At 37.1% G+C, this 72089-nt stretch overlaps 2 non-coding genes across 2 annotated transcripts; one reads left to right on the top strand and one right to left on the bottom strand.

Annotated features, from left to right (window-relative positions):
- The first annotated feature begins 44915 nt into the window (after positions 1-44915).
- Positions 44916-45023, top strand: LOC141635208 (small nucleolar RNA R71). Its single transcript, XR_012539910.1, has one exon. It is a non-coding gene; the product is annotated as a small nucleolar RNA R71 (small nucleolar RNA).
- Positions 45024-65385: 20362 nt separating this feature from the next.
- LOC141635306 (small nucleolar RNA R71) lies at positions 65386-65492 on the bottom strand. The gene has a single exon (XR_012540004.1). It is a non-coding gene; the product is annotated as a small nucleolar RNA R71 (small nucleolar RNA).
- Positions 65493-72089: the final 6597 nt, after the last annotated feature.

Genomic DNA, 72089 nt, shown 5'->3' with positions numbered 1-72089 from the left:
CAATTGTCACATGTTACAAGTGATGTGTCATTGTAATGTATTTTTATCATATTAAAAATCAACGCATTAATAAAATACGTCATGTACAAAATCGACTTAGTAATTCATAATTAGTTGTACCAAAACGGTTTATCAATTATAAATCACAACGTCTTGTATTTTTAATAAATTATTCATTCAGTTTCAATTGTTTCATAAACAATAATTTTATCTAAGTAATAAAACAATTTGATTACTTAGACCGTATCTTATTTAATCGAATTACAATAAGATATGTCAATTATACTCACAAAATCGTTCATCAATTTTAAGCAATTTAATTAACCCGTATCGACATACGATTAATTAAATATTCAATTAAGAGTGTCACCCTTTAGGTATGACCTAAGGGGATCAACTGATCACCACCGTCGCACGACAGTAATGTCAAACTCTAGTCAGCCAATCATTACCGATATGTGTGGACCAGTTGACTTGTAAAATATTAAATCCCACATGTATTCTTAAAAATGATATTTAAACATGTGATCATCATGATCAACAGTTGTGATCGCATTATTGTCGGAGGACACATATTCCAACAAAAAAAATTCTGTTTAACCCCTTTAATGGCCATGTAGTCTTTGAAGGCTCGAATATGATTGAGAGGGTCCTCCACTCCCTTGAATTTGAGCTTTTCGGTCAACGTAAAGTTGTCAGGTAGTTGATCCCCAATAGGTTCAAACCTTCGGTTGTTCTCAAGATGGATATTGTTACCCCTGGCTAGGAGTTTTTCTTCCAAGAGCTTGAGCCTTTTCTCAGTTTCAGTCAAGGGTGGAGTGTTATGCTCTCCAGTTTCCTTGTTTTACAGGGTGTCGATATGGGTCTCGACACGATCCAGAGTGACCTTAAGAGCAGTGAGTAGGCTGGCTAGCTGAGCAGTTGTGACATCTCTGTTGTCGTTGTTGTTGTTGGACGAAGCTGAAGACGGGGCCATGGTTCTGAGGCAGAGAAAACGGCTCACATTACAACTCAATCTGACATGGTTCAAAGACTGAACGCAGACAACGCAAAGGACGGAACAAGGATCAGACTCAACAAAATGAGGATGACCGTGTGTGATACCTCGGTGCCGACTTGATTTATGATGTGACGGTGTTGACCGAACTTTTGACACGTGTCCAACGTAGTGGCATGACGCCGTTAGACGAGTCTCGTGGTGAGATGACTCATAAGTAAAGACCCATAAGTATGTTTGCTTCGACTCGATAGACACGAGGCAGAATCGGAATGGTGGACTGTAGTTTTCGAAAATAGAAATTTTCAAAAAAGGTTCGTTTGTCGCTTTATGGACGGCTTCCGAAGATAGGGATCTCCGCAAGTCCGTTTGTTGAAAGGGTTATCTTAAGTTTGTTTACGAAAGACGGTTCTGAGTTTGAGTCGCTTCGGAAAAAATGTATTGTTTCCCAAGACGATTTTTGAAATTCAAAATTGTATGTTTTGAAAATCGGGGTTCGAAATGTTTGAAGAGGTCCCGGGGACGGTGTATGGTCCTCTGGATCTCGAAAGTGTCTCGAAAAGAGGGTTTGTGCTTTTCCCGGGTTTTGAAAGGGCAATTGTTGGCGCGAAACGGGTTAAAGTCCATGCCTAGACGTGGCGATTATAACGGCGTAAAAAGGTGTTTTTGAAATGGTTGTAAAAACCGAGTTTGAAAATCGTCATTACGACGGCCTAGAAAGGTGTGTTAAAAAAAACTGGGTTTGAAAATCGTCATTACGATGGCATAGAAAGGCGTGTTGAAATGGTTATAAAAACCGGGTTTGAAAATCGTCATTACGACTGATACGTGCATATTCTATACACTTTGTTAGCGGTTTTGGCACGTATTTCTATGCGTAATTGTTAGCTTTAAGCTATTATTTCTCCCGAAACGGTTTACTTTGGATTTCCTATGTCATTATTGCAGGAATGATCGGAACTAAGCTGAATCAAGCCTTTATTTGTTCCTGGGGGCATTTTATGAAAATTGTGAAGTAGGAGCTCGGAACTCGATCATCTCGGAATTGCGTGCATGAAGTTGAAGGCTGGAATCTGCTGCAGCGTGTCTTGTCTATCGACCAGAGACCCCAGTCTATCGACCGTGGAGTTCAGAAGAGGAGACAGTGTAGCCCACACTGTACTGGGTGGTCGATCGACCGTGCCACTTGGTCGATCGACCAGGTTTCGAAGCTGCGGGTTCTTTTAACGTATTCGTCTTTTAAAAGCCCAGTTGTAATTTATCTTGGGCAGAACGTTTATCAGTAGGACGAAACAAATAATTTATGGATGCTTTTTATCATTCACCGACTGAAGTTTAGACCTAGTTTTGGAAACACGAAATGGAGGCTACGATTTTGAATCAATTGTTTTGTTCATCGAATTCATTAGTAAGCTTTAATTCAATTTCAATCTTCTCTTATTCTTATTTATTTATTTCTAGTTACTACTAATTTATGTTTAAGCAATTTAAGTTTAATCCTTTAGTTTTAATTCCAATTCAATCATGTCAATTTTATTCTATGTCTTTAATTTTGCAATTGTGATATTCTTAAGCATGCGTAGCTAAATTCCTATGCTAGGAATTAGGGAATCCATGGCGTCATGAGATGATTTTATAAGGTCTGGGTTAAACCCGTACCGGTCTTATTTACTGCTGTGAGACTTTACCCCTTTGCTAGATTGAGAGATTAGCGGAGTTAAATTTCTTACAAGTAATTGGAAAGACTAGTGGAGCAAAAGCATTTTAGTTTCTTTCTAGGGTGGAAAAAGACCGAGAGGTTTAATTCGAATAGGGACTTAGAGGACCTATTTGACATCCTGAGACGGTATTGGACAGACCTTGACTTTGCTTGACTGACCCTTAGGCCATGGTGAACCGAAGTTCCTAGCGGCTTTTTAATTTCGAATTTAAACTTCATTTAAGTTCCGGTTATTAGTTTAGAATCAACCAACCAACCCCCCCCCCCCCCCATAATTGTTACTTCAATAGATTAAAAATAGCAAATATAATTGATCTTGTCTCTCTGTGGTTCGACCCTTAGTATCACTAGCTATAATTTTAGTTTGGTTTATAAATTTAATTTTGATACAAAACGACGGTAACAAATTTTGGCGCTGTTGTCAGGGAGATGGTGTAATTCTGTTTGCTTTATTTTTAATTTATTTTTGTTGTCTCAAGGAACTTTGGTTCCTTGAGGCCGTTGCTTATCTTTTCCTTCTAGTTTTGCTTGTGCACAGTTAGAAGAAGATTTCGAGAGGAAGACTTGAGTACTCCCGATTTTGCTACAATAATGTCAACATTTTATGATCATTCTCAGCCAAAGGTATAAGATATTCCTCAGGGATTTAGCCTCCATGTTCCTACACAGGGGACTTTTGACATCCACCCCTCTCACATCTCCTTAGTGGAGCGGAACCTGTTTGGGGGATTACCAGATGAAGATCCTGGGAAGCATATGGAGATCTTCACGGATTATTGCTGTTCCATATCTGTACCGGCTGGAGTGACCCAAGATGAAGTAAAGGAGACATTATTTCTATACTCCTTGGAAGATTCTGCGCGTGAGTGGTACCGGTACCTTGATAAGGTAGCAGCTGGAGGTATAAACTGGACATCTCTAGCTTTGGCTTTCTACATAAGATATTATCCGCCTGTGAAAACCAATGCTTTGAGAAGTCAAATCACCAATTTCCAGCAAGGACCCGAAGAGGAATTACATGAAGCATGGGTCCGTTTCAAGAAACTAGTTCGATCTGTTCCTCACCACGGCCAAGAAGTGGTACCTTTGCAACCAATTTTATAATGCCTTGTACGATGACTACAGAGTCATCCTTGATGCGGCTGCAAATGGTAGGTTCCAAAATAATGTGGAGTCTAATAAAGGTTGAACACTATTGAGGAGATGGCAGTTCATAGAGCTGAATATGGGAGTTCGCGTGGAAATTCGCGAAAGCCAAGTGATGAAATGAGTGCCGTTGCGACACTCATAGCTTCTATTACTGCCCGGCTCGAAAATCTCGAGACTTCTAAAGCTTCCGAGAAGAAAATTGAAATTCCTGTTCATAACTCAGATGAGACCGCGGAATTGAGAGAAATAATCCGGGCTCTTTTGGTTCAAGTCGAGAAAATAGAAGAAGCTGGAATTGAATCTGCAAGGAATTTCGAGAAGCAGTTGGAGATTTTAGCGGCTAACCAAATCGCAAATTCTTCAAGAAATCATGAGGTTCCTATCGAGACACTTAATGCAATTCACCTCCGCAGTGGTCTCTCATATGACGCTCCTGATAAGCCAAGAAAAGACTCGGAAAATGATGAAAAGTCAGATTTAAATTCTGGTGCGAAAACAAACTCTACTGCCAGTACCAGTGGTCGATCGACCAACAACATCAGTCGATCGACCAGAATCTCTGATGAAAAAGTTTCTGACCAGGAACTATTTGAACCCAGCGCCAGTGGTCGATCGACCAATAACATCAGTCGATCGACCAAAGTTCCTAACGAAAAAGTTTCTGACCAAAAACTGTTCGAACCCAGTGCATTTGGTCGATCGACCGAGCCCAATAGTCGATCGACTGGGTCTCCAGTGCCGAACGAAAATCCGTCAATTGAAGTGCAACATACATCAGCAAGTGACGATTTGACGGAGATCTTAAACATTCGGAAGACGAAAATTGTCGACCCTATGACAAGTGTTGCAGTCCCGTATCCGGAGCGTTTAAAGAATACAAAGTTGGAGCATAAGTTCAGTAAGTTTTTAGAGATCGTCAAGAATCTTGAGGTAACAATTCCTTTCACTGATTTAATTACCCAGGTACCTTCTTACACTAAGTTTATGAAGGATATTTTGACTCGTAAGAAAATTTTTAATGATGTTGGTACTATTGCTTTCACGGAGGAGTGTAATGTTCTTTCACGAAGCAACATACCACCTAAATTAAAAGACCCGGGTAGTTTTTCAATTCCATGTACTATAGGTATCCATGCATTTGGGAAAGCTCTTTGTGATATAGGGGCCACTGTCAGTGTTATGCCATATTCTGTGTGCGAAAAGTTAAATATAGTTAACCTTAAGGTGACCAATATGACCCTTCAGATGGCAGATAGATCGATTTAGAGACCCTTAGGAATTTTAGAAGATGTACCCGTTCGAGTGGGTAAGTTCTTTATTCTGTCGATTTCGTCGTTTTAGACATTGCTGAGGATATTCAGATACCTATTATCTTAGGTAGACCAATTTTACATACGGCTGGGGCCGTGATAGATGTCAAACGCGGAGTCTTGACCTTGGAGGTAGGGGATGACACAATTGAGTTCAGTCTTGCTCGCACTGCGACTGAACCTGCTGATGATGATACGTGTTATTCCGTTGATATTGTTGACAAGGCTGTTAATTGTAACTGGAGGGAATCCTTAGCCAAGGATCCCTTAGCTAATTTAACCTGAATAGGTGAGTGTGCAGTTAATCCAGCGGAGAATGTTGATGAGCTGGATGTTTTGGAAGGAGTAATGGAAGACCACGAGCTCACAGAGGAAGAAGATGAGAAGATCATAAGCGTGGCAAATGAGAATTTGGTAAACACTTGCTATACCATTGAAGCTGATTGTGCCTATTCTGTTGAGGTAAAGGTGACAGAGCGTAAGCCACTTCCTCCTAATCTTAAGTATGTCATTTTAGATGATACGGAGCAATACCCAGCTATTGTTAGTGCTAAGCTTGACGATAACCAGCTTTCTGCTTTGATGTGTGTACTTAAGAAAAACAGGAAAGCTTTAGGTTACTCTTTGGATGATATTAAGGGCATCAGCCCTGACATTTGTATGCACAGAATTGAGCTGGAGGAGGGTGACAAGCCTTACAGACAGGGTCAGCGAAAGCTGAACCCGAAGATGCAGGAGGTTGTCATGGCTGAGGTGATGAAATTACTCGATGCAGGTATTATTTATACAGTTGGATGCTCCAAGTGGGTTAGCCTAGTTCAGGTAGTCCCGAAGAAAGGAGGGACCACTGTGGTACAAAATGAGAAAAATGAATTAATACCAACTCGAGTTGTAACAGGTTGGCGGATGTGCATTGACTACAGACAGTTAAATGCCGCCACAAAGAAAGACCATTTCCCCCTCCCTTTTGTTGACCAGATGACTGGAAGACTAGCCTCTAATAAATTTTTCTGTTTCTTAGACGGATATTCAGGGTTCTTTCAGATCCCTATTCATCCGGATGATCAGAGTAAGACCACTTTTACCTGTCCACATGGTGTTTTTGCATACCGTAGAATGCCTTTCGGATTGTGGAAAGCCCCAGCTACCTTTTAAAGGTGCATGATGGGAATTTTTTCTGATTATATAGAAAATATTATGGAGGTATTTATGGATGATTTCTTAGTTTATGGTAATGACTTTGATCGTTGATTAGCTAACCTTGATAAAGTCATGCAACGTTGTATTGATGTTAATCTTGTCTTAAACTGGGAAAAATGTCAGTTCATGGTCAATGAGGGAGTTGTGTTGGGACATTTGATTTCTGATAAGGGCATACATGTTGATAAAGCAAAAGTGCAGGTGATTGAGCAACTGCCTCCTCCTATGAATGTTAAAGGAGTGAGGAGTTTCCTTGGCCATGCTGGGTTTTATATCCGGTTCATTAAGGATTTTTCGAAAATTGCTAAACCGCTTACACAATTGCTTCTCAAAGATGCTGTTTTTGAGTTTACTGATGAGTGCCTTTTAGCTTTTAACAGGTTAAAGGAGGCTCTAGTTTCTGCGCCAATCATTTAGCCGCCTGATTGGGACCTCCCATTCGAGATTATGTGTGATGCCAGCGATTATGCGATTGGTGCAGTTTTAGGACAGCGGAAAAATAAAGTTTTGAATGCCAAATATTATGCGAGCCGAACTCTGGATGAGGCTCAAGTTAATTATTACACAACTGAGAAGGAGTTTCTAGCTGTAGTTTTTGCCTTAGATAAATTTCGGTCTTAGTTGTTGGTAACTAAGGTTATTGTTTATACTGACCATGCAGCGCTGAAGACTCTCTTTCTTTAGAAAGATGCGAAGCTGAGGCTTTTGAGGTGGATACTCCTTTTGCAGGAGTTTGATTTGGAGATCAAAGATAAGAAAGGTGCAGAGAATGTGGTGGCTGACCATTTATCTCATCTGCAGCTGACAGAAAGGGAGGATTCGTTACCCATTAATGATTGTTTTCCTAATGAGAGTCTGTTAGCTATTACTAATTCGGGGTCTTATCCACCTTCGTGGTTTGCTGATTATGCTAATTTTGCAGTGACAGGTAAAATACCACCCAAGCTTTCATGGCAACAGAAGAAGCAGTTCGCTTATGATGCTAGACAATACTTTTGGGATGATCCATTTGTTTTCAAGGAATGTGCAGACGGTCTTATCCGGAGATGTGTCCCTAAATGGGAGGTCAAGGATATCCTAGAAGCTTGCCACTCCTCGGCCTATGGTGGTCATCATGATCCATCCCGAACTGTGGCTAAGGTACTCCAATCTGGTTTCTATTGGCCAACTTTGCATGCAGATAGTCGGAATTTTGTTGCTGAGTGCGATGCTTGTCAAAGATCGGGGAATATTTCAAAGAGACATGAGATGCCACAGGTAGGCATTCTAGAGGTTGATATTTTTGATGTCTGGGCCATTGATTATCAAGGACCCTTTCCGAGCAGTCAAGGTAATAAATATATCCTCGTAGTCGTAGATTATGTGTCCAAATGGGTAGAAGTTGTTGTTACCCCTCATTGCGATGCAAAAGCCGCGATTAAGCTGTTTAAAAAGATAATCTTCTCTCGTTTTGGTGTCCCTAGGGTTGTCATTAGCGACGGAGGTATGCATTTTAAAGAAAAACAACGTTGTACTATGTTGACTAAATTCGGTGTCCAACATCGTAGAGGTTTGGGGTATCATCCCCAAACTAGTGGTCAAGTTGAGATTTCTAACCGAGAATTGAAAGAAATGTTAGCTAAAGTTGTTTCTAAATCACGGAAAGATTGGAGTCTTAAATTGGATGATGTCTTGTGGGCTTATAGGACTGCGTTTAAAACGCCAATTGGGATGTCACCATTCCGATTGATTTATGGTAAAAACATGTCATTTGCCTGTTGAATTGGAACGTAAATCTTGGTGGGCTATTTGTGATTTGAATTTATATCCTAACCTCTCTCGTGAGAAACGTATGACGCAGTTGAATGAGTTAGGGGAATTTAGGCTGCTGGCCTATCATAATGCTAGGATCTACAAGGAAAAGACGCAGTGATGGCATAACAAGAGGATCATCAAGCGCGAGTTTAATGTCGGTGATAAGGTACTCCTTTTTAATGCTCGTATCCGTTTATTTCCTGGTAAACTGAAATCCAGGTGGAGTGGCCCTTATATGGTCACAGCAGATACAAAATTCGGATCAGTTGAATTGGAAACCTCATCTGGAGACCGATTCAAAGTGAATGGTCAATACGTGAAACACTATCACGGTGCAGACGAATTTGTTGGGCAGGTCGAAGTACTATACTCTGACCCACTTTTAGAAGCTGCAAATTGAGGTAAAAAGGTCGTGCGGGACCTCTTAAACCAGCGCTAACCGGGAGGCAACCCGGCTGTAAATTTTATTTAATTAGGAACTTTACAGTTTTATTTAATTAATTTGCATTAGGAGCTTTAGCTTATTTCATTTTAATTAGCAATTTCTTTTATGGAAAGACGCGCGCCTTTGAGAATGTTTGCAGGTAATTATTTTATGCAAAGTGCGTAGGGTGATTTGCTGGATGTCGATAAGAGAAAGACGGGAAATTGAAGTTGGAAAAAGCAATTTTAACGTAATTGAGCTTAATTGCCAGTACTTGCAGTCGATCGACCAAGTTCATCAGTCGATCGACTGAAAACAAAAAGTCAGAGAGTTGTTAAAGGGGAAGACTGGTCGATCGACTGGGTCTGATAGTCGATCGACCACAGCGCAAAATCAGAGGGCAACTAATAGGGAAGTTCTTATTCATTCTTTCATTCATTCATCATAATTAATTTGATCGAAAAAAAAGAAAAACCCTAGTTCTTCCTTTTTTTCGCGATTTTCTTGCTAATCTACCCTTTAATTTCAATTTTTATTACTCAAATCCCCAAGTTCTCATCAAAGGTATGTTTCTAATCGTCTTTTAGTCCTTTAAATTCCATTTTTGCTGAATAATAACGCCCAAATTTCGAGTAATGTCACCTTGTTTCGAAAAAAAAAATCGATTTGGGGAAAATCGATTTGGGGCTAATTTCTTTGTCCAATTTGTGCTTTAATTGCATTTGCTATCCTATTCTTTTGAATTTTGAGCCATCTCAACAACTAGGAGAGTCTAATTTCGTTTTCCCCAAAATTTTTGAAACCCTTGTTTGATGATCGATTTCTGTTTGTAATTGAGGGTTTATCAATTTTCATTATTCAAGATTGTGGGAAGCTAGTTGTTGAGTTTGTTAAATTTTGTAGGAAGCATAAATGACGAAAGGGAAGGCAGTAGACCGCGGGCAGACAAGCAGTCAAGGAGCATCTAAGCGGTCGCGGGTTCCGCCGCTAATTGTCGAGGTAACTACAGATAGTCTACCTGGCTATCCGCATATGATTTTCTCTACCTCTACTCAGAGAGCTAAATTCCTCACTTTGGTCGAAAAAACGAAAGTTTAAGCAACCCGTTTTATTCATAAGCCAACTTTAGAAAAACTAGGGTGTCTTGAATCTGTTGTGTCTCTGCTAAATGGGACATGGATGTCAGGATTGGTGGACATGGTTGAGTTCACTTTCCATAATTTAACCCTTGAGTTTTTCTCTTCTTTTGTTTTCGACCTGGCTTCTTTTGAAGCTAATAAAAGTAGCTCTTGTATCTCTTTTCGGTTGTTTAATGTCACCTACTCCTTGACATTAGCTGAGTTTGCTGGTTATTTGGGTCTTTGTTTCGAGGGTAACACCTCGGAATCTTCTGATGTGCACAGGGTAATGTGGTCGTGTATCTCCTACTTGGATGCCCCTAAGAGGAAGGGCACTTCCGTCCACTTACCCCCTTTTCGTTACTTCTTCCGGCTGATGGGAAACACCATCTTTGGCCGCAAAGATTCAAATACTATTAATACAATTGAATTGTCTATCTTGGCAGGCTACCTGAACATCGAGAGTCGCGTAGCCCCTATTTATAACATAGCTTATTTGACTGCCTCTCACTTTAACACTATAAGTGAGGGTACCTCTTTGGCCACTATTGTTTGTGGTGGGCTGGTGACTCGTATAGCTCACCGTCTGGTTCTTCTCTTCCCTCGAGATGAGGCTCCTCTCGACCCTCATTTGCGACTCCATGGGTCGATAGTCGGGGTCGATGGAAGATTGATTCTTTCATTTGCGACCCCATCCCTAACCTTGGCCTCCCTCCCATTTTACCCCTTACTACTGTTTTGAGGGCGACTCGCCCGCCCTTGCCTAGCTATAGGCTCCCTATTAGGGCGGGCACCACCACTGCTTCCACCTCGAGAGGAGCTCGTGCCTCCTCTTCACGAGTCCCTTCCTCCTCCACTCCTACTCCTGGCCAGGTTTCCCGGCTACTTTTCGTCCCCCTACACCTATTGTTATCCCTGCGGTCATGGACCAAAGGGCGGTTTCACGTGTGTTGGGTGACTTGTGCAGGAGATTTGATCAGCACAGGATGGACATGGCTCTTGCCATGTACCCGGTTTACGAGGAGTTTGTTCGGACAGGGATGCTCCCACGGGGTCCCTGGACTCACCCGTCCTTCTTTGTTCCCCCGGTGGGCGGATACCCTCCGCCTACTACGACGTCTACTCCTGCTGCTGCTGCTGAGAAGGAAGAGGAGGACGACTCAGGGTCTGATGAGGCGAGTGGTTCTGAGTACGAGCCAGAGGAGGACTAGTAGCAGCTGTCTGCCTCCCCTTTTTGTTGGCTGGTTTGGGGAGGCCGTAATTTGTGAGTTTCCGTTTCATTTTCATTAGTTTCCATTTCTTCTGTAGATGTTTATATTCTTCCCAATTTTGTTGTTGCTGCTGTTGATGTTTGCTGTTGAGCACAATGAGGGCATTGTGCGTTTTGGTTTGGGGAGGGTATATGCATATGTCTATTGCATTTGCATTTGTTATTTATTGCATTTCCGTTCCACGTTTATTGCATTTCAGTTTGCATTTGTTTGCACTTAAAAAAAAATTCAAAAATTTAAAAAAAATTCAAAAATATCACTTTTACTTTAGCATGTAGGTCAAGTCGGAATGGATGGATTTCAATGATAAAATTGCTTTGCGTATTGTCTCATTACCCTTCCTTGCACTTGTAATGTCGTTGAGTATGTCACTTGCATAGTCTACGAGTTTTTGTTGGAATTTTACTAAACAAATAGACTTGACTCAATATTGGCAAACTACTTCAAATTTATTTCTGAGGTTAGAGCTTATTTAAACTGGTGTCATTTATGACCAGTTTCATATAGGATTGAGAGTAGTTACTCCTCGTAAGGCATGTCACATAAACTTGCATAAACATGAATTTTATCTGCTTAATACCTGTATGCATTTGGTTTTGCGGTTTGCTGACACATGTGGAAGAGGTTCCCTTTATTTCATCTTATCCAAAAGCCCCACAAAAGCCGAATTTGCCTTTTTGTCCCATAAACTACATTCCAAATTTAGCCACCCTAGCCGAGCTAGTAAAGGTATTTATTCGGGAATATTATCTTGCGATTTGGTTTTTATTGTCTCGTGTGAGAAATGCATCAGTTTTGGATGATATGTTGGGAAATGAAGGGAAGCTGTGTTTGAAAGAAGGAAAAAAAAAGGAGAAACCTGAACTGGGCAGAGAGGTTCAGGTTAAACATGGGTGGTCGATCGACTGCTTCACCTGGTCGATCGACTGCCAGTCCAGGGATTGGAAAAAAAAAGAGATGTAGAAAGAAAAAAAGAAAGAAAAAAAGAAAAGAAAAGAAAAAAAAAAAAAAAAAGAAATCACATGATTAGAATGATTTTCGGATGGTGATTTCTAATTCCCATGTTGCTATTCATATTATTTGGGGAACTGTTATTATTTTTGGGAGTTTGTGAGATTTGTGCTTACAAGTAGCACCGTTTTGATTTTTCTCTCGAGTATGAAGTTGGGAAATGTTCAGAAATTTGGGTTTAGAAGTTGCTTGCTCGGCTTTACCTCCTCTTATCCAAATATATTTTAGCCCCTTCTTACCCGTAGCCTCACAATTCCAAAATCGCCTCGGCATGTGTCATGGTTAATAAATGGTTGGAATGCATATGTACGGTTGTAGAGATTTTATTCATGTTAGATTGCAGTCATGTTTTTATGGGTCGTAGTTAGGTGAGAGACTTGTTTCGTTCATTCTTCTATCTTGCACAATTAAATTCTCACCCTATTCTTAAATTGAGTGAATGAGCGACCCGTGAGAGTCCGATATACATGAGTCTTGCAAGGTCGAAAGTTTGGTAAATTCTTGAACATGTTCAACTCGTTTGCGTTTGACAAAATACTTTGATATTATTTGTTGCATTAAATTGGTTGGGCATGATAATACGTTCTTGTTTTGAGAAAGAAATCCGTTCCAATAGGTGTTTAGATTGAGTCTTAGTGCTTGCTTGGGGACAAGCAAGGTTTGGTTTGGGGAGATTTGATACGTGCATATTCTATACACTTTGTTAGCGGTTTTGGCACGTATTTCTATGCGTAATTGTTAGCTTTAAGCTATTATTTCTCCCGAAACGGTTTACTTTGGATTTCCTATGTCATTATTTCAGGAATGATCGGAAGTAAGCTGAAACAAGCCTTTATCTATTCCCGGGGGCATTTTATGGAAACTGTGAAGTAGGAGCTCGGAACTCGATCGTCTCGGAATTGCGTGCATGAAGTTGGAGGCTGAAATCTGCTGCAGCGCGTCTGGTCTATCGACCAGAGATCCCAGTCTATCGACCGTGGAGTTCAGAAGAGGAGACAGTGTAGCCCACACTGTACTGGGTGGTCGATCGACCGTGCCACTTGGTCGATCGACCAGGTTTTGAAGCTGCGGGTTCTTTTAACGCATTCGTCTTTTAAAAGCCCACTTGTAATTTATCTTGGGCAGAAGTTTATTAGTAGGACGAAACAAATAATTTAGGGATGCTTTTTATCATTCACCAACTGAAGTTTAGACCTAGTTTTGGAAACACGAAGTGGAGGCTACGATTTTGAATCAATTGTTTTATTCATCGATTTCTTTAGTAAGCTTTAATTCAATTTCAATCTTCTATTATTCTTATTTATTTATTTCTAGTTACTACTAATTTATGTTTAAGCAATTTAAGTTTAATCCTTTAGTTTTAATTCCAATTCAATCATGTCAATTTTATTTTATGTCTTTAATTTTGCAATTGTCATATTCTTAAGCATGCGTAGCTAAATTCCTATGCTAGAAATTAGGGAATCCATGGCATCATGAGTTGATTTTATTAAGTTTAAGTTGAACCCGTACCGGTCTTATTTACTGCTGTGAGACTTTACCCCTTTGCTAGATTGAGAGATTAGCGGAGTTAAATTTCTTACAAGTAATTGGAAAGACTAGTGGAGCGAAAGCATTTTAGTTTCTTTCTAGGGTGGAAAAAGATCATATCATGCGGTCTTCAATATCCTCATGTCTCGGATGTGGCGTAGTCGATCAATATGAAAAAGGATAGACAAACACAATATATACAAAATAATATATATAAGACTACACTACAAAGGAAATGAACATGTTTTTGGATTTTTGAATTTTTCAAATTTTTATGGATTTTGTGATTAATAAAATAAAAAGACATGTTTTTGTATTTTTCAAAAATTTTCAATTTTTATCATTTTTGTTTAAAAAGTCATGTTAGAATTTCCCATCCCCACCCTAGTATGGGCATTGTCCTCAATGGCCAATACGATAGGAAATTATGCAATCTATATGAAAATGCATGAATTCTAAGCTAAATGCAAATTATATGACATATAAACAAGTGATGCAACTAAACTATACTATATAATGCATGAGTTTTTGTTATGTTGGAGAGCATAATTTAGATTAGCTCCCAATGCATATGCATAAACTTCCCCAAACCAAAATAGACACTATTGCTAATGTCAAAACTTGGGGGAGTTCATGCATAAGGATGCTATGCATGAAACTACAATTGTCATTTTGGATTTTGAATGTGGAAACAATAAAAGAAACAACTCAATGGGACCGAGGTGTGAGTCCTCTAAATGATGCTAGGACTCCAAATTATGATCAAGATGCATATTATAATAAAAACAAGAGAAATAGACCAACCTTAAAGGAGGTGTAGGAAACTAACCAAGTAATGTGGCATCTTCCCAAGAGCTTGCTAATCCTCAATCTTCGCCCATGGCGTCATCACTATCATCTCCATCGACCTCTTCACTTGAGTCATCATCAACCTCCATAGATGTGAAGTCATCACCACTTGCACTTGAACTTCCTTCTTCATCCTCACTACCCTCTTCTTCTTCTTCTTCTTCATTCTCTTCATTTTATTCACCTTCTTGTGCACCACTCTCAACAACCACCATCACCTCTTCACCCAAGGTACCACCTCTAGAAGCACTAGGAAAGAAGATTTCCTTATCCGGCCTACTAGGCAAAGGACAAGATGGGACAAGAAGTCCTTGCCTAGCAAGATGTAGGAGAGGCGGATATTGTGCTTTATAAGCATCGACTCTATCCTCATAAGCTTGCTTGTGCATTTCTTTTATCAAGAGAGTCAAGTAGTCATTCCTCGCCTTAACATTTGCGGGTTGAAATTCATGGTAGGTGAATGGGTATGGTGGGGTGATAATGGAGGAGGAGGGTTTGGCAATATCTTCCCCTTGATGTTGTATAATATACTCGGCTTCCTCGGAGAGTGGGAGAAGGTAGTTTGGCCTATGAACATATAATCGGTAAATCTTGCTTGGCAATGTGAAGGATTTAGCATCTTTTGTTAACCACCCAAATTTGTCATCAAGAGTATCATTAGTGACCCATTTGAATTTTGGAACCATGGTGGCTAGATCAAATATTTGACCTCCCTTAACCGGTTTATAGGTGCTATCCTTGTTGAAGTTCCGGTTGAAGTGTTTTGCCAAATAAGTTACAAAACCTCCAGTAACAATAAAGGTCGTGCCTTCTTTGCCATGATCGACTTTGAGCCACCTCTCAATCAAAAGTTGAAGAATGTTGTACTTTTTGGTGAACTCTATTCCAATGTTCAAGGTTGACTCGAGATAAATAAAGTCAAGTTCGGTAAAATGGTTCGTTCCCTTCCTAGCAATCAAAGTATGCCCAACAACCTTGTGCCATACTCTTATGCCCGGATGATGGACAAAAAGAGCACGACAATCATGGTAAGATATAAACTCTCTCCCGGTAATAGCCTTTCATAAGGGAGCGGGATCATACTTGGTAGGTTTCTTCGTGTAAGTCGGGTCATTGCTAGGCCAAAAATTTCACCAAACTCGCGAAAAGACAATTTTCTATCAATATTCTCGAGCCGGAATTCAATATTTGTTCCGGTCTCCACCTCGGTAACTTTCAAAGAGCTTAAGAATTCTAAGGTGAGGGATGAGTAAGTCAACTCTTGCATATCAAACAAAGTACTCAATCCCATGGACTCGAAAAAGGTCTTGGTTTGTTCTAAGACACCCAATTTTGACAAGGTCTCTTGGCATATGAATTTCATGAGTAAAATGGATTTCATAGCAAGGGAAACAAATTTCTTCCTATGAGAGTTTGAAGTGAAAATTACCTCCGGAGAATCATCTAGTTGTTCAACAACCGGAGTAGAAGTAGTAGCTTCTATAGGAGGAATAGACTCTTAAATTTCCAACCTTGCATTTTGAACCACCAATGCCTTAGATGCTTGAAGATCTTGTAGAGCTTTTTGTTTTTTGGAAAGGTTCTTCTTTGGGGGTGCCTTTCTTCCGCCTTTTGCTCTTGCCATGTTCTCCTTTATGTAGTAACACTAAAGATAAGTTTGATTTGTTCAAATTCCAATAAGACCGAAATCGATTTAGGATAGTTGAATTTTTCCTTGTATCCTAAAAATTGATTCAAACTTTGAAGATGTTAGTGTTTTAATTGCTTGTTGTTGGTAAAGGAGTGGTTTGTTTGAGTTTTGAGGAACTTTGGAATTAATTTGGGTGATTTTGGTTGAGAAATTTGATGTGGGTGGATGGAGGGATTGAGGGTTTTGACGGTTTTGGAGATGTGTTTGTGTTATGAATAAGTAAAATGAATTGGGAAAGGTGGGGTTTTAATCCCGTTGGTTTTGAATTTCAGAGGGGAGACGAGCGGATTCTCCACAGGACGCTTGGATTCTGCTTCAGTTTGCTTCAGAAAATAAGACGTACTGAGACGAGTGTCTTCTGAGGAAGACGACCTTCTTTTTGAAGGAGGACGAGCGGATTTGAATGAAGACGCTCGGATTCCTTGTCAGAAAGAAATCCCAAATTTTACCAGCAGTAGGACGAGCGGATTCCTGTCGCGCCGCTCGGATTCTCAGTCAAACCAAAAATTTCTTTTTCCAGCTCTCTCAGGACGAGCGTCTTCTCACCAGGACGCTCGGATTGTCTTCCGGACGAGTGGATTCCTGTCGGGCCGCTCGGATTTTCCCTCTACCACACAAATTCCGTTCCATCAGCGGGTACTTCATAACCCGTGTCATTTACTCTTCATTCCTTTCGTCTTCATTATGGAGGCACTACGAAGGCTTTCATAGCCTAGGAAATTGCTATCCCCACACTATGTCAAAACACTACACATCAATAATCACATAAGTCCCTCCCTCACCTTCTCTCGAAATGATGAAAATCTTGATTAAGGCATAAAAATATAAATCCAAAATTTACAAAAATGAAATACAATAAGTAAAATGCCAGTTAAGGGGTTAGAATATTTACAAATGGTGGTTTAGGGAGGACTCCACCAAACTCTCATCCATAAGTGAGATGTCAAGGGGGCATAGCCAAGGTGTTGTTGATGTTGCTCAACACCTTGAAGAATTAGTCGAAAGCTTGTTCATTGTCATGATAAAGATCCTCAATAGAACTTTGCACACGGTGTTCTTCATGGTGGTCTTGGGTCATAGCATTACCAATATAAGGATTGAATAACCCTTCAAACTCATGATCCCAATGACCGCATACTTCGTCTACTTGTTTCCCAATAATATCACGAGTTGATGAGAACAACTCTTCTTTCCTCTTGTCTTTATGGCCAATGAGGCCTTCCTCTTCTCTTGTCATGAGCGGTGGTGAGCTATTTAAGCTCTCATTCTTGTTGAAACATTCTTGCTCTTTGGATGGAGCATCTTGGAGATTACCCATTTTCTTCTCCCATATGGGTGGTGATTCTTTACCCATAGCTTGTTCTTTGCATTGAGATGCCAACTTCTTCCTATCACTTTCTCGGCTATAATGATCAACCATGAAACATGGCTCATGTAGTCGGGGAGCTCTCATTGTCTTGTCAAGATTAAAAGTGACTGTTTCATCTCCCACTTTCAGTGTGAGCTCTCCATGTTTCACGTCAATCACCGCTTCCACGGTGTGTAGGAAAGGTCTTCCTAAAATGATAGGAATGTTGGAATCTTCTTCCATGTCAACAATAATAAAGTCCACCGGGATGAAGAACTTGCCAATTCTTACCGGCACATCTTCCCATACCCCTAAAGGTGTTTTTGTTGATCGATCCGCCATTTGAAGCATGATATTAGTGCACTTAAGCTCTCCCATTCCTAGCCTCTTGCACACCGAATATGGCATGACACTCACACTTGCCCGAAGGTCACATAGAGCTTTGTTGATTATGGTGTTGCCAATGGTACATGGAATAGAGAAGCTTCCCGAATCCTTTAGTTTTGGAGGTGAACCTCCTTGTAGTATGGCGCTACTCACCTTAGTAAAAGCAATAGTCTCAAGCTTCCGGATGGATTTCTTCTTGGTAAGAATGTCTTTCATATAATTTGCATAGGCCGGAACATGATTGATTAATTCCGTAAATGGAATTGAGACATCCAAGTTCTTCACAATGTCCATAAACTTCCCAAGTTGTTCATCAAACTTAGGCTTAGCTTGACGACTTGGAAATGGAAGTCGAATCAAAATAGGCTCTTTCTCTTTAGCCTTCTCTTCATTCTACTTTGAAACTTCTTGAATGGTGATGGGTTCTTCTTCTTTCTTAGAGTCTTCAATAACTCTTTCCTTGTCACTAGCATTCACAACATCTTCATCAACGGGCCACTTCGACCCTTCATACCTTGTACCACTCCTCAAATGGATAGCACTCACCGACTTGTCTTGGGGGATTACCTTGAGGTGGTAATTGCCCCTTTTGTCTGTGTGAACTTGAAGATGCTAATTGAGACATTTGGTCTCCAACATCTTTGTGTGAGATAGTATGTTGTTAATTGTGATGTCTTTTGCTTGGCTATCCTTTTGCATTTGAGTGAAAAATTCTTATTGGTTCTTTTGCATTTGGAGGACCTCTTTTTGAACATCAAAACCTTGGTCATTTGTTTGATTGTATGGAGGTTGATTTTGATAACTATGGTTTTGATTGTAAACGGGTCTTTGAGCTTGGTTTCTCATTGGAGGTGGGGTGTATGTTGTTTGAGGGTTTTGAACATTTTGGCTTTTGTATGAGAGGTTTCGATGAAATTTGGTGTTTTAATTGTAATAATTGGAATAAGGGGTACCACTCTTTTATGCTTGGAAAGCATTCACTTGTTCACTTGTTCCTCTACATTCACTTTGGTCATGTCCCAAAGTTCCACAACTCTCACATACTCCACTTGGAATTGATGAAGATGCCACCTTGGCATTAACATGTTGTTTAGGTGATTTAGAGGCTTCTTCAAGCTTAGCCATAGCCTTCTCAAACTTCAAATTAATGGTATCAATATGAGCACTAAGTTGAGCACCCAATTGAGTAATAGAGTCCACTTCATACTTTCCTCCTCTAGTAGCCTTCCGAAGTCTAGCATATGTTGAAAATCATATTTAAAATATCACATATTTTAGTTTAAAGTTTTAGTCATAAAAACTTAAGGATCTTATGCATGCAAAACATATAAATAAGTGTAGAGGAAAACCGGTTCCTTACATTCAATATTTTGGTTCATGGGCACAAGTAAGGTCTTCTACCTTCACTTGTTCTTGAGCTATGATGAGTAATAGGATGATCCTCCAAAGACTTCAAGTATAGAAGCCACTCCTCTTGATTGCACCCAAGATTGTCCCTTATCTCTACTAAATAATATATGCTAGATATTTGTTTAGTAGTTTACTTAAAATTGATTACTAATACTCATATATTACATTAATAATATTAGTAATGTGATTGAACAATTTGGATCATCATTTCTCCAGGCTTTTAGAGAAAGATGAACAATAATGTGAGAGAGAGGAAAGTTATGCATGTGTATGAATGAACATGCATGAGTTTAATAGGTAGAGAACAAAATCTCTAGTATATTGAAGGGGTCACGGTTTTGGGAGGTTGGGAGACCAATATATGGTCCTTCCCTTTTTCCTTTTGTTCTTATCAAAACCTTAGGCATGTAAGGCTAGGTAAGTAGTGTTATGATGATGTTTTTTTTAGCTTATTAAAATAAAACACCACCATCCACTAACCCTATTCTTTTCGGTCCATTTACTTAAAATGGAATACCATTTTATTTTTGTCAATTTGTCACTTGTGTGACACCCCGCGATAAAGCGGAAAATATAACTAATAAAATGCGGAATTTTAAAGAATTTTTAAAACTTTTAAAATTTAAGGCGCGGGTTCACCAAAATCTAAAACATAAATAAAGAATGCGGAAATAAAGTTTAAATTATACAAACGTGATATTCAAGGTGAGGGAAAAGATATCCCCCGAATGACAAAACAATAAAAGGGGAGTCTAAACCATCCTAATAAACCGACTAAAAGGCCAAAGTACTCGCTAGCTCACACATGTCTTCACCCCACGAATGCACCAACTAATACCTGTCATTCATGTAAACATGAACGCCACAGTCAGTGGGGAGTAACTCAAGGTTCTCCCAGCCACAAAATGTCAAAACGAACATAACAAATAACTAAAACAGGTAAGTCATATAAGATGCATACAAAAGGTAAGAATGTCAAGTTTATATGTAAAAATGGCAAATAATTGAGATGGAACAAGATAGGCCAACATTAGCATAATAAAGATTCAACTGATCATGTGGGACTATTAAATAATATGAAAGACAAGAATACGACCATTTATACAAAAGCACGCATTTCAAGGAAATACAACATAGATATGAGATTGGAATACGAATCATGTGAAACTGATAAGTAAGAGATCAACCAATGCAAATTAAAAGAATAGAAACCGCAGCCATTATTTGGAAAACCACTTAGCAAACATTGCACGGGACGTGGCTACTAATGTCACATTCATACTTATGGCTTGCATCTCACCATAAGAACGGATGGGAACATCAATCCCGACGATCATATCGCAACTAGAGGGCTTATAGCTCACCCCTAGTATCCGATAGGACCAAGACAAACAACACAGGGCATAACTCTTACCTTGAAAGACAAAGACCAATATCTATAACCAAGCAAGACCTTTACTACTCATATATCAAAATATAATTCCCCTGGTAGGATGACAATGGTACTCCCAAGACTCGGTCCCTAGTCTAAATCGCGACTCTCGGGCGCGAACGGTCCCCGATTCGACATGCGGAGAACAGTCCGCATCCAAGACTCGAAGACAGATCGTAAATCGAGAACCCACAATCGGCGAACCAGTCCGAAAGAGGCGGAAAATATGAGCTAAACCCACAATCGGCAGGACAGTCCGAAAGAGGCGTAAAGATAAGTCAAGCAATACGGTATAGTATAAAGGCATTATCAAGAATACGACTCAACCAAGCGATACGAATCAACTTGGAAAGAGACTACTACAAGTAATGAACCGATAATAATCCAAGTGAGACATTATTTCATGCCAAATCATAATCATGAAAATGAATAAGTAACCCATTTCCTCAATATTGTCACTTGAATAAAAAAAAATGTAGCTAAATGGAAACGGACCATTTAAGGTAAGCAAAACAAGAATTTGATTATAAATAATTCAAATGTAAGATAAACCATTTACTACTCGCAAGGCATGAATAATCAAATGAGGTTCATACTAAAAGGGGGCATGTCATTTCATATACACATGAGATAATAGTGAATGTATTCCACAAGTATAAACCATGTGAGAAGAATAAAAAAATGAATGACATTTAACGAATCACGTTATATAAAACACGAGACGGATATTTAATTATTTCAAAAGACCAAACTCGGCGTCAAAAGCACCATAACCACGACCCTAAGCAACCATTGAACAACCCCTTACATGATACCCCAACGACCAGCCGTGACCAAAGGCCACAACAAGTCAACCGAGGTCACTCTGCCAGGCTACAAATTCGCCCAGCCAGTCCCTGCCCAGGCCATAAGAAGTTCCCTACCCAGACCTTAACCAGCCTCCTACCCTCGCCCAAACAGTCACCGTTACCCACCCAGCTCAGCCTTGCTCAACCCAACTAAAACCCATAATTGAAACAGGCCATAGCCTCAGCACAACTAGGCCACACACGCTGCCCAAGCCGAGGCCAACAGCAATTCACAAGATGGGCTTAACACATAGTACAACCACCCAGCCAACAATACTATCGACAAGAAATCTAACAAGGTAAAAGCACGCACTTATATACATGAAACGAGAATTCCTTACTCACTCGTCACAACACTCAACACCAGTCACAAAGACACCCAAAACTGTGCAACATCAGTCCACATACCATTATTTTCAACTGCTCAAACAGACCACACAACCCCTCATTCTAACTACCTGAACCAGCCATGAAGTACCCGCAAAGCTGAGTCAAAAACGGTCCCAATTTCCGTCTTAAAACGGTCCCAAAACAGCATAATTTTGTGCCTAAGAACAACACTACACATACCCTACTCTCATCCCAAAACAGTTCGTATAAACACCATAATTTCATGCCCAAAACAGTCCCAAAGACAGCACCAGTACCTGCTGAAAACGACACCCATACCGAGTCCATTTAAGACAAGAACAAAACGAAAAGAATTAACACATTACAAATTCCAGCAAGCTCATTCTTTTCCTTTCCAAACCGTCCTCAGTTTGGCCGATCAAAATAGCCCATTGCAAAACAAATTTAAGACGAATTTCTAAGCATAAGCAAGACAGAATTAATCATATAAATCATCCAATTCATACATATACACTGCCAAGGAACTATAAGTCATGTAATTTCTGCAATTGAAGTTGGAAATCTCGTAGTGCTCCGTCACAATCAATCACTCAAAAACAATCCAAGAAAAAGATGCAAAGATTCACACTTTAACACTACTAGTAACAAACTACAAAGATATAAACACGAATTCTTGACATAATGTCGAGTAACCTATCACCGTTACCCTTTTGCCCTTCAAATCTCCGAGGAAAACGTCTAAAAAGTACGAGCCTCCCTCTGGGTCTTCAGTTTCTTCAACTAGAAGAAGGAAAACGAAATAAAAGAGATAAAAATCGGAGCTTTCATGAGACGGGTCAAACTGAAATCACCACAAAAACAAGACTTTCTTACCTAGAAAGATGAAGGAGGAAGTAAGGAGAAGAATGGAGCAAGAATTAAGGAAAAAGGTTGGAAAACGAAGTCGGGATCTGAGCTTGGAAGGTCGAAAAATGGTGTTGCTTGAGTTTTGTTGTCTCTGAGTTATTGTTGTTTTTTGATGAATCGACAAAGAAGGGGAAAATGAAAGGGGGGGGGGACTAAGGATAATAATAATAATAATAATAATAATAATAATAATAATAATAATAATAATAATAATAATAATAATAATAATAATAATAATAATAATAATAATAATAATAATAATAATAATAATAATAATAATAATAATAATAATAATAATAATAATAAAAATAATAATAATAATAATAAAAATAATAATAATAATAATAATAATAATAATAATAATAATAATAATAATAATAATAATAATAATAATAATAATAATAATAATAATAATAATAATAATAATAATAATAACAAGTTAGAGATAAAGTGAGTGCGATTATGTGTAGTAGGAATCGGATTGGTCCGAAAATTTAGCCTCAAAAAGAAAATGTGACGGTCTTATGCTAGATGGGAATACGTGTCAAACCTATTATAATTTAAGACGAAACTTAACTGTTATTAATATTATCATTATTATCCTACTCGACTAACAAAATATACTTTTATATAAACAAAGCTTATAAAAATACAGTTTTTATAAAAATCGTGTTTAAAATAAAATTAATTAAGTTAAATAATTTAAAATATAACATAAAGTAATTAAACGGTTAAATAAAGTATAAACGTCAAAATGAGAAATTTGCGGGTGTTACAATCACCCCACCTTTTTAAAAAGTTTCGTCCTCGAAACTTGAAAGTAGAAATGAAAAGTTATAAAAAATAAAACTGGACTTTTTGAAATCAGTAACTAAAACATTAAAAGGTTACTCATTGTAAGAATTAAAATTTCCTTCAAAAGTTTTAAGTAAAATTTTCCAACAGCACCAGATTCTCGTCAAAGGAACGGAAGTGTTCTCGTTGCGCATTCAAGAACATCACACTCCAAATCGAAGATAAGGTCACATATCAAATCATTGGTAGAAATCCAAAATCAAAATACTTCCAAAAAAATTTTTATGGACGAAAATGTTTATGAAGAGTTTTCAAAAGTATAAGTCTCATTCATGGAACGAAATTGCTCTTATCGTGCACACAAGAGCGCTAACTTTCCAAGTCAAAGACAAATTTAAAATAAAATCATTCGCCGATAAGCGCGGGGCAAGTTATTAGACGCCTTTAATAACGAGCCCTAACTTCCCATCAACGTTAAAACCAAAAGAAAAAGGCAATCCACTCAAATTTTCTTTTGCAAAAGCCAAAATAAAAATAAAAGTTTCACTTTTAAACTAAAAAAGGAGTCAAGTTCGTGGAAAGGTAACATCAAACTTTGACAAATAAATCATAAATAGATCAAAGTTAGTTAGAATTTGAGCAAAATTAAAAAAAAAAAACAACTCGGGTATAGCAACCAAAATCATGATAAAGAAATCTATACTCAAGGAACAAATAGGGAACTAAATCAATTTTTATTTTCAAACCCTTAAAAGAGACAAAGTTTTGTAGAAGTAACATAAATTTTTAACAACGAACCAAAAATGGTAGCTTGAAAAGTTTAGAAATTGGTCAAAAGGAAAGTAACTTAGACCTCATAAATACAAAGTACACTAACAGAGTCCAAACTTAACCAACAAAGGAAACATGATGAACTTCCTAGGGGTAAGAATCGAAGTAAGGTCAACAAGGATGTCAAAGATGATGTTTTATAGGTTACCAGCATCCAATTTAAAGGAGGAGCATGATGAAGTGAGAAAGAGCGGTATGAACGGTAACGCTTATGGTCAAGGAAAAGGGAAAATTAGACAGCAAGGAAACGCCAAGTACTCAAATCTCAACCACTACCTCATCCCAAACAGTTTCGAAAACTTCCTAATAAAAATCAATCTCTCAACCACATTACTTCCAAGGATTCCTCAAGATAACTTACGCTACTCTACATCTAATCTATTCCATGAAACAAGGTACTTCACCACACTTGTGATTCAACAATTCACAATCACTAAACATTCACAACGACTTCCACAAAACAAGATCAAAATTACTAACAAGGATATACTCATACCCAACAAACGTCAAAAGGAAACACCAATCTATGTATGGCTATCAACATCCTAAAGGTATATCTTTCCAAAATCACATCATAAACCTTACTCCATATTTACTTCTAAGGTAACAACGCTAACCTACTAAGCTTTCAAATCCCAAACATAAATAACAAAGCCAAGTCCTATAACTTTAGTAACATAGGCAACTCACACTTGACACACAAAATCCACCAATGAATTATATTCACTTTATCAAGGAACTAGGTATGGGAATCACCAAGTATGTCTCATCACACTACCCAGGTCTTTCTAGCATCACAACCTCTCAAAACCAGGGTTATGGGTCAACCACAAACAATCTCCTCAAAAGTCAAATTCTTCAACCAAGGTTAACATTCCACAAAAGAAAGAGAAATATCTACAAGGCGTCAAGGGAGGATAAACAAGGAACCAAGGACATTAGAAGAGTACAAAAGTAACTTCCAAGGAAAAAGAAAACAGAGTTTAGAAGAAGGATAGGCACCAAGAGGTAAATAATAAGGCAAGATACACAATGAATAAGGAACATCTTCAAGGAAGAAAAAGCATTCTTCAAAAGGTTGAACAAACCTTCCATCTTCGGCAATAAGCACCAAGTCTTGATCGCAACGCGGGTAAGCTCACGGTCATTGATCAAAGGGTACAAAAATAATTGACAATCAACAAACATGTTAGAACCTACCACGAAGCATACACAAAGAGACTACCAACTTAGGTCCTTATTTCTACCCATCTCTCATTTATTATTCAAGGTCAAGTACAAATTTAAATTTGGGGTACACGTGTGTGCGTCGGGAGCAACATAGGCTCTGATACCAACTGTGACACCCCGCGATAAAGCGGAAAATATAACTAATAAAATGCGGAATTTTAAGGAATTTTTAAAACTTTTAAAATTTAAGGCGCGGGTTCACCAAAATCTAAAACATAAATAAAGAATGCGGAAATAAAGTTTAAATTATACAAACGTGATAGTCAAGGTGAGGGAAAAGATATCCCTCGAATGACAAAACAATAAAAGGGGAGTCTAAACCATCCTAATAAACCGACTAAAAGGCCAAAGTACTCGCTAGCTCACACATGTCTTCACCCCACGAATGCACCAACTAATACTTGTCATTCATGTAAACATGAACGCCACAGTCAGTGGGGAGTAACTCAAGGTTCTCCCAGCCACAAAATGTCAAAACGAACATAACAAATAACTAAAACAGGTAAGTCATATAAGATGCATACAAAAGGTAAGAATGTCAAGTTTATATGTAAACATGGCAAATAATTGAGATGGAACAAGATAGGCCAACATTAGCATAATAAAGATTCAACTGATCATGTGGGACAATTAAATAATATGAAAGACAAGAATACGGCCATTTATACAAAAGCACGCATTTCAAGGAAATACAACATAGATATGAGATTGGAATACGAATCATGTGAAACTGATAAGTAAGAGATCAACCAATGCAAATTAAAAGAATAGAAACCGCAGCCATTATTTGGAAAACCACTTAGCAAACATTGCACGGGACGTGGCTACTAATGTCACATTCATACTTATGGCTTGCATCTCACCATAAGAACGGATGGGAACATCAATCCCGACGATCATATCGCAACTAGAGGGCTTATAGCTCACCCCTAGTATCCGATAGGACCAAGACAAACAACACAGGGCATAACTCTTACCTTGAAAGACAAATACCAATATCTATAACCAAGCAAGACCTTTACTACTCATATATCAAAATATAATTCCCCTGGTAGGACGACAATGGTACTCCCAAGACTCAGTCCTAGTCTAAATCTGGCCAGACTCTCGGGGCAGAACGGTCCCCGATTCGACATGCGGCAGAACAGTCCGCATCCAAGACTCGAAGACAGATCGGAAATCGAGAACCCACAATCGGCAGGACAGTCCGAAAGAGGCGGAAGATATGAGCTAAACCCACAATCGGCAGGACAGTCCGAAAGAGGCGTAAAGATAAGTCAAGCAATACGGTATAGTATAAAGGCATTATCAAGAATACGACTCAACCAAGCGATACGAATCAACTTGGAAAGAGACTACTACAAGTAATGAACCGATAATAATCCAAGTGAGACATTATTTCATGCCAAATCATAATCATGAAAATGAATAAGTAACCCATTTCCTCAATATTGTCACTTGAATAAAAAAAAATGTAGCTAAATGGAAACGGACCATTTAAGGTAAGCAAAACAAGAATTTGATTATAAATAATTCAAATGTGGTTCATACTAAAAGGGGGCATGTCATTTCATATACACATGAGATAATAGTGAATGTATTCCACAAGTATAAACCATGTGAGAAGAATATAATAATGAATGACATTTAACGAATCACGTTATATAAAACACGAGACGGATATTTAATTATTTCAAAAGACCAAACTCGGCGTCAAAAGCACCATAACCACGACCCTAAGCAACCATTGAACAACCCCTTACATGATACCCCAACGACCAGCCGTGACCAAAGGCCACAACAAGTCAACCGAGGTCACTCTGCCAGGCTACAAATTCGCCACCGGTCCCCGCCAGGCCATAAGAAGTTCCCCCCTGCAGACCTTAATCAGCCTCCTACCCTCGCCCAAACAGTCACCGTTACCCACCCAGCTCAGCCTTGCTCAACCCAACTAAAACCCATAATTGAAACAGGCCATAGCCTCAGCACAACTAGGCCACACACGCTGCCCAAGCCGAGGCCAACAACAATTCACAAGACGGGCTTAACACATAGTACAACCACCCAGCCAACAATACTATCGACAAGAAATCTAACAAGGTAAAAGCACGCACTTATATACATGAAACGGGAATTCCTTACTCACTCGTCACAACACTCAACACCAGTCACAAAGACACCCAAAACTGTGCAACATCAGTCCACAGACCATTATTTTCAACTGCTCAAACAGACCACACAACCCCTCATTCTAACTACCTGAAACAGCCATGAAGTACCCGCAAAGCTGAGTCAAAAACGATCCCAATTTCCGTCTTAAAACGGTCCCAAAACAGCATAATTTCGTGCCTAAGAAAAACACTACACATACCCTACTCTCATCCCAAAACAGTCCGTATAAACACCATAATTTCATGCCCAAAACAGTCCCAAAGACAAAGACCAAGACTACTACGAAAAACGACACCCATACCGAGTCCATTTAAGACAAGAACAAAACGAAAAGAATTAACACTTTACAAATTCCAGCAAGCTCATTCTTTTCCTTTCCAAACCGTCCTCAGTTTGGCCGATCAAAACAGCCCATTGCAAAACAAATTTAAGACGAATTTCTAAGCATAAGCAAGACAGAATTAATCATATAAATCATCCAATTCATACATATACACTGCCAAGGAACTATAAGTCATGTAATTTCTACAATTGAAGTTGGAAATCTCGTAGTGCTCCGTCACAATCAATCACTCAAAAACAATCCAAGAAAAAGATGCAAAGATTCACACTTTAACACTACTAGTAACAAACTACAAAGATATAAACACGAATTCTTGACATAATGTCGAGTAACCTATCACCGTTACCTTTTTGCCCTTCAAATCTCCGAGGAAAACGTCTAAAAAGTACGAGCCTCCCTCTGGGTCTTCAGTTCCTTCAACTAGAAGAAGGAAAACGAAATAAAAGAGATAAAAATCGGAGCTTTCATGAGACGGGTCAAACTGAAATCACCACAAAAACAAGACTTTCTTACCTAGAAAGATGAAGGAGGAAGTAAGGAGCAGAATGGAGCAAGAATTAAGGAAAAAGGTTGGAAAACGAAGTCGGGATCTGAGCTTGGAAGGTCGAAAAATGGTGTTGCTTGAGTTTTGTTGTCTACGAGTTATTGTTGTTTTTTGATGAATCGACAAAGAAGGGGAAAATGAAAGGGGGTGGGGACAGCTAAGGATAAAAATAATAATAATAATAATAATAATAATAATAATAATAATAATAATAATAATAATAATAATAATAATAATAATAATAATAATAATAATAATAATAATAATAATAATAATAATAATAATAATAATAATAATAATAATAATAATAATAATAATAATAATAATAATAATAATAATAATAATAATAATAATAATAATAATAATAATAATAATAATAATAATAATAATAACAAGTTAGAGATAAAGTGAGTGCGATTATGTGTAGTAGGAATCGGATTGGTCCGAAAATTTAGCCTCAAAAAGAAAATGTGACGGTCTTATGCTAGATGGGAATACGTGTCAAACCTATTATAATTTAAGACGAAACTTAACTGTTATTGTAATACTCCGTATTTATAAGTCTTGGGGTACTCTATCGAGTAGCCCTTACTCTGTCGAGTAAGAGCAAGTTGCGAAATAAAATAGTTTCTGACCTGTTGGGTACTCGATCGAGTAGCTGGGGAACTCGATCGAGTAAGGGGGTACTCGATCGAGTACCTCGGGTACTCGATCGAGTGTCCGGTTTTACGGGGAGTTTTCTCGGGTTTTGTTAATTATGCGATTAAGGTATTTAAGTTTCGTCGTCATTGTTTTAAATCACTTTTACAAAACCTAAATCCCTGTTTAAGAGAGAAAGCAACAAGTTCATCTTCCTAATCGCATTCTTAGCAATTCCCGGAGTTCAGACGGTCAGTTCTTGTCGTTGTTTATACCATTGAGTTCCTTGCGTCGAGGGTAAGATCTACGTATCCTTTTTATTGTCTTTCCTTTGTTTTGGTTAAACCCTAATTTAGAGATTTGGGGGTTTTATGTGTAGTATGTGATTTGGTAGCCCTTATATGTTGTATGATAGGAGGAGGGTTCATAGAAGAGGCTTTTTGACTCAGCAGTAGAGACCGTCTGGTTGTGTGCATATCGGTAGGATTTCTACTCGCATTAGTCCCATAATGGGATGATTGTTGATGTGTTGAGATTGATTGTTTGATATAGTAATTGATTGTGACTACCTGTGATTGTGATTGTGATTGATTGTTCTCGGTTCTCGAGATGCGTTCTCTACCGAGTGGAGTCACTTGCGGGAGTGGCTTCACGCCCTAGTTTCGCCCTTCGTGGAACCCGCCACGGAAGGGGATGTGCACATTAATGGGACGGGGTTATCGCTCGTACGATGAGCGGGGCTTAGGTGGGAACGGGTGCGGTCCCCCATCGGTATCTGGTCCAAATGTGGACAATCGATTGAGACGATGGGAGTTGGTGGTGTGTGTGTGTGTGAGAGAGACAGTTCAAATTTGTCTGTTTATCTTATTGTTGATATATGTATTGAATTGTGTGATTAGTATCGACCCGTTTAAAAGTTTTAAAATCTGCGGTGATCCATTCGGGGTGGTGAGCGATTATTGAGCAGTGTGATATGACGCGTATGGGATAGCGGGATGAGTCATCACGTGGCGGTTAGAAGTCTTCATTGTGTCGACGAAGTCTAGTAGCTTTGATAGTTTTAGTCGTAGACCGTATGAGAACCTTGTAATTCCTTTTATTAGTTTTGGTTTTGGAAACCGTAATCACTTAATCTATAATTACTTTAAAAGTACGTTTCTTTATTGTCTTATGATATTCGCACCTCGGCAACCGAGATGGTAGTATCCTTATACCCGAGTGGTCCTGGTAAGGCACTTGGAGTATGGGGGTGTTACAAATGGTATCAGAGCGACGATTTTGGAACCTGTAACAAATGAACATAATGAACATAGGGAGTCTAATAAAATGAACCTGGTGTATGTGTAATGGGAGCCCGGCTGATGCTAGGTTTTGGGTGAGTAGGCGCCCTCACTTCAAAATCTTGGCCCCATGATACTTAAGCGATCCGGGTATGGGAACGTGGAGTCCGTGTGTATATGTGCGACGTGTATGTTAATTGTACTGTATATGGTTTGTTGAAAGCATGTTGCATGATAGTTGGTTGACATGATGGTTGGAATCGTTGGAAAAGTATATGAGAATGATGAATGATATGGTAGAAAAAGAAAGTAGTTCGTATATGATGATGTGTGATGAAGTGGAATTGTAATGTTGTTGTATTAGCAACATGGAAATAGGATTTGTAGTGTATGGGTGTGATTTGTGTTATGAAAAGTTATGAAAATTTAAAACATGCGGGTAATACATGATTGAAAGTTGAATGTTATATGAGCATGATAGATGGTAGTGTTTGGCTTTTGGTAAGTAGTAACATGAAGAATAGAGGTTCAATGATAAGTGTTTTATATAACGAATTGGATGAAAAGCATGATGGATGTTTATAACGTGGCACTTGATAACACGAAGTAGATTATTTTGTTAATTGTATGAGGAGTCGCGCAGATTTGAATGCGTAGTTGTAATCATAACGTTGAAATAATAATGAATGCATAGTACGTTGGGGTATGTGAGATAACATGCGGGTAGTATTCGCGAGTCTGCATAATTCGATCGAGTGGGTACTTGTCGTTATTTTGACCAGAATCGTGTTTTTGGGCACTCGATCGAGTACCTCGGGCACTCGATCGAGTATGGGGTCACTCGATCGAGTAGCCGGACTACTCGGTTGAGTAAGTCAGAGATCAGAAGGTCTGTTTGGGTTCTGGAGTCGGGGCACTCGATCGAGCATGTTGGGCACTCGATCGAGTAGGTTCTGGTACTCGATCGAGTGGGGTCTGTGCAGGTCATATGCGTATTTCGGGTCATATGTCTATCTTTTTGACATTCGTTGCATATTATGTTTAATTCAAAGGTGTTGTATTATTTCTTTATGCATTGTTTTACGTATGTGTTGGTCCTGAAGCGTAAGTTACCCAATCTTATGATGTAAAGAGTGGCACTATGATGAGTATGAGTTCGGTGGGGAGGTCATGAGTTATATGTGATTACGATAGATGGTGGAAAAAGAAAAGGAAGATTGGTATAGTTTATTGAGGCATGGCGCACGTTGTGCGAGGCGGGATGAGTGATATGATTGTGTGTTGAGCAATGTAAAAATAAGTGAATATAGGCAAGGGATGATGTGAGTATAATGAACGTGAGAATGAAAAGATTGAAAGTAAGAATGTGGATAGTGGCAGCTTGAGATGTGTAAAGAGTTATGGAGGGAAATGGTTAGGAGTCGTGTGGGTTATGGATTTATGTAGTGAAAGTTCGTTTAAAGGGGTTGAGAAGGGTAATATATAGTGAACTTTGTGGAGACATGTCGCGAGGTGTATTTGTAGACAGTGAGTGAGTTTGGGAGGTTTGGTTTATTAAAAGATGAAACTACTGTGTGATTTCCTTGGGTAATTAACGGTATTAAATGAATTCTGATTTCTAGAGATGTAAAAAGGGAGACGCAATTGTTTGAACATTAAACGTTGGTTCTGTGGATAGATTAGTGGCAAGTATGAGTGATAGCATAATAAGAGAAGATCCATGGTAAGAAAGAGTGAGATGATGTCGGTAGAAAATAATGGAATTGAGTTTTGGAGCAACGAAGGGGTAACTTGATTTCTAAAGAGTTAGCTAGAAGGAATAAGGAGTTGAACTATTAATTGGTATTATTGAGTGTAAAGAGAAAAGAAGGATAAAAGTAAGCTGAGGAAAATGTTCACCGGAGCTATGTGATATAAAGATAAGGAATCATCGAAATATGTGATGGTATCACGAGGATGTTAGCTAAAGGTTATATAGGAGTTTCAGGACAACATGATTGGTAATGAGTTTCGAGGAATTAGGGGAGTAATAAGTTGGTGGAGTATTGGCACGATACGAGATATTTGGTGGAGAGTTGGATGACAATATAAATAAGATAGCATTGGGAATAATGTTGAGGTAATTTTGTGGATGGGTTTGATGTTCGTTATTTGCAATGTTAACCAAAAATAGGAGAAAAACCATGTTATTTTGATATGAGTGTAAGAGATTTGATATACTGAGCGGTGGCATTGTGGTGTTATCACTAGTGGTTAAGAGTGATGGTATATTAGATAGGTAGCAATTCTAAAGAGGTTGATTTGGTAGGGACCTGATTGTTGTGTATGATTGTGAGAGGGTATAAGATGTGGTTAGATGAGGCGGACGCTATTAGTTGAATAGTGAAGGTATGGTTATATTTGGCAGGAAGTGATGGTTGTGCGAATGGGGGAATATGTTATGAGGGGCATATGAGTTAAACTCGGGCGGCAGGTGACCTTTTTCGTGTGGTAACTTACGTGATCAGGATTGACTAGTTGGTTGTGATTACGGGTCTATGATATGTGTAAATGTTTGTGTGAGGTTCTGACTTCACAAGAAGTGGTATGGTGTGATAATTATAAAGTTGTTTTATGAATGTTCTGTAGTATATATGTTGGACACGGTAATTTAATTGAATGATATCCAAAAAGGTAATAATTTGATTGATTTGACATGGCTAGTTATAATTTTATGTGTATTGATAACACATGTGTATTCCGGGAAATGATAGAGATGATGTTCATGAGATGTTATCTGTTTTACTGTTTATCCATATAATATGTTGCGTGGTGATTTAATAAGGTGGATTTGAGTAAGTTTTTCTTGTCTGAGAAGTTATATCTTTGAGTCGAAAGTGTGATTTATGGGAATTGTATGCGGTTGTGATGTCTATCGGTGTGGTTGTGGTGCCTCGGGTGGTAATCCGGGCACGGTACATAGTCTTTGTGATGCGGGTATTTTCGCACTACGGTGTGGCTGTTGGTGGCGGTGTTGTGATGCCGTCACCGGTTGTGGTGGAGTAGGCGGGATGATTATGATTCGAGTTTCGAAAGTACCTACCAGTTATATATAGATTGTTGTTTTGTTTGATGTTGCTCTCTGCGAGTTTCAGTTTGTGCTGATAGACAGTTGTCTTGTTTATTCATGTTTTCTTTACCAGGTTAAGTCGGGAATGAGGTAGAGTATGATATGAAATAGAGTTGTATATGTTTCGTTGTTGTCATGGGATAGTGATAATCTGTTGATGGGACACGGTTGTGAGAGGTTGTTACGGTAATTTTGATCTTGTTTTCAGATGAGACATCGGTAGACATGGTAATGGAAAATGATTCGTGGAACATGTGTTGTAATGATCTGAAAGCGGCAGATAGTTCATAATCTTTTGTTGAGACAGTGAGTGTAGGGTGTTGGGGAAATTAGTGTCATGTTAAGTTGTGTATGAATTTTGCGGTAATGAAAGAAAGAATTTGAGGATCTAGTGTGCGTGTACGTAACGAGTGCGGATCGTGAGTTATGCTTCTGGGAGATAAGTGCCTTACGTAGAGAGGTATGTTGTTTGGCAGTAATAATGAAGAGTGGGTATGGTGATTTGCTACGAGTTTATGGTATAGGTTAGGTCTTGTTTTGCCGAATGAGTTGAGGAATGGGAAATGTTTATGTATGGGAGCCTTGGATATAAGAATGGTGAGTGTTTGGGTTATAGACGGTTATCTTAGACATGTGGTGGTACAGAGGGTAATGAGATATAGATATGGTTTGGTATTAGTGAGTCACGAGGACGTAACATTTGTCTTAAGAGGAGTAGGATGCGATAAAACAGATTTTGATGGTTGTACATATGGTAATATATTCGGAAGTTGAGTCTTGATGTAGAATAAAAGATCGATTCGTGTTGTGGGTGATTTTATTAAAGGTCATGACCGTGCTTGTAGTAGCGTGATGTTTAGGAGTGTGAGAATATTTCGCTAGTATTGTGGGTTGGATGATGAGGTTACGAGTGTGAGTAAACTTCGAGGACGAAGTTCCTTTTAAGGGTGGTAGAATGTAACATTCCGTTTGATGTCTATGAGTGTCTTGGTATTGGATTTGATAGTTGATGATATTATGGAACTAGCAGCATTAGAGGATGGTAGTTGGTTATGTATGGAGTTGGTATCGTGAGAGATATATATGTGGTAGATACGGTATAGTGAGTCATGTTGTGGAAGTAAACATAGTTGGTGGAGTGGGTGTTAAGGGTTCATGTTCTATGTTCGGTCGAGTTCTTGAGTCCTTAGCTAAGTTGTTGTGTCTTGGTCGAGTCAGTATGGTTGTTTTTAGGTATGGGTTGAACTTCGGGGACGAAGTTCTTTTTAAGGAGGGAAGACTGTAATACTCCGTATTTATAAGTCTTGGGGTACTCTATCGAGTAGCCCTTACTCTGTCGAGTAAGAGCAAGTTGCGAAATAAAATAGTTTCTGACCTGTTGGGTACTCGATCGAGTAGCTGGGGCACTCGATCGAGTAAGGGGGTACTCGATCGAGTACCTCGGGTACTCGATCGAGTGTCCGGTTTTACGGGGAGTTTTCTCGGGTTTTGTTAATTATGCGATTAAGGTATTTAAGTTTCGTCGTCATTGTTTTAAATTACTTTTACAAAACCTAAATCCCTGTTTAAGAGAGAAAGCAACAAGTTCATCTTCCTAATCGCATTCTTAGCAATTCCCGGAGTTCAGACGGTCAGTTCTTGTCGTTGTTTATACCATTGAGTTCCTTGCGTCGAGGGTAAGATCTACGTATCCTTTTTATTGTCTTTCCTTTGTTTTGGTTAAACCCTAATTTAGAGATTTGGGGGTTTTATGTGTAGTATGTGATTTGGTAGCCCTTATGTGTTGTATGATAGGAGGAGGGTTCATAGAAGAGGCTTTTTGACTCAAGCAGAAGAGACCGTTCTGGTTGTGTGCATATCGGTAGGATTTCCTACTCGTATTAGTCCCATAATGGGATGATTGTTGATGTGTTGAGATTGATTGTTTGATATAGTAATTGATTGTGACTACCTGTGATTGTGATTGTGATTGATTGTTCTACGGTTCTCGAGATGCGTTCTCGAAACCGAGTGGAGTCACTTGCGGGAGTGGCTTCACGCCCTAGTTTCGCCCTTCGTGGAACCCGCCACGGAAGGGGATGTGCACATTAAAGGGACAGGGTTATCGCTCGTACGATGAGCGGGGCTTAGGTGGGAACGGCTGCGGTCCCCCATCGGCGTGGTCGGGTCCAGTGGGACGGTCGATTGAGACGATGGGAGTTGGTGGTGTGTGTGTGTGTGTGTGTGTGACGGTTCATTTGTCTGTTTATCTTATTGTTGATATATGTATTGAATTGTGTGATTAATCGACCCGTTTAAATGTTTTAAAAGCGTGGTGATCCATTCGGGGTGGTGAGCGATTATTGAGCAGGTGTGATATGACGCGTATGGGATAGTGGGATGAGTCATCACGTGGCGTTAGAAGTCTTCCGCCGTGTCGACGAAGTCTAGTAGCTTTGATAGTTTTAGTGTAGACCGTATGAGAACCTTGTAATTCCTTTTATTAGTTTTGGTTTTGGAACCTGTAATCACTTAATCTATAATTACTTTAAAAGTATGTTTCTTTATTGTCTTATGATATTCAGTACCTCGGGCAACCGAGATGGTAGTATCCTTATACCTGAGTGGTCCTGGTAAGGCACTTGGAGTATGGGGGTGTTACAGTTATTAATATTATCATTATTATCCTACTCGACTAACAAAATATACTTTTATATAAACAGGCTTATAAAAATACAGTTTTTATAAAAATCGTGTTTAAAATAAAATTAATTAAGTTAAATAATTTAAAATATAACATAAAGTAATTAAACGGTTAAATAAAGTATAAACGTCAAAATGAGAAATTTGCGGGTGTTACAACTTGTCACACAATATGTCACATGTAGTATGATACATGTTATTAATTAATTTAAGGATTAATTAATGAAAATACTCCAAACTATCGGGGTGCTTCTCAAATTACAACACACTTTATTTTAACTAACAATATACCCAACTTTCACATCTATTTGCTTTTACTAAAATAGCTGGAAGGACTACCTACTAAGCCGGTTACTTCCTATTTTATCCCTTCTATTTCTCCACCTTATTTACTTTATTTATGAATCCACCATTAATATCCTCCTCATTCTCCAGAACACCAAAATCCCAGTAATCTTTTCCAATTCATCCTCTTTATCATCTCCATTCACATGACCATAGTCTACCTCAACCATCTTTCACTCCTCATCGTCTACCTCCACACATGTCCCATATTCCAAATCATCAACCCTAAAATCACGCCTATCATCTTCTATCTTTCTACAAACCTCACTCATAATCGTCCATTGCTTCTCATACACAACTCCACCAAATCCTAGTCCTAACCCTAAATTCCGTTAGTTTTAAAAAAAAATGATTTCTGGGCTTTTTGTATTTTTGATTAATTTGAGGTGGGAATTTGATATTTTGTCTAATTCAGCTTGTTTTTACCCTTAATCTTCGATTGAAGTCTCAATTTAGGTTCTTTTTCTTGTTATTTGTTGATTTTGTTTTCTTTTGATTTCTGGGTTCATTCGATCATGGTTGCCTTCTTTTCTCTCCATCCTCATCATCAGTAATAATCTCAACAAGAACATCTTCAACAATATTATCAATCGCCAAATCAAAGAAGCAGCAGAGTTAGGGGAAATCTCCTTCTTCTTCTCATTCTCACTCTCCTTCATATTCTTCTATTCATATGGATCAGCAAAAAGTGCGGCAAAATCAACCACGAATTTACCCAACAAATTTTAGTCTTAGTTGTATCAGATTTGGTAATTAATGGGAAACAGAAGATTGGTATTCTAGGTTTGTACTGCTTTAAAGGTTAATTTGTCAAGACTTTAATGTTTTTAAGGAGTGTAAGAATGAGAAGAACAATGGTGAGAGTTGGAAATAAGGATTGAGAGCAGTTTAATTCATATGAACGCACTGATAACTCTTCTTAATTTGTTTTTAAGGCAGTTTTTGCGATTTATATTTTGTGTCTGTTTAATTAGGTTAATTAGGGCTTTTGTGTGTTTTTGATTGATTTTTGGTAATTTATGGTATTTAAAAGTGGGGTATACTGGGTTTTAAGTATATTGAAGAGGAAGAAGATGAAGATCATATATAATGACGAATGAGAGATCTTTTTACCTGCTACTACAAGTTAATAAAGAACCAATTCTAATAAAAGCGAATAGATGTGAAAGTTGGGTATATTGGTAGTTAAATTATAGTTTGGAGTATTTTGAGAAGCACCCCAATAGTTTGGAGTACTTTCATTAATTAACCCTTAATTTAATGCATATTTATCACATAAATAACATTTTATGAATTAATAAAATTACATACAACAAATTGACTAGTAATACATGATCACATAAATAAAATGGGCCATTTAATTATAATTCACAACATCTTGTAATTATAATTAACCATTCATTCTCATCTCTATTTTTTCACAAACAATAAACAATTTTAGTAATAGAATATTTCAATTACTAAAATAAATCTTATTTAATCCCATTATAATAAGATATCAATATTCTCTCTCACAAATTGAATTGTTCAATTTTAAGGAATTGATTAACTTGTATCGTCATACAATTAATCAACTTTACAGATTAGGGCATCATCCTTTAGGTGTGACCTTAAGGGATCAATCGACCACCACCGCCCCACGACGATAACGTCAAACTCTAGCAAGCCAATCGTTACCGATTAATGTTGATCAGTTGACTATAAAATGAATCATCCCTTACGTATTCTTAAAAATGAGATTTAAACATGTGATCATCATGATCGACAACTGTGATCGCATTATTGTTGGGGACACTCCAACAATCTCCCACTTGTCCTCGACAAGTGTGCGTCACCAATTCTCTTGTCCTATTACTATCTCCCACTCAATGCAAGGTGTCTTTCAGGTCGTACTTGTAAGTGATCATATCGAGAGTGGTTTCCTTGATCTGGAGAATAACTGATTTGACCGGAATTATCTACCTTAGATACCTTCCGAGCGTGGCCACGCATTTCCAGTTCATTTCTCCTCGAGTGGCCTGAGATATTGTTTTAACCCTCACAAGGGGGTAGACAATTCCTATCGCACTATTCCCTTCGCCTAGCCACAGCCATCATAACCCAAAATATGCCCATTTAACCCCATTTACGTAGGTCGTAGTAACATAAATAAAGTTAATCTGAAACCCTGCCACCTTAGGCGAACAGTCTTTAGTCAAAAGAATTGACTCATTAGAATACTATAGTAGCTCTCGCCACGACTAGGCTTTATAAATTTGCGAGAACTCTATAAGCGGTCACTGCACGACAGAGTGTTCCTAACAGTCTGCCTATGTGATCGACTAGTCATCTCATATGACTCTATGGCACTTGAACTTGCCATCAATCGCATCACACTCTAGTCACTTCGAGGCGTCACCTCATACAAGTGACTATGGGCAATTACCATGTTAATCCGAGTTCACTTTAACGGGGTTCAATATTGTCTCTACAACCCGTTTGGATGTAACAAAGTATAAAAGGAGTTTTTAGATTTAAAAACTCGAACGACAAATGTGATTATCACATATGAATAATCAATACCTGATTACTACTTCATATTTTTATAATCCAATTTTATCATGTATGTAGTTGTTCATCTCAATCCAATTGAAATGACATGACTCATCATGTTAAGCCTATGAGAAGGCTTTGGTTAGTAGGTGTTATCAACTTCTTGTACCTTACTCAACCTTACTACATACTCGTTTTCCTTTGTAATGTATACATTTGCATTACAAAACTTTCTGAGTACGTGGCTAGATCCAATATAGACATAGGCCCTCAATCCTTAGAATAGCTCCCACTGTTTTTCATAGTGTGCGAGACTCATCCTTCTTGCACATCTCATGATTGCAAGTGTACTCAATTTCCATTTTAAATATCTTTCATTGTTCTTTATTGCCTAGAACGATTCCGGCAAATCTATTTCTTAAATAACATAGCCACAATGGTTCCTTAACCATCTTTACGTGTTTTGAATACGGTTTTTGTCCGAAACCTTATACAATCTCAACAGTCATTAGTGTAAGCCCTTACACAAATTTGTGAATTGGAAAAACACTTAACTTTGCATCTTTAATGCTTCTTCAAGCACTTAAGAATAATTAATATGGCTATTTGGTAACTATTACTTAAATTCGATTTGAAACAATTCATCATACTCAAAGTATATGAAGTGTTATACATCATTACTCATTTAATTAATCCGACAGCGGAAGCAAATGGAATCAATCAAATATGTTCAACTTGATTGAACTAGTTATGAATCTTATCAACATAAGACTTCTTATTTGACGCTAATATCATGTGGATTTATCTCCATAAATCTGGATATTAAAGATGTATTATATTACTCCAAAAGTCTTAAATCATTCTCAATGATCAATATGTCATCCACACATAAGACTAATTAAAATTTCCGTAACTCCCACTAAACTTCATGTATAAACACAACTTCTCGACTTAACGAGAAAAGTTTTATAACATGATCAAAACATTGATTCCAACTCATTGATGTCCTACTTAAGACCCTCTCTTAAGTTTCAAATTATCTTAGGATTGTAAGAATCTACAAAACTCATAACATGTATCGAATACATTCCTTCTATGAAGATGTGGGTTTTAGATTCACTCGCTATATATCTCATCATAATGAAATACAATTCCTAAGAAGATCCGAATAGTGTACAAAACTTTGCAACTAATCAAGCTTTGATATCTCTCCTTGATATCCAACAATTCCACTTGGAATTTATTTCGGATTTTCATAACTCTAAGCCTTGTATTGAGTTGTGACTTAAATACTCTTATGTAAGTCATATGTTCATTACTTTCCAGAAGTAACTTGAATCAAACAATTTCTTTGTAAGTTGTAAGATTTTTACATTCTTAAAATTAACATGAATTCATCATCTTCAACAAGTGATGAGTTCAACCTCCTAGATTTCGAAGAAACAACATCATGTAGCCAAGAAAATACAGTTTCTTGCGACATACAATTTTTATACAATTTTTGATACAATTCTTTTGTGGCTCTTGAATATTTTCTCCCACTCTGTCTTCTAGAAATAAACTTGTATTCTAAAAAGACAGGTTCACGAGCCACAAACCCGTTTTACTCGTGATTATTGTAAGAAAAAATGAGCATTTGTTTCTTGTGAAAACTTACAAGCATAGTACCCTACCATTTCATATCTCATATGAATCGTTTTAGATTTAGTGGAAAAATAATTTAGAAAATATGATAAAATCCCCAAAAAGATCAAGTAATTCAAAGTAACTTGATTAAGGTCCAAACCATATCGAATAGCGTTTGATTTCTTTATCCAATCCACACATTATCCCAAAATTCGTGCTAAGAGAGATTAATTTGTGATACTATATCACATTTCCTTTGGCTTATATCAAAGTCTTCACTTTGATAATCCCATCACGACTAAATCGTAATTCCTGGAACTTTTTGAACTTCTTCAAAGATTTCTCTATTTACCTTATTAAGTGAACACATTACTGTCAACTTAAAACGTTGGTAAAAGAAAATGATCAACGTATTCTGGATCAATGATTTATAACCTCGATCTTCTTTTCAACGAAAAGCACGAGATATCTTGCTTTGAATACAAGATGCGAATGTACCATAAGATTAACAATCTAATGGTTTTAAGAGTACTCGATAACTCTTTGCGTTCATCATTCCAGAATTTAAGGTTTAATCTTGGGTTACCAATTTGAGTCTTGCATCATCTACATGATGTATTATTCTAGTTTGGTTTAGAATATATTCACCTTGATAATGGGCTAGCCATACATCAAATCGTGGTGTATAGGGTCACAAAAGTAAAACCTCTTTTGTATCTTAAGAAGATTATATTCTTATTCAGAGTTTATGAACTTAATAGTCATAATTAAGTACAACTTTATACCCAAAACTAGATTGAGTACACAATGACTCTATCTCTCGACATCATTGTTGCTAGTCGTCATATTCTAATCATCCTATGTATCAAATACAATGATGAAAACCACCACCGGTTTCTATTATTGACGAAGTAGTATTAGCAAAATTTATGTCAATCAAATAAACAATTAAAGAAGAAGGTCCCATTAGATGTCCCACAACTAACTTGTTGATTCTTCAATAATTTGGGGTAGTTTCCTTTCTAGCGTCCAACAATTAAGACAATGGAAACTTTATTGGTCGTGATTGATAGGTTTAGTATCGTTATTCTACATAACTTAACTTTTACCATAACCTTGTATCAATTCCATTCTAATTTTACTTCTTGAAACCTTATCCTTTTCTTAACGGTTTAAGAGAATGCTCCCACTCATTTCAATAAGTCTTTGCTAAGAGAAGCAAAATTGAAATTCATGAAGACTACTCTTCAATTTATTCGTTTAGTCTTAAAACTTTCATTGAAGTGGTTGCGCTATTTTGGTCAATTTTGATTTCCAACAAATCGAGTTACCAAAATGATTTAACGTTTCAAAGTACTTAACTCAATTAAGCACATGAGAAATCATTCATTGTAAGTAGATATGTTAGTCGAAAATCAAAAACCCTTTTGATCACAAATAACTTTTACCTATACTCTTCATAAGAGATCCTTCCATTGGATAACACGGGGTTTTAGAAGAAAATTCATATTTGTCTTTAATTACGATGTTTTAATGGAGATTTGAAATAAAATCGAAATGGTATCGTATAAAATGAGGTCAAGAAATAGAATGATGCAAACGATGCGACAACGGAATGATGAAAACTAACATTTATCGTCATAATAATACTTGTAAATAATTAAACAAGTTATTAGCATTTATATAGTGACCTCTACCCAACTATTATAAATGATTCCAAGACCCAAATTCATATTAACTTGGGCACGGTAAAGCCGATTAAACCCTCATCAATATAACTCGGTGGATTAACTCTTTAATCGATTCTACTTTTAGAACTCTTGGTCGATAAAATTACATTAATATTTATCTTTAGCTCGAAACACATCCGGCAACCATCGAGAATACTTTCGTTGAGTTCAACCCAAATTTCTAATAAATGTGTCCATGATCAAAATTTACATCAACTTGGGCATCGGTAAAGCCGAATACAACCCTTATCTTTATAAATTCGGTGGGTAGACATTTATCACCCACTTCCCCTACATAGCAAGGTTTGTACTCCGGTAAGGCCGAGCGCACTCCCTCACGAAATAGGTTTTCATGGTTTCTATTTTTTGGTAAGGCTAAGTCTCAATTGTTTATTTTAGCGAGAGGTCATGTCAATTTATTATCTATCACGTTTTAAGTGAACTAAAGCGGTGAACTACGATAATTTTAATTGACACGGTCGATAAACTCGATTTAAAATGCATGTTTAGTTATGGCGATTTAGCGATGCACGCAACATATAAATAAAATGCAAAGCATAAAAATAAAATCCTAGTATGGCCTTCCTAAAATAGTAAATCTAATAAACTATTACAAATTCGGAAACCAACTCCTTTGGTCCCTTGAACTTCGGTCTTGGTACGCACTTCAAGGCAACACTTTCTTTGATGGATCGCCTTCTCGAATGGCACCGTCTTCAAGGAACTCCGGAATAATAAATTACAAAATGAATTACATAATTTCCTATTTACATTTGTAATAAAAATAAAAATAAATTTATTAAATTACAAAACGGTGATACAAGATCACAATAATTACAACCGAATCGATATTCCCATACATTTCGTGTAATACCAGTTAAAACTAAGGCCATACTAAGTAAAAATACATAATTCAAAAATTACATAAAATTAAAATATGACAGTCATAAATAAAATGTAGCATTATAATATGTATGAACATGTTAGATTTTATGCTAAATCGCCTTTTAAGAGCCAATATCGTATATTAAACGGTTTTTACGGATTTGCGTGATTTAACTTATTAAAATCACAATAATTACATAAATTCATATTTATGTACAAGTTAATTACCCTAACCATCTTAGGACTCAAAACTTAGTCTTCACTAATATTTTGACAATAACTCGACTTGATTTCTTAATATTGTTCACTATGGACCAAAAATACAAAACTTATGCTATAAACTTCAAATTAAATTATAAAAATTTCAACTAATTTCAAAATTTGAAATTTAAACTCATGAACATTCTGGAAAAATACCATGACACTCATAATAATCAAAACTTAGGTTAAAAAAAAATTCGAAAATTTATCGAGAAAAACAATGTTGCGGTTTATCGGTTTTAACAAATATGACCATAAAATATGAGAAAAATTATCTTCATCAACTTTTCACTTTTATATTTGAAATATATGATAAAATTTAACATGTGACGTTTTTCCTTTAGTCATGAAGTATGTTTTAGCACTATTATTAATTATAGTCACTATTTATGTGATTTTTCATCAAAAATTCATTAATCATGCATAAAGACTTCATTATAGCCAAATATTTTACACACATCTTGTAAAATTTCATGTGACAACATACTAAATTTAAATACGATTTTAACTTAAAAAATCCATATTTCGAGCAAAACAACTCATTTTATCATGAAAATTTACAGGTCATCAGTAGATAATATATGTGAAAACATATCCAAAAACCACTGAAAAATTCAAAGTTTAGATATTTTTCGTCCAAAAATGACATTTTTATCATAAAAATCACATTTTAATGCCAATATTATATAAAATGAACAATAAAATTCATAAATAAACCAAAATGTCCTAAAAATCACTTAGGACCAGAAACTTTTAACATGCAAAGTCATTTCGTGATTTATCAACATAAAACACAAATTTCAAGTTTTATTCTTTAATCGTATTATCTCGGAAAAACGATCCCGATCTTGCATGCAACAACCATAAAGCTCTGATACCACTTGTTGAAAATATTATTTAAAATATCACATATTTTAGTTTAAAGTTTTAGTCATAAAAACTTAAGGATTTAAACATGTGATCATCATGATCGACAACTGTGATCGCATTATTGTCGGGGACACTCCAACAGTATATTGTGAGTTATGGATCGCCATTTTCTCAATCTTGTTCCATGTTTGATTATCATCAACTTCGGTAAACATACCATTTGATCCCATATTGAGAATGTTTCGGGAGTCTTCATATAGACCGTTCCAAAATTGTTTTACAAGGAACCACTCCCTATGTCCATGATGTGGACAAGATCGGGAAGTATCCTTGAATCTCTTCCATGCTTCATACAAAGATTCTTCGTCCCTTTGTTTGAACCCGGTGATTTGGGTTCTCAACATGTTAGTCTTTTCCGGAGGATAGAACTTTTTGTAGAAAGCAAGTGGCAATTTCTTCCGAGAGTCAATACCAAGAGTAGCCTTATCTAGGCTCTTCAACCATTGTTTCGTGGAACCAATCAAAGAAAAAGGGAATAAGACCCATCGAATTTGGTCTTGAGTCACTCCGGTTTGAGAAATAGCATCACAATAGTCACAAAAAGTCTCCATATGAGAATGAGAGTCTTCACTAGGCATCCCCCTAAATTGACTTCTCTCAACCAATTGTATAAATGCGGATTTAGCAATGAAATTACCGGTTAAGTGTTGTGGTGTAGGAGTACCATTTGGTAGGTTCTCCTCGGTTGGTACGGAATGTCATGAAAATTTAGGCATTGTGGGTTGATTTTGTGGTTGGTTATGTGTTGGGTTATCTTCTTCTTCTCTTGCAAAAGGGTTGATGAACTCAATGTTATTTGGTTGAATGTCCACAATCTCACCAATACCTCTCAAAGTATTCCATGCAAGTCTTCTATTGTTGGTCAAAGTTCTTTCAATTTCAAGATCAATGGGTAACAAGTTACCTTGTGATCTCCTAGACATGCAAAATATCAAACAACTCGAAAACAATTAGAACGAACCTTAAGTAGTTTTACTTCCCCAAGGTAAAGAAAGACACAACTAAAAACAATCAAAGAAAATCAAATCAAGTTAACACCGTCCTCGACAACGGCGCCATTTTTGGTCGGTGTATGGATTTCGGTTACTTGTCGTTAAGGGTTACCTTGACCAGAACAATATTTATAACTTCACAAACTACTCTACTTTTAGTAAAGAGGTAAGTAAAGGTCAGATCCCAAGGGACGGGTATTGATGTAGGATTTTCGATTCCAAATGGTTGTGTCTAAGTGTGTCACAAATTGGGTTGAGGTAGGAGATCAACTAAACTAAATAACAATGTAAATAAAGTAATGAAAATAAGCATGATGATTAAAATGAGATTTAAACAATTGATTAAAAGCACTAGGGTGTCATGGGTTCATAGGGGATTCATGGGATTTGATCATACAAACATGTTCTCTACTAGATGTAAGCACTTATTGTTGTGATGAGATCGAGTTGGTTTATGTCTTACAATCCCTAACAAGGTTTGGGTCCCGGAGCCGAATCTATTAGATTGTACAACACCTAAAAGTTGACGTAATCCTCCCTATCCAATTATATGCATGGTCTAATGAGACTCGAGATGGTTTATGTCTTACAAGTCTCATTGAAAAGGTAAGTGATGGGTAAAAAAATGCAAGGATTCATAGTCTCACATTTCATCAAACATAACATGTGAATAAGTTGGAATCACAACAAGCAAGCAAATTAATTATGAAAACATATTAGACTAAGCATGAACCAATCCCCATGTTGGTTTCCCCTAATTCCCCATTAACCCTAGTTAAGGAAACTACTCACTCATTATCATGTTTAACATGCTAACAAGGTTGTCAATCATACTAGTAAGGCAAAACATGATGAACAAATGAAGATGATTAACAATAACTAAAAAGGATTAAGAGAGAATTATACCTATAAAGATGATTCCAAATAACAAAGCAAAGAATAATAGAAGTACTTGATGATTGATGTAAGGTTGTCAATCCTCCAAATAAACCCAAATAATTTTCTAATTAGCCAAAATAAATGATGAACAATAGAGAAATTAAGGAAAGATTAATAAATGAGATTTGTATTAATGCTAAATTAAGAGTTGATTAAAAGATTAAGAGAGTATTAAGACTTGATTAAGATAAGATTAAGATCCTATTAAGATGGCATGCTAATCTAGGTAGTACAATGGTGTATTTATACTAGAGATTAGGTATAAGAATTAGGGTTTCCAAGGGCTTAAATGACTATTAAGACCCTTAAGAAATGTTGAGGAAGTGCTCCTCTCCAAGGAGATGCTCATCTCCGTTTTGGTAGTTTTCAGGAAATCTGCGCGTCCCGAGCGTCTAGGCAGCATGGACGGTTGGTTCTGCATGGGGACCTGAGCGGATTGTGGGACGGACGCTCGGATCATTTGGCCTAAAGACGAGCGTCTTAGCATCGGGACGCTCAGATTGTAGTAGGGAGATGCTCGTCCTGGGCAGGGAGATGCTCGGATCACAGGTCAGCCACTTCTCTTCTTTTCTTTCCTCAACAATCCTCGGGGTTCTTGTTGGAGATGCAATGATCCTTTCATCATTGCCCAATCTACTTTATTATCTACATAGGTCTTCTAGTATCGTCTTCCCTTTGATGCTTGGTCATTGAATTTGATCAATTTAGCTCCATTTTGCCATGAAAATGCAAGGTTTGCACTCCTTTCCTGCCAAGGGAACAAAACCTCAAAGAATATGAAAAAGGGGAAACCAAAGATAGTAAATGACCCAATGATGCACTAAAAAGCATAGGAACGAGGCTAATTCAGGGACTAGATATGCTTAAATATGAGTCACATCAGCAAGATACACATGTTATTACTAGCGGATGCACAAATTTATTTGTGTATCCGGTAATCATAGCATGTGCATCCAACAAGTTAGAGATGTGTAGCTAGAGTATTAATACGCAAATAAATTAACCATCTAATGCCCATAACCCTCACCAGTAACACCCCCACTCACTGGATTGCGTCACCGCAGTACCAGAACACCTTAACCCAACATATCAAGTGGTATGTAATAACAACCACCAAATTACTTAAAGTAATAAGAACACAAATTATTTACGTCTGAACTACAATCATCAATGACAATGAATCACAAGTAACACACAAATTTAGCAAACAACAAAATAGGAAAAATTGATTGAAAACAACAACAAAACACGAGAAATGAAGAAGAAACAAAATGTATGCCTAGTATAGTGAAAATGGAGACTGCTAAGTCGTTGACGCCATTGTGAAAGGAATGAGGCAGGAATGAAATTAGAGTTAAATTTCATCAAATTAGGACAAATTTAGGGAAAATTATGAAAATGATAGAAGTAATTAATGAAAACAATGAAAATTAGTACGAATTATAATCTTACATGACAAAGAAGCTCCCAAATTTGATCAAAATTAGAGGATTGATGCGACAAACTTTAGAGAAGCACGATCGAACTTGTGGTTTCATGTGAAATAGTTAGATAGAGATCCCTCCGCCGGCAACTAGACGTCGTCGTCGGGGAGTCATCGTCCTCGGAGAACGATGCATGTCAGTGATAAGTGATATTGGAAGTGTTAGTGAGAGTGTATGTGTTTGAGGGGATAAAGACGGTATGTGTTTGTAGGGCAATAAGTCATCTAATAGCAGCCTTTGATTTGTTTGATCTAAGGGCTGAGAAAGGGTTCGTACGATTCGCACCGTAATTTATTAGTTCACACATGATCCCGATATATATATATATATATATATATATATATATATATATATATATATATATATATATATATATATATATATAATCCGGTTTAGATGAGTCCACCATTTTAGTTGAGTCTCTAAGCCCTATTTCAGCCAATTATTTTTTGCGAAACATTACTGCTTTACGGGTGTAACTTTAGTCTTTTATTAATATTTGAGTGTATTTTAATTTTAACGAGTGTAAGTTTAACCTTTTAAAGTCATTTTGTATATACAAATTTGAATTTATGTAATAAAAATGTTATTTTAAATATATAAATTTGAATTTATGTAATTTTAGGAGTGTAACTTTATTGCTTTGCAAGTGTAATTTTAATATTTTATGTGTGTAACTTTAATAGTTTACTGTATTTTATATGTAAAAATTTAAATTTAGGTTATTTTAAGAAAATTGTATGCAACTTTAATACAAGTTTATGTAACTCAAGTCATTTAGGGATGTAATTTTGACCCTTAACAGTGTAACTTTATACTAATATATTGATTTTGGATATATTAATTTGAATTTATGTAATTTTAGTCATTTACGGCTTTGTGGGTGTAATTCTAGTACATATCAGTGGAATTTTAGTTCTTTACAAGTGTAACTTTAGTCCATCTCGGTGTAACTTTAATCCCACAATCATGAAACCACCATCGCTACCACACCACCCAACCCATGACCACGGCACCAACCACCATCCACTTCCTCCATCTCCACGACACCAACCACCACCTCCTTCCTCCATCTCCTTCTCGCACTCCCTTCTTCTCCGCCACCTCTCCTACGACTCAAACACCCCCACCACTTCCACGGCATCACCGCCAACAAATTACCAACCCCACCACACAACTACAACAAACACCAATAAATAAGAGATCTGAAAAAATTGTGGACCACCACACCACACGCTTGAGCAGCGGGGATCCACCAACCCCATGGAAGTGCTACATGTAAAAAGACGAAAGAGAAAGAAAAGAGGAAGGATAGGTGGAGGCTGTATGTAAAGGACGAAAAAAGAGGGAGAAGTGGTGGGCTGCTGTCTACTGTGTTCAGAGGAAGGGTAGGTGGTGGATCCATATAATGTTGGTGGTTGAGGAACAAAGGGCTGTTTTGGGGATTGTGGTCAACAGAGAAGATATGTGTGATGGTGGGCGTTGTAGTCGGTGGTGGGAGTGTGTGATGGTTATTGTAGTCGGTGGTGGTGTTGTTGGAGATAGATGGGAGGGAAAGAGTAGATGAGAGGAAGAGAGAGAAGTGAGATTGGGAGTGAAATGTGAGATATTAGGGTTTTGTAGTGTTTTAATCTTGGCCATTCATTTAAATCTAATCTCCACTACTCATCTATCAGATCCAACGGCCTAGATTAGAATATATGAACTCAACTTAAAAAGGTGGACTTACATGATATATATATATAGTGAAGTTCAAATGAGTCCCTCATATTATTTGAGTCCCTAAATCCTCATCTCAACCCTTAGATCTTCCAATATGGATGGGTGAGATTGAAAACAAAAAACACACTTAACACTAATCAATTTCCTATATAGTAATTAATTGTCTTTCTCTTTCTCTCTCTAGGCCTAATTACACATGCCCTAATTTATTATCCTACCCACGTAACACTACCTTTTGTCTTCTTATGCTTCCAAGTTTATACAAAGTTTATGACACTTTTACTGTTTTACAAGTGTAACATTAGACTTTTACGAGTGTAACTTTAATCATAAATAGTGTAACTTTAAACTTAAAAGCGGTTTTGACGGATATTATTTCGAAACTTGTAATTTTAAAACAAGTTTACAACAATTTTGCGTTTTACAAGTGTAACTTTAGTCTTTTTCATGTGATTTTGACGAATATTATTTTGAATTTTTGTAATTTGAACACAACTTATTATAACTTTAATCTTTTAGAAGTGTAACTTTAGTCTTTTAGAAGTGTAAATTTAGTCTATTGAGAGTGTAACTTTAGTCCATTGAGAGTGTATCTTTAATCCATATTAAAAGTGTAACTTTAGTCTATGAAAGTGTAATTTTAGTCCATTGAGAGTGTAACTTTAGTCCATATTAAAAATGTAAGTTTAGTCCATATAGAGTATAACTTTAGTCATTGAGAGGGTAACTTTAATCCATTAAAGTATAAATATAATTTTAATAGAGATAAGTGTAACTTTAATCTACTCACCTTATCCCCAAGGCTTGACACTATTCATATGAACAGTGCAAAATGACTCCAAATCTGTCGTTTAGACTTCTTGGTTTCGCTGGGCCTTGTTTTTTGTTGGGTTCTACAAGTTGGGCCTTAATACAAACACATCCATTGGTGTCGGTTTGGCTTTTAGAAACCGGGCCTTCATTACACTACAAACAGCCCTCTTTTCTTCTCCTTTCTCTTTCCAAACCTAGAAAATCATTCCCCCTCACGTCTCTGATTTCCTTTCCCCTTTTCTGCTTCTTGGCTGCTTATTTCCAAAGAGATGTTGCGTTTATTGAAGCTGATTGATTGATTGTTCGAATTTGATAGTTTTTAGCTTCCGGAGATTGATTTAATGGTGAGTTTCTAATGATATGAGTTATTTCATTTACTTTTCTTCTATAAATTTTAATTGCTTTTTCAATTGATTAGGGTAATCTGATTAGTGATTGTCGGATTTTGATGTCGTCTTTGATTCTAATAGTATTAATTTGCTATTGATTCATGCTCTCCATATTGAATTAATGACTTTACTAGCTAGCTTAATCGTTGTGACCATCTGCAAAGATGTTTACGTTAATTTTGGAGTTTTCTCTTTAGAAATTGCATTATTGTTGTTAAGTTGCTGAAAATTGAGACTTAAGATGAGAGTTGCAAACAACTATTTCCTTCCTATTCACTAATTATTGTGGAAGCCCGTCTTATGCTGAGATTGTTTATCTATTTATACATAAAATCACTCATTGATTGATAGGTAGTAATAAATGAGGGTTTAGCCAGTAAAAGGACTGTCACACACTATATGCCGATTTTCTTCTATTATTCGTGCTTTCAATAAACGATGCGACCGCCACAAAATTGTTAGCCATTGGTTAAATACAAAGTGGTGATCATTGATGATTAACTTAAGCTAAAGAACATAATGAGAAACGTTACGAACCTTTTCAAGATCATAATTGGTCCACTATAATAGACCTTCTAGCTGGCTTGGCTATTTTTTTAGGATTTTTCCCTGTAGAAACCTACTTCAGCGACCTTATTTAGTTGCCATTTGATGAATTAATATGCTCATGGAAAATATATTTTGTGTTTGTTTCCATTATGATTTCTTAAGAAAAATGCGAGGTATTCTTTTGGTACAAACCAATGATGTGCTGAATCGCTACCCCAAAGTAAGATTATGCATAATGTATGATGAAACATTTATTTTGTGTTATAGTTTTTGAGTTTATTATAGAACCGCCTTTTTATGAAGTATTTTTTTTGTTTGTCATCTTTCATTTAGGAAAGCGCAAATGTTAGATTTCTCTATATATTTATTAATATGTTTTCATGTTAGCTAATACAAACTTACAAACTCTTCTCAATTCTATATTGTTTTATCTACACTCCTCAATCTGTTATATGTTTTTCCTCTGGTTTGTACTGACTTGGGTCTATGTGTGAAGATTGTTTCTCCTATATTATGGTGGGAGCACCCGAAAACTAATCCATGTATGAAGGGAAATTAATGGCTGTGATGTTTCTTTCTTTTGTAGAACTGCTTATGATGTAAACCTGGCTGATGATAGCTGGCCAGAAGATGCTTTTTATCTCATTAGCTTGAAGTGCAAGTTTGATTGTCGTTGCTTTATTATTGGAATATTTTTATAGCTTATATGAGATGGTGTAAGGTGTACCATTGAGACCAATTCAAATTTTTATATTAATCTTTTAATTATAAGGTTAATGTGTCGATTTTATATGTAAGACTACTTCATATATGTTTTGTTCTTTCCAGTTATGATGTTCTTTAACACTCTTTTTGAGTTTGGGGCCAAGGTTAAATGCAAGTTCCAAGGTGCTTCTGTTGTCATTAAGTATCGTATTCAAACAAAAGGTGTTCTTCAGGTTTGATCTCCCTATCACCTAGCCAGTTATTTAAAGTGTCCATGATGCTTTTTCTTGTGCCATTTCTGAGATGTTCATCTTTTGCTGCAAGAGTGTGTAACCTATGTTGTTGTTCCATTTGAACAATATTTAAAACCAACACTTTGCTTATATTCCTTCCAAAACTCAGCATCTTGGTAACCTAACCACCTCAATTATTTGCTTTCACCTCTTTCGAGCTCTCTTGCTCCAAAATATCATTGCCATTCCTCTAACGTCTCACCTTCAACCTCAATTTTGGTGTGAAATTAGGCGGAAATGGTGTTAAGTGGAGTTAATTGTGCATATGAGGTGTCGCTATGTAAATTTATGTATCACTAAAGTGACGTTTTCAATTTTTTATTTATCTTATTTATATGTTGTGGCAGGGATAAGCTATTTATTAGGAATAGGGATGACCATAATTATTAGTTTAATTTTTCTTTCTTCTCTTTGGTAAACTTGAGGTTTGCGTGAGAGTGAGATGAATTTTGAGGAACTTATAATACTTGAGAAAAGGAGAGACTAAGGGAGGAGAGAAGGGATAGAGAGAGCGAGAGTGTAAAGGAGGGAGAAAGACAAAACTGTGTAAATGAGGGAGAGAGACAAAAAAATCATTAAGGGGAGATCCGACAATGTATTTGGTTTGATGTATCCGTAATCTATCCAAGCCTCTTCTGCAATTTTGCCTTTTCTTCTCAAGTCTGACTATCTCGTCATCATATCTGTGACTCATATTTGATGTATTTGATTACAGGGATGTGCTAGACGGCTTATTAAAGTTGCACTTCATGAAGTTGCTTAGAAAAGAGAAATGTGATACTCTGATCTTTAAGAAATAGATAAGTGAGGCGACATTATTCATGTTAGTTTGTTATTTCTTTTAGTTTTTACGCTGAATATAAGTAATGTGTGAGCTTCAATTGCAATTGTCTTTGAATGTTGGTTTTAAGAGTAAGTGTCATTGTCTTTTGTTCACCTAGACGTTCCTTTCATGAAAACTGGCTTGATACTTACAGAGTTGCAGCAACACGTTTGAAAATTGGAAGTTTGTTGTGCAGCTTAAATCTACAAGGTTTACATAATGCGCTAAAAACTGTCTTGATCTGAACTAAGTGGACCCGACCTAAAACTACCCAACGATGACCCAGAAAAACCTCACATACTTATTTAGAGTTAAATATAATCTCTGCATATAAAAGAACAAATAAATACCCGAAATACGCCCAAATGATCCCATAACCCGGCAATTCATTGACCTAAAATTGACCTGTACTCAAAATAACTCAACATTAGAGCATCAAATATAGACCAGATCTTAACTCAATCTCAGTGAGTAGCTTGTCATGTTTGTTAGTAGTTAGCCGTCAACTCCATGTTTTACTGATTTTAATTCTAATTTAAGTATGTGATGTAACGTGAGTACTATGTTGTAACTCATAAGTTGGTGATGTGACTCATATTTGAGCACATTTAGTCCCCGAATTAACCTCGTTCCTATGCTTTATAGTGCATAATTGGGTCATATACTATCTTTAGTTTCCCATTTTGCATATTCTTGGAGGTTTTGTCTCTTTAGTAGGAAAGGAGTGCCAACCTTGCATTTACATGGCGAAATGGAGCTAAATTGATTACATCTAATGACTAAGCATCAAAGAGAAGAAAATACTAGAAGGTCTATGTAGATAGTAAAGTAAAATGGGCAATGACGAAAGGATCCTTGTATCCCCAGAATGATCCTCGCGGATTATGAAGGAAGAAAATAAGAGAACCAGTCTGCCGTGGGGTCCGAGCGGATCACAGACGATCCAGGCATCTTTCTTCACCACCATACGAGGGTCCCGCATCCAATACACTCGTCTTGCAGCTAAATGATTATAGCGTCTCCCAGACAACACGCTCGGATCACAGTCCATAGAGCCCGTGCCACTTCCCAAGACGCACGGATCGTGCCAAGACTAGCAAAACGGAGATGCTCATTTCCTTCGAGAGGAGCATTTCCTCAACTTTTCTTAAAGACTTAATAGTCATTTAAGCCCTTAGTAAACCTGATCCTTGTACCTAATCTTTAGTATAAATACCCCATTTTACTACTTAGATTAGCATGCTCTCTTAATACTTTCCTAATCAAGTTTTAATCATTCCTTGATCTTGTAATCATTTTTTAATCTAGTCTTAATACAAATCTCAATAATTAATCTTTTCTTAATTTCTCTATTGTTCTTCATTTTATTTTGGGTAATTAGAAGATTATTCGGGTTTATTTGGAGGATTGACAACCTTCCATCAATCATCAAGTAATTCTATTATTCTTTGCTTTTTTATTTGGAATCATCTTCATAGGTATAATTCTCTCTTAACCTTGTTTAATTATTGTTAATCATTTTCATTTATTCATCATGTTTTGCTTTGCTAGTATGATTGACAACCTTGTTAGCATGTTAAACTTGATCATGAGTGAGTATTTTCCTTAACTAGGGTTAATGGGGAATTAGGGGAAACCAACATGGGGATTGATTCATGCTTAATCTAATATGTTTTCATAATGAATTTGCTTGCTTGTTGTGATTTCAACTTATGCACATGTTATGTTTGATGAAATGCGAGCCTATGAATCCTTGCATCTTTTACCCATCACCTATCTTTTCAATGAGACTTGTAAGCTTATACACCAACTCGAGTCTCATTAGACCATGCATATAGTTGAATAGGAAGGACTAAGTCGACTTGTAGGTGTTGTACAATCTAATCGATTCGGCTCCGGGACCCAAACCTTCTTAGGGATTGTAAGCTTATAGACCAACTCGATCCCATCACAACAATAAGTGCTTGCATCTAGTAGAGAACTGTTGTAGCTTGTGTCCTCCACAAATTAGTGTGATAACATTATAAATCTCTTATAGGTTCACAAGGGTATACTTCGTATTTTATCAGTTGATTAACGATTATATTACTTAATAATGGTTGGCTTGCTAGAAAGTTTGACGTTATTATCATACTGATGGCGGTGATCAACTGGTCCGTAAAAGTCACACCTAAAGGATGTGTTTGAGAGATGTGATTATGGAAATGTAATCACATTGATGCCTTATATGACTAAAAGGTTAGTTCATATAATTGACTAAACAGTTAGTCAACGTGTTGATGAGACGATTATTTAATGCCGATTAAATAATATTAGCTGAGACGAATTAACTGTGAATTCGTAAATTGAATATAATAAGTTATATTTAATTAATGTATATAATGTTAGCTTGGACGAATTAATATGTTACCTCGTAACTAAATGTAATCGGTTATATTTAATAAGCTAATTATAAATATGCGATATTTATTATTAAAGTATATATTATACGAGATTGTCATAATAAATTATTACAGACCGGTATTAATAAATCGACTGCAAGCTGTTGTATGTAGACTTATCAATACGGAATAAATTAAATGACAATTTATGAATAATACACTTTATATACATTTTGTAAACTACCAAAAATAAGAAGATTTAATCACCTTATTTTGGTAGGTGACAAAAACCGAAAATAAGAAGAAATATCCTCTTATTGTTTCGGTTGAGATGGGCCGAAAAATTAGAAAAGAAAATCTTCCCTATTAGTCACCTAATACACGGTTTAAGTAGGGGAGAAGTAGATCATTTTCTAACCTAATTCAAACCTAGCACACTCTCATCAAAAATACACAAAAAAACCCTAAAATTAATCAATTAATTGGGGATCGATTCTAGCAAAGAACATAGGCATATCTCATATCATCTTGGGTGCAACTGATAGGAGAATATCATTGCGATATTGTTCATAGGCTATATTAGCTAGGACCGAAAGTTATTTCTTAATTCTCTACTATTTTGTTTATGTAATTTATTTTATGACTCGTATTCATCATAATAAATTCGTTAAAATCCTTAATAATAAGGGAAGTATACAGATAATTTCCCACAAGTGGTATAAAAGACAAGGCCACGATTTTTTTTTGATGATTTTCCTAAATTGAATTTAAACGAAACTGTTGAATCGAAAAAGAAAAAGAAAAAAAAAAGACAGTTGAAAATTTTTTGTGCCGAGGAGAAATTTTTTTTCGCAGCCGAGTATTAGTTCTCTTTTTTGATGTTATATTTCCATTTTGATTTTTCATATTGTTGTTTTAATCAGTTAAAATGATTATATGAAGAATTGGTAGATGTTTGATTTAATGAAAGATTAAGTTAAAATGTAAATGGAAATCGACTTGTTGATGATGTTAAAATTGTTTTTGCTATATAGTTTTTGGCATATACGGTTAATCATGTTTCATTAATTAATATGCCAATCTTGTTCTAATAGCGACTATAAACGATTTTGTTCATCTTAAAAAATTTTGGGCTATTTTGTTTTTGATTCAGCCGAGTACTATAAAAAAAAAAAAAAAAACTGTTTTTTGTTGTTGTTAGGGCATTCTGCCGGAAGAAAAAAAAACGAGGTTTTAGGGTTTTTCTTTGGCTAATACCGAGGGCTGGAAAAAAAAAATTTTTGTTTTTTTTTGTTTCGGTTATTGAGGAATTACCGAGAGTTAAAAAAAAAATAAAAAAAAAATTGTTTTGTTTTTTTTTGCTTTTGCTGAGACAATTTAAAAAAAAAGAGGTTTCTTTTGTTTTTGTTTTGGCCAATATTGATTATACATTAAATCAATAATGTATGATTAATTGTTGTGAAGAAGTTCACAATTTAAGATACCTAATTATTTTAAAGAAGTTTAAAATATTGATGGATTAAATTCATATTACAAGTTTAATATGAATTAAGATTGAAATTAATGTGAGTAATTGAGGAATTGTCACTTAATTTGATCATTTAAATAGGTGGTTTGGATAAATGAATTAAGATTGAAATTAATGCATTTTTTTTGTTGAATGAATTTATTTACGTTTTTCTGCAATTGGTTGTAATTTGTAATACCTAGTGTGGCCTTAGTTAATTATGTTTTCGTAATGAAGGAAACATATTTTTTATGTAATTTGAGATCTCGAATCTCCTTTTATTTTCTGTAAGTATTATGGTTTTGAAATTAGAATGTGAATAGGTTTATTATGTAATTTAAATTGTAATTTTTGAGAAGACTAAAGATGGAGATTGGACCTCACTCCCGCTACATGGATCAAGATGGAACATCAAGACAAGCTTCTCGGGTCCAAGGATGGATTCCAAAGTTGTATTTATGTTCATTTTGATAGATAGGCCACACTAGGACTTTTTATTGTTTTTACGTTTTCGTTACTATTGCTTTTCATTCACATGATAGTTTATGCATCATATTCCGCCTAAACCAAACCACCTACTAAAATGCATGAAAATTGACTCATATAGATTGTATGTTAGTTTTCATAGACAAACATATGTCACTCAGTTTAAGCCATCACCTTAGTTTATTCATTCACGCATGCTAGATATTAGTTCACTTAAAATGAATTAAAATAAAGATGATGGGATCTTCCTCTAAAACGGAAATTGAGACTATTCTTTATAAGGGCAAACAACTATGAATCCCTTCTTCGTCGGTAGGCATAATATGACCCCTTCTACGATGGGTAAGTAGTTTGTGTTGACTTAGGTTATCTCAACATTATAGTCCGAAGAGTTTCTCGTGATTATGATGGACTAAAGATAGAATTTACAGAAATTTAACGACCAAGAATTCTAACCGTAGAATTAGCTAAAAGGTTGGCTTATCAATTTACAGATAATTGAGTCTTGGAATCATTTATATAATTCTTGAGGGAGGTCAATTGTATAAATGCATGAGTTTTCGCTTATAACAGTCTTGCATTAAGACTTAAAATCATGACGATGCATATGCTTATTATTTTTATTCTTCTTTTCGCAGTGTAGAATACGTTTATTTTGATAATACTGTTACAACAAATGGCTGGAAATAACGAAATCCCAATGCCGAGCGCCACACTTGGACGCGAGTCCTGGCTTAAAGTTTTTATGGACAACATGAATCTGTTCACACGACTGAAGAATGATGGGTCCAACTTTGCGGATCGGGAGGCACTACGGAATCTTGCCATTGCTGACGGTAAGCTCAAGTACTTAACTGAGCCAATACCGGTAAACCCAGGCCCCAATGCAGGAGTTAACCAGTCATTTGCTTATAGTGACTTCGTCATGGAAGCGGGTGCGATAAAGAACGTACTCATCTTTGCAATGTAAACCAATTTGCAGAGACGCTTCATTGCCCAAGGTGCAAACAAGATTTTCACCATGCTCACTAACGAGTTCTCAAAAGCACCGAGAATCGTTACTTATGAGCATACCTGCCGCTTCTTTGATGCGAAACTCCAAAAGGGCCAACCGGTTCGCCCACACATTCTTAACATGATTGAGAATGTCGAGAAATTGGAGGCACTTGATTGCAAAATCAGTGAGAGCATAGTCATTGACCGAATGCTTCATTCTCTTCATGGTGGTTTTGCCCTTTTCAGGGCGAACTACTACATGAATGACTTAAATAAAAGTCCTCATGAGCTACACTCACTTCTCGTACAAACCGAGAAGGATATGAAATTGAGTGGGAGCCTGAAGTGAGATGTTCTCACGATTTCCAACAAGAATAAAGGTAAGGGCAAAGCTCCAGGCGACCTAACTGTAGGTAAGCCAAAGTTTAAGAAGCCAGGAAACGGTAAGAGTGGGCTTGGTGAGACTAGTGGCTCACAGGGCAAGACAAAGAGCAAGGGCGGTGACATTGAGTGCCACCATTGTCACAAGACTGGACATTGGAGGAGGAACTATCCCGTGTACCGTGAGGACATAAAAGCAGGCCGCGTCATTCCTGTTGGTATGTCATCTTATATTCATATGATTGAGATTAACCATGCAAGTTTCGGAACTTGTGTACTTGATACTGGATGTGGTTCTCATCTGTGTAATCATTTGCAAGGCCTAAGAAACATCACACCTCTCGGAAAGGGTGATGTGGACCTGCGAGTCGGGAATGGAGCTAGAGTTGCTGCAGTCTCGAAGGGAACATAAATAATCCAACTCCCTAGTGGTTTTGAGTTATTTTTAAATAACTTTTACTATGTACCCAGTTTGTCTAAGAACATTATTTCAGTTTCCGTACTTGATAAACATGGTTTTTCATTTTTAATAAAAGATAATAGCTGTATTTTCTCTTTCAATGAAATGATTTATGGAAAAGCAGTTTCCATGAATGGAATTTACATCTTAGATCAAACCACGGAAGTATTACACGTGAATAATAAGAAATTAAAGGTTGGTGACAAAGATCAAACCTATCTATGGCATTGTCGAATCGGACACATAAATGAAAAACGTGTAAAGAAACTCGTCGATAATGGGACTATTCCCGCATTCGATTTTTCTACATATGGCCCGTGTGAATCATGTCTCATTGGCAAAATGACTCGAATTTCCTTCAAAGGTGTTGGAATGCGCGCTAGTGACCTATTAGGACACATACATACTGACGTATGTGGACCTATGTCAATTACCGCTAGAGATGGCTATTGATATTTTATAACTTTCACGGATGATTTGAGTAGATATGGATATGTCTACTTAATGAAGCATAAAAGTGAGTCCTTTGAGAAATTCAAGGAATACCAGAACAAGGTTGAGAACCAACTGGGTAGAAAGGTTAAAGCAGTCAATTCAGATCGGGGTGGCGAATATCTTTCAAATGAGTTTGATCAACACCTTAAAGACTGTGGAATCGTTTTACAGTTAACTCCACCTGGAACACCTCAATTAAATGGTGTGTCCGAACGGATAAATCGAACTTTACTTGATATGGTTCGATCCATGATGAGTCACACGGTAGTACCTGATTCATTATGGGGTTTTGCTCTTTTGTCAGCTGCTCTTATACTTAACCGAAGTCCGACTAAAGCTGTCGACAAGACTCCATATGAAATGTGGAGGGGAACGGTCCCCAACTTGTCCTTTATTCGGGTTTAGGGCTGCGAGGCTTATGTCAAGTGGAGACACGAGGATAAGCTCGGCCCGCGATCGGTCAAGACATACTTTATTGGTTATCCAAAAGGAATGTTTGGTCATTACTTCTATTCGCCTACCGAACATCGAGTTTTTATTGCGGCTAGTGCGACATTCTTAGAGAAAGAATTTCTCGAGAACAAGACAAGTAATAGAACCTTCGAGCTGTCGGAGATTCCAAAACCAACAACCGAGGAACAGATGGAGGAAGTTGTTCCTCCAACTGATGATACGGTTAATATTCCTGAGGAACCTAGGAGGTCGGGTAGAGTCTCTAATCCTCTGGACAGATACATTGGTATGGCCGAGGAGAATGACGTTTTGCTCCTAGAGAGTAATGAACCCGCTACCTATAAAGGTGCTATGGCCTATTCCGACTCAAAGCTATGGCTCGAAGCCATGCAATCCGAGATGGACTCTATGTATGAGAATGACGTATGGGATCTTGTTGATTTACCTAATAAGGTAAAACCTCTACAGTGCAAATGGCTTTACAAAATAAAGCATTCTGTAGACGCGCAACCAGATACCTATACGGCACGACTAGTGGCAAAAGGTTTCACTCAAGTGCACGGATTGCATTATGATGAAATTTTTGTACCTGTAGTCATGCTACGTTCCATTCGGATAATCTTAGCGATTGCCACTTTTCATGACTATGAAATTTGGCAAATGGATGTGAAAACCGCCTTCTTAAACGGTTATTTGGAGGAAGAGTTGTACATGGTGCAACCCGAAGGTTTCATAGATCCTGAATATCCTAAGAAAGTATGCAAGCTTAAGCGTTCCATTTATGGACTTAAGCAAGCTTCTCGGAGTTGGAATCATCGTTTCGACAAGGTGATAAAAGAGTATGGTTTCACTCGATTGGTCGAGGAACCATGCTTATATATCAAGAACAGTGGGAGCAAGATTGTTTTCTTGATATTGTATGTCGATGACATACTCTTGATTAGGAATGACATTCCTCTCTTATCTTCGGTTAAAGGATGGTTAAAGAACCATTTCCAGATGAAAGATCTAGGTGAGGCACAACGCATACTGGGAATCTGTATCTACCGAGATAGATCACGACGGACGTTATCACTTAGTCAAGAGTCTTATTTGGATAAGATTCTTGAGAGGTTCAGCATGACCAACTCCAAGAAGGGGAACCTTCCAATGACGTCTGGGATGTAGTTGAGCAAATCTCAGTCACCCATGACGCCTGATGGGGTTGAACGCATGAGTCGCATTCCTTATGCATCTGCAATAGGATCGATCATGTATGCCATGATATGCACACGTCCAGACGTGGCATATGCATTGAGTATGACGAGTCGGTACCAAAAGAATCAAGGTGAAACACACTGGATAGCTGTTAAAAATATCCTTAAGTACCTACGGAGGACTAAGGATAGGGTATTGACTTATGGAGGAGATACTAAGCTATGCGCAATCGGTTACGCAGATGCTAGCTTCCAAACGGATCGAGATGATTAAAAATCTCAGTCCGGGTTCGTCTTCACTCTTAATGGTGCCGCGGTCAACTGGAAGAGTTCCAAACAGAATGTTGTAGCAGATTCTACCACTGAATCCGAGTACTATACCGCTTCGGAAGCAGCAAAGGAAGCTATATGGATGCGTCAATTCTTACAAGGACTTACGATAGTTCCTAGTTCGAATGACCCGATCACCATCTTTTGTGACAATAGAGGTGCCATTTTCCAGGTTAAGGAGCCAAAGTCTAGCAACAAATCTAGACATGTACATCGGAAAGCTCACCTGATCTGTGATTACGTGGAGCAAGAAGAGATAGTGATTGACAAGATAGCTTCGGATGACAACATCGCGGATCCTCGCACTAAACCGTTGAATTTTGATAAACATGAAGGGCACGTTATTTCCATGGGAATTAAACGTGTTCCTGAGTTGTCGTAGTTGATTATGGATTTGATACATTATCTTTTTCATATACTATTTATAACTTCATCGTTTTAATATAATATTTTGTTTTTCATGTGGATTGTACTGACAACATTGAACGCCACAAAGTGAATTGAATTACATTATATTTGTTTTGGTCCGTAATTGCCCTTATGAGCTAATAACTCTGGCTATTATATTGTGCAGTCGATTGATGGCGGGTTCAACGAGCCATAAGTCAATCAGTTGGCTGATCGATCATAAATACGGGTTATAACGATACCTCGTAGGACAAATTTTTTGTGACAACGTAATGGAGTCCTAAATGTTTAAAATATTCGATGTCAGGTCGTGGATTGGACGTCCATTGTGTTCCTAGAGTCGATTCTTTTGACTATCGACTGTCTCTTAAGATTAAGGCAATTTTTTGGTGACTTTGGTTTCTTTCTCATGGTCTGCCGTAACAGGATACTAAGTAGATTTTTCTGGGTCATTTCATACTGTGCTTAGATCTGCAGGATTCGAGTTGAAGAAAATATCCAACCTTTATCAGGTTTAGTTATTTCTCAGGGCCACTCGAGGAGTTGTAACTGAAATGCATGGCCATGCTCGAATGATGATTCGTTTATCAGTTAAGTTACTCTCTAGTCGGGGAAACCACTCTTGATACAGATCACTTGTAAAATACGACCTTTGTGAATACGGATTTCGCAAATTGTTTTACATTGAGTGGGAGAAATTTTAGGATATGAGAATCGGTTATCGCACATACACTTGTGAGGACAAGTGGCAGTTTGTTGGAGCTTGTGTCCTCCGCAAATTAGTGTGATAACATTATAAATCTCTTTTAGGTTCACAAGGGTATACTTCGTATTTTATCAGTTGATTAACGATTACTTAATAACGGTTGGCTTGCTAGAAAGTTTGACGTTATTATCATAATGATGGCGGTGATCAACTGGTCCCTAAAAGTCACACCTAAAGGATGTGTTTGAGAGATGTGATTATGGAAATGTAATCACATTGATGCCTTATATGACTAAAAGGTTAGTACATATAATTGACTAAACAGTTAGTCAATGTGTTGATGAGACGATTATTTAATGCCGACTAAATAATATTAGCTGAGACGAATTAAGTGTCAATTCGTAAATTGAATATAATAAGTTATATTTAATTAATGTATATAATGTTAGCTTGGATGAATTAATATGTTAATTCGTAATTAAATGTAATCGGTTATATTTAATAAGCTAATTATAAATATGCGATATTTATAATTAAAGTATATATTATACGAGATTGTCATAATAAATTATTACATACTATTATTAATAAATCGACTGCAAGCTGTTGTATGTAGACTTATTAATACGGAAGAAATTAAATGACAATTTATGAATTATACACTTTATATACATTTTGTAAACTACCAAAAAAAAGAAGATTTAATCACCTTATTTTGGTAGGTGACAAAAATCGAAAATAAGAAGAAATATCCTCTTATTGTTTCGGTTGAAATGGGCCGAAAATTTAGAAAAGAAAATCTACCCTATTACTCACCTAATACACGGTTTAAGTAAGGGAGAGGTAGATCATTTTCTAACCTAATTCTAACCTAGCACACTCTCATCAAAAATACACAAAAAAACCCCTAAAATTAATCAGTAAATTGGGGATCGATTCTAGCAAAGAACATAGGCATATCTCATATCATCTTGGGTGCAACTGATAGGAGAATATCATTGCGATATTGTTCATAGGCCATATTAGGTAGAACCGAAGGTTATTTCTTAATTCTTTACTATTTTGTTTATATAATTTATTTTATGACTCGTATTCAGCATAACAAATTCGTTATAATCCTTAATAATAAGGGAAGTATACAGATAATTTCCCACAAGAACATGTCTGTATGATCAACTCCCATGAATCCCCTATGAACCCATGACACTCTAGTGCTTTTAATCAATTGTTTACATCTCATTTTAATCATCTTGCTTGTTTTTATTACCTTGCTTTTATATTGTTGATTAGTTTAGTTTATCTCCTATCTCAACCCAAATTGTAACACCCTAAGACACAACCATTTGCAATTGAAAATCCTACATCAATACACATCCCTTGGGATCCGACCTTTACTTACCTCTTTGTTAAGAGTAGTTTGTGAAGTTATAAATATTGTTTTGGTTAGGTAGCTTTTGACGACGAGTTTTAACCGACACCAAAAATGGCGCCGTTGGCGGGGACGGTGTTATCTTGATTTGATTTTCTTTAATTGTTTTTAGTTGTGTCTCTCTTTTCCTTGGGGAAGTCAATCTCCTCAACGTTGTTCTAATTATTTTCGAGTTGTTTGATATTTTGCATGTCTAGGAGATCACAAGGTAACTTATTACCCATTGATCTTGAAATTGAAAGAACTTTGACCAACAATAGAAGACTTGCTAGAGGTACTTTGAGAGGTATTGGAGAGATTGTGGACATTCAACCAAATAACATTGAGTTTACCAACCCTTTTGCAAGAGAAGGAGAGGACAACCAAATACAAAACCCATCATAAAATCAACCCACAATGCCTAAATTCTCATCACATTCCGTACCGACCGAGGAGAACCTACCAAATAGTACTCCTACACCATAATATTTAACCGGTAATTTCATTGCCAAATCCGCATTCATACAACTAGTTGAGAGAAGTCAATTTGGGGGGATGCCTAGTGAATACCCTCACTCACATATGGAGACTTTTTGTGACTATGGTGATGCGATTTTTTAAACCGGAGTTACTCAAGACCAAATCCGATGGGTCTTATTTCCTTTTTCTTTGATTGGTACCGCGAAACAATGGTTGAAAAGCCTATACAAGGCTAATCTTGGTATTGATTCTTGGAAGAAATTGGCACTTGTTTTCTACAAGAAATTCTATCCTTCGGAAAAGACTTAACATGTTGAGAGACCAAATCACCGGGTTCAAACAAAGGGATGAGGAATCTTTGTATGAAGCATGGGAGAGATTCAACGATACTTGTCGTTCTTGTCCACACCATGGACTTAGCGAGTGGTTCCTTGTGCAACAATTTTGGAATGGTCTATATGAAGACACCCAAAATATTCTTAATATGGGATCTAATGGTATGTTTACCGAAGTTGATGACAATCAAACATGGAACAAAATTGAGTAAATGGCGGTCCATAACTCACAATATAGTAGATCTCGGAAGGCTACTAGAGGAGGAAAGCATGAGGTGGATTCCATTACTCAATTAGGTGCTCAACTAAGTTCTCACATTGACACCATTAGTTTGAAGTTTGAGAAGGCCATGGATAAACTTGAAGAGGCCTCCAAATCACCCAAGCAACATGTTAATGATATGGTGGCATCATCATCAATTCTAAGTGGAGTATGTGAGAGTTGTGGAACTTTGGGACATGACCAAAGTGAATGTAGGGGAACAAGTGAATGCTTTCCAAGCATACAAGAGTGGCACCCCTTATTCCAACTATTACAATGAGAATACCAAATTCCATCCGAACCTTTCATACAAAAGCCAAAATGTTCAAAACCCTCAACCAACATCCACCCCACCCCCAATGAGAAACCAAGCTCAAAGTCCCTTTTACCAAAGCCAAAGTTATCAAAATCAACCCTCTTACAATCAATCTAATGACCAAAACTTTGATGTTCAAAAAGCGGTCCTCCAAATGCAAAAGAATCAACAATAATTTTTCACTCAAATGCAAAAAGATAGCCAAGCAAAAGATATCACCATCAACAACGTACTAGCTCACAGAAAGATGTTGGAAACCCAAATGTCTCAATTAGCATCTTCTAGCTCTCAAAGACAAAAGGGGCAATTACCACCTCAAATTAATCCCCCAAGACATGAGTCGGTGAGTGCCATCCATTTGAGGAGTGGTACAATGTATGAAGGGCCAAAGAAGCAAATTGAGGAAGACATTGTGGAGGCTAGTGACAAGGAAAGAATTGTGGAAAACTCTAAAGAAGAAGAACCCACCACCATTCAAGAAGTTTCAAAGAAGAAAAATGAAGAGAAGGCTAAGGAGATAGAGCCTATTGTGATTAGACTTCCATTCCCAAGTCGTCAAGCTAAGCCTAAGTTTGATGAACAACTTGGAAAGTTCATGGAGATTGTGAAGAACTTAGAAGTCTCAATTCCATTCACGGAATTGATCAGTCATGTTCCGGCCTATGCGAAATACATGAAAGATATTCTTACAAAGAAGAAATCCATCCGGAAGCTAGAGACTATTGCGTTCACTAAGGTGAGTAGTGCTATTCTACAAGGAAGTTCACCTCAAAAGCTCAAAGATCTGGGAAGTTTCTCTATTCCATACAACATTGGCAACACTACAATCAACAAAGCATTATGTGACCTTGGGGCAAGTGTGAGTGTCATGCCATACTCGGTGTGCAAAAGGTTAGGAATAGGAGAACTCAAGTGCACTAATATCATGCTTCAAATGGCGGATCGATCAACGAAGACACCTTTAGGGGTATAGGAGGATGTGCCCGTAAGAATTGGTAAGTTCTTCATCCCGGTGGACTTTGTTATTGTTGACATGAAATAAGATTCCAACATTCCTATCATTTTAGGAAGACCCTTCTTACATACCGCAGGAGCGGTGATTGATGTGAAACATGGAGAGCTCTCACTTCAAGTGGGATATGAGACAATCACTTTTAACCTTGACAAGACAATGAGAGCTCCCCGCTTACATGAGCCATGTTTCATGATTGATCACTATAGCCGAGAAAGTGATAGGAAGAAGTTGGCATCTCAATGCAAAGAACAAGCTATGGGTAAAGAATCACCACCCATATGGAAGAAGATGTTAGGAATTATTAATCTCATTAAACAACATATTCATATATGTAACAAATAATTTAGTCATAAAATTAATTTAGATCTTATGCATGCAAACAAAAGTAGAAATAGAGAAGAAATCGTCATTCTTATTATGGATTTTCGGATTAAAAGGGCACAAGTAAGATCTCCTTCTTAGTTGTTCTTGAGCTTCCTAATATTGGATGAACAAGGATTCAAACTTAGAATCCCTCCCAAGGAATTATACCCAAGATAACCTCTTAAAAGACTAATATTATTATTACTAGAACAATACTAATCTTAATAAAATTGACCCAAAATATTGTTTTGTCCTCTTGAATTTTCGGCCAAGAGGAGAGGAATTTTGGATTATTTGTTTCTCTTTATAAACTTCTTTAAGTAATTTTGTGAATGAATGAATAATACACTAGTTTTGCATGTAGTGTAAGAGTGTAAAAATAAGCAAAACTTATGCTCTTTTTCATGTGGGAAAACCGAAATGGGAAGGGGAGATAGCCCAATGCATGCGCTCCTTTTCTTTCCAAGAGAAAGCTATGTATTCTAGGCTATGTTTAGGTCTTATAATTATGTTTTCCACTTATAAATAATCAACACAATTTTTATCCTAATACCCCCTCCATTTCGGTACACACACATAAAATGGATGAGTCCATTTTATTTGTAATTTTGTCAATATGTCACATGTGACACATTACATGACATCTTATATATAAAATGTATTTTTAACAAGTAAAAATCAACATATTAATAAAATATGTCACTTATAAAAATTAACATAATAATTCACAATTACTTGTACCAAATGGTTTACCAATTTATAAATCACAACATCTTGTATTTATAATAAATTATTCGATTACTTTCATCTAAGTAATAAAACAATTCGATTACTTAGACCGTATCTTATTTAATCAAATTACAATAAGACAAGTAAATATTACTTCCAAAACCGTCCGTCAATTTTAAGTAATTTAATTAACTCGTATCGTCATACAATCAATTAAATATTCAATTAAGAATGTTACCCTTTAGGTATGATCTAAGGGGATCAACTGATCACCACCGTCGCACGACAGTAATGTCAAACTCTAGTCAGCCAATCATTACCGTTATGTGTGGACCAGTTGACAGTAAAATATTACTTCCCACATGTATTCTTAAAATGACATTTAAACATGTAATCATCATGATCGACAGTTGTGATCGCATTATTGTCGGAGGACACATATTCCAACAATCTCCCACTTGTCCTAGACAAGTGTGCGTCACCAATTCTCTTGTCCTATTACTATCTCCCACTCAATGCAAGGTGTCTTTCAGGTCGTACTTGCAAGTGATCATATCGAGAGTGGTTTCCTCGATCTGGAGAATAACTGATTGACCGGAATTATCTACCATAGATACCATCCGAGCGTGGCCACGCATTTCCAGTTCATTACTCCTCGAGTGGCCTTGAGATATTGTTATAACCCTGACAAGGGGTGAACAATTCCTATCGCGCTTATTCCCTTCGACTAGCCACAGCTATCATAACCCAAAATATGCCCATTTGACCCCATTTACGAAGGTCGTAGTAACATAAATCAAAGTTAATCTGTAATTGTACCACCTTAGGCGAATAGTCTTTAGTCAAAAGAATCGACTCATTAGAATACTATAGTAGCTCTCGCCACGACCAGGCTATATAAATTTGCCAGAACTCAATAAGCAGTCATTAGCCCGACAAAGTCTTCCTAACAGTCTGCCTATGTGATCGACTAGTATCTCACATGACTTCATGGCACTTGAACTTGCCATCAATCGCATCACACTCTAGTCACTTCGAGACGTCACCTCATACAAGTGGCTATGGGCGAATACAATGTTAATCCGTGTTCACTTTAACGGGGTTCAATTGTCACTACAACCCGTTTGGATGTAACAATGTATAAGGAAAAGATAAAAGACAAATGTGATTATGAACATGAACAAAGACAACACTTTTAATTCATTTCAAAATCTAATACAAACTTGGTACACGTTTAAGTCCCATGGACGCAACATGTTCATCATACTTAGCCTGCGATAAAGGCTTGGTGAGCGGATCGGCTATATTGTCATCCGTCCCAACCTTACAAATCGCAATTTCCTTTCTTTCAATGAAATCTCTAATTAGATGATATTTTATAAGTACATGTGTAGATCTATTACTAGACTTTGGCTCTTTAGGTTGGAAGATCGTCCCACTATTATCACAATAGAGAGTGATGGGATCATTGGCGGTAGGTACTACTCTTAGACCTTCCGTGAATTGCCTGATCCATACAGCTTCCTTGGCAGCTTCTGATGCTGCAATGTACTCAGCCTTCATTGTTAAATCCGCAGTTACAACTTCCTTGAAGCTTCTCTAGCTAACAGCACCACCATTGAGCATGAAAATAAAACCAGCTTGTGATTTCATATCATCTTTGTCTGTTTGAAAACTTGAGTCCGTGTATCCATTAACACGGATCTCGGTGTCTCCTCGAAATATTAAGACAGAATCCTTAGTTCTTCTCAAGTACTTAAGGATGTTCTTGACGGCTATCCAGTGATTCTCACCTGGATTCCGTTGATATCTACTCGTCATGCTCAAGGCATACGAGACATCAGGACATGTGCATATCATGACATACATGATTGATCCAACAAGGAAAGCATAAGGGATCATATTCATACGTTCAACATTATGGGGTTCGGAGGGAGATTGAGACTTGCTCAATATTGTCCCAGTTACCATAGGTACCAATCCCCTTTTTGATTTGTCCATGCTGAAACGTCGAAGAATCTTATCAACATAAGACTCTTGACTTAGTGCCAATATCCTCTTGGATCTATCTCTATGGATCCGGATACCTAATAGGCGTTGTGACTCTCCTAAATCCTTCATTTAGAAGTGGTTACCTAACAACTTCTTAACAGAAGACAACATTGGAATGTCATTTCCAATGAGTAGTATGTCATCGACATACAAGATTAGGAACACAACATTGCTCCCACTAAATTTCATGTATAAACATGGTTCCTCAACACTTCGAGCGAAACCATTCTCTTTTATCACATGATCGAATCGATGATTCCAACTTCTAGATGCTTGCTTAAGTCCATAAATGGATCTCTTAAGTTTGCACACTTTGTTAAGATTTTTAGAATCGGCAAAATCTTCGGGTTGTATCATGTACACCTCCTCTTCTAAATTCCCATTTAGAAAAGCGGTTTTGACATCCATTTGCCATATTTCATAATCATGAAATGCGGCAATCGCTAACAAAATCCGTATGGATCTTAGCATGGCTACGGGGGCGAAGGTTTCATCATAATGGAGACCTTGGACTTGGGTAAATCCTTTTGCCACTAGCCTAGCTTTGTAGACATCATCATGTCCTTCTATGCCATTTTTGATCTTGAAAATCCATTTGCATTGAAGAGGTCTTGCCCCTTTAGGCAAATCAACCAAGTTCCAAACTTGGTTTTCATGCATAGAATCCATCTCGGCCTTCTTGGCTTCAAGCCATAAGGAGGAATTTGGACTAGAGATTGTGGTTTTGTAGGTGGCGGGCTCGTCACTTTCTAAAACCACCACATCGAGTGTTCCATCTTCTTCGATAAGTCCCACATATCGATCGGGATGGTGAATAACTCGGCCCGTTATTCTAAGAGGAGGAGGGACAACCGCGCTAGACGATGAAGGAACATCTATAGTCTCTACCTCGGTTTGTGGCTCTTGAATTTCATCAAGTTCAAAATTTCTCCCACTCTGTCTCTTAGAAATAAAGTCTTTTTCTAAGAAGACAGCCTCACAAGACACAAACACTTTGTTTTCTTGAGGTTTATATAAGTAATAACCTCGGGTGTTGGAATAGCCTACAAAGGTGCATTTTTCAGATCGTGGGGCTAGCTTATTGTCATTTTTTGTTTTGACATAAGCATTACAACCCCAAATTTTCATGTAGGATAGATTAGGCACTCTTCCTTTCCATATCTCAAATGGAGTTTTCTCGGTGGCTTTGGTGGGACAATTGTTCAAAGATCTTATTGCGGTTTGAATCGTAAATCCCCAAATCGAGTTCGGTAACTCGGTTTGACTCATCATGGATCGAACCATATTAAGTAGGGTTCGATTTCTCCTTTCGGAAACACCATTAAGTTGTGGTTTTCCGGGTGGAGAAAGTTGTGATATAATACCACAACCTTTCAAGTGTGAATCAAATTCAAGGCTAAGATATTCTCCACCACGATCGGATCGTAGTGCTTTTATCTTTTTGTTTAATTGGTTCTCTACTTCATTTTGAAATTCCTTGAATTTCTCAAAAGCTTCACTTTTATGCTTCATTAAATAGATATACCCATATCTACTCAAGTCATCGGTGAAGGTTATGAAGTAGTCATAACTTCCACGAGCGGTGATACTCATTGGTCCACACACATCGGTATGTATGAGTCCCAATAGCTCACTTGCTCTTGTTCCTTTACCACTAAAAGGATTTCGAGTTATCTTGCCAAGAAGGCAATATTAGCATGTTCCATATGATTGATAATCAAATGGTGTAATCACATTAGTTGAAATTAATCTTTTGATGCGATTCTCTTTTATGTGACCTAATCGACAATGCTAAATGAACGATTCATCTGGATGACTTGACTTGAGTTTCTTTGATTGAATGTTGTAGATGTCATTAGTCGGATTGGAGGTTTCTAAAATGTAAATGCCATTAATGGAAGGTGCTTGGCTTATAATCAAGTCATTCCTTGAAATAGTACAA

This window comes from Silene latifolia, chromosome Y, assembly GCF_048544455.1.
Source record: "Silene latifolia isolate original U9 population chromosome Y, ASM4854445v1, whole genome shotgun sequence".
NCBI classification, from domain to species: Eukaryota; Viridiplantae; Streptophyta; class Magnoliopsida; order Caryophyllales; family Caryophyllaceae; genus Silene; species Silene latifolia.
Note: the sequence above shows the minus strand (reverse complement) of the source record. Positions and strands in the feature narration are given on the sequence as shown.